General features: G+C 36.5%; 1 protein-coding gene across 1 annotated transcript; it reads right to left on the reverse strand.

The window, feature by feature from the left end:
* Positions 1-1,599: 1,599 nt before the first annotated feature.
* Positions 1,600-24,988, reverse strand: LOC121418196 (exostosin-1-like). The gene is made up of 7 exons (XM_041611927.1): positions 24,790-24,988; positions 21,892-22,011; positions 6,814-7,065; positions 6,236-6,331; positions 5,499-5,588; positions 4,365-4,525; positions 1,600-3,347 (listed from the first exon to the last, which is right to left on the reverse strand). The coding sequence occupies exons 1-7, from the start codon at positions 24,880-24,882 to the stop codon at positions 2,966-2,968; spliced, it is 1,194 nt and encodes a 397-aa protein (XP_041467861.1). The 5' UTR covers positions 24,883-24,988; the 3' UTR covers positions 1,600-2,965.
* Between the last annotated feature and the right edge of the window lie 47,101 nt (positions 24,989-72,089).

The following is a 72,089-nucleotide window of genomic DNA, read 5'->3' on the forward strand; positions in this document are numbered from 1 at the left end:
TAAAATATATTTTATTCAAATTTAATAATGAAATGTAATTTTGCACTGAACTTGCACGCATACCAACTATCAATGTTAATGTATAAGCTGATGCTTTTGCGGTGGTTTAATTTTATGCTAACTTCTATGTATGGCCACTGTCACCTTAAAAAAAATTGTGAAAACACCCACTTGGGAATATGTGTACAACTTGCGAAATGAAAAAAAAATACAATCCGAAACTATTTTAGCTCATACAGTTACAGTACTCGCTATTCAAACGTCATATCTTTTAACTATTACCCGATTACTTAATACTATTAGAAATGTAATCCCCCAAGATAGGTTCATCAAAAAAAACTAGCACATCAATTATGTGGAGCTCATCCCGCATCTCGCAAAGAAATTTAACACAATTTTTAATTTCAGCCCATTTGACACTGTAGTGAATTATATTGGCGACATAAATTGAGGAAATAGAATTGAAATTGATGAAGAAATGACAGATGGGAAGAATTTTTTGTGATTTATGAATAAATTTTGTATAAATAAGCATAAATAATTTTCTAGTCAAAGTTTCCAAATTCTGAGTAGAACCTTGGTGAACCTCATGTAGCTCTCAGATGGAACAAAAAAAAAATCAAAATTGGTCAACAAATCAATAAGAAGTATTTTTGTGAGTTTTGAAAAATATGCAGAAATAAGCCTATTTTTGGAGTTTCAAAATTCTGGGTATAAATTTTGTATCCCCACCTAGAGCATCATATAAAGCAAACAAACTTTAAATTGATCAACAAATGAAGGAGAAAAGATATTTTTTGTGATTTATGAATAAATTTTGCATAAATTAGCCCAATTTTCTAGTCAAAATTTCAAACTTCTGTGTGGAAGTTTGGTGGCCCACATGTAGCTCTACCAGATGGATGAAAAAAAATCAAAATCGGTCAACTAATAAAGAAGGAGCATTTATTGGTGATTATGAATAAATTTCGCGTAAATTAGCATAAGTAATTTTCTAGTCAAAATTTCAAAACTCTATAAAAGTTTGGTGAACCTCATGAAGCTCTACCTGATGGAAGAAAAAAAATCGAAATCGGTCAACAAATAAAGAAGAAGAAGCATTTTTTCGTGAATTTTGAAAAATAGGCGTATATTAGCATAACAATTTTTCTAGTCAAAATTTCAAAATTCTGTGTAAGAGTTTGGTGAACTTCTACGAGATGGAAGCAAAAAATTCAAAATAAAAAAGATTTTTTTGTGAATTTTGAAAAAATGTGCATAAATTAGCATATTTAACGAGTGTCAAAATTCCGTGTAAAAGTTTTTAATCCGCCACCTAGTGCTATAATATAAAGCAAACAGAATTGATATCGGACTTGAAAGCAATTTGATATTGTGGACGGACGACAGACAACGGATGCCATGCCGCGGCATAAGCTCATCGGAACCTTTGTGACGGATGAGCTAAAAACAGACAGATTGTACAAAATTAACAACAACAGAAAGCAACTGATATCAAAGGACAAGAAATTAACAAAATTGGAACAAAATTCTGTAAACACGAGTTGCTCTGAAATTATTCCTGAAACAAAAATTAATGAATAACTCAAGAGGTATTAATATTCTGTGACAGGCATGAACATAAATCATTAAAATCAATGTTTGTTTTTACTCACAAGAATGGTCAATCTATTAGATATATAACTAGATTTTTATACTCTTCACAAATATCAATATAAATAATTGGTTACAGACTGCATCATTTTAGACTCATTGTATAAAATATGAGAATAAATTTGAGTAGTGCCAGTGGCAGTTAAGTGTAAATATCGCTGTTTTAATAATACCTTTGCCATGCAAATGTACCTTAAATGCACGCACTCTGAGCATTATGTTATTGTATACTACAGAAAAAGAAAACCTTAAAATACTGAAGACCATATAAATCATGGACAAGCACTTAACTCTCTCTCTCTTGCTCCAACACACTCTTAATGTACACATGTTTCCAGTATGCCCCAACTAAAATCTAAATCTCTAATCTATTTCTTCTCTTATCTCAAGAAAAATATAGAAAATCTAGTCTCACTTTCATTCATATGTTCTGTCTTTTGTACAAAAAAAGCAAGACCTTCTTTTAAAATCTAACACACACAATATTTTCAATATTTTCATAATAATACCTCATGAATAATAGATTACATCTGGTTTTCAAAAAAATATCTCTGCTCGAAGGAGTTTATATCTGAACACTTTTCATAAAAACGATCTCATATTCGCAAATTGTCCAATGCTGATCAATACATAAACATATTTTGGCATGAAATATTACTGAAGTATAACTCTCATTCATGAAGGATTCTTAAATAAGAACGTATCCACAGAGTGAATTCCTAGTTACTGGTGCTTTTAAGATCCTGCGGACAGCCACAAGGCTCGGTAGTTGGAGGGAAGCAAACGAAACGCATGATCTTCTTGCGGGCTTCTTGGCTTCTTTGCTTTTGGGGCCTTCTGACTGGTCTTACAAAGCTTTGCGCTGCTGATGGACACTTCTGCTGAACATCTTGTACCAACATCCTAAAGATATCAGGATATTCTCTGCTGATGACCCCTTGGCCAAGGACAGGATCCTGTTTACCATGACATCAGCCAGCTTCCATCAGATGACTTGAACTGCACCAACATCTTGAACAAGACATTCCGCATTTCAATGCCAGGTTTCCTTGTAGGTTCTAACTGGTTTAATGACTTGCGTCACGAGAAGTAGAGGACATGGAAGAAATGAGGGCAGTGTGACCTTCCTTGGTCCCATTAGTAGACTTTAATGTAGTACTCTTTGATCACGCCATGATTTGGTGCAGAAACCACATGTCTGAAATCCAATGATGGGGGCACCGTACATCATCATTCTAGTACTCTCATCTACAAACATCTTGCTACACGTCGGTGGGGCAATTTCAAACAATTTTTCATCATTCATTCATTCTCACGTCCTTGGTTTGGGGTCCACGACCTCGATTTTGCGGTAACGTTTTCTCATGTTTGAGACGGGGTCTTTATAGAGGACCGGGTCGAGGCGCATCTGGGACCTGACCAACGGCATGGTCCCCATTGTGGTGGAGAAGAGATTGAGGCACTCCTGACGCTGCTGGAAGTGTTCCGCCGAGAGCCAGCGCGCCGCCAACGCCGAGGTGGACGACGTCAGCATGGTCTCGCGGTATTGTTTACGCTGTGTGACCTTGATGGGGGGTAGCTTGGTCACACTGGCTACCAAGAAGTTCATGAGAATATCGTCGCAGTTGTTGGTGCGATCCACGTGGACACGCAGCGGTGAAGGCAGTATATGGGTGAACAGATAATGATAGTACCTGCGGTGACAAAACACATGATATTGTTGTGTTAGTGTATTGTAAGCAAGATAACTTAACTCATACATAAGCAGCTGCATTATAGTAATGGATTAAAAGCAAGATAACAAACCTGAAAAGAAAATTGAAGAAAATGAACATTACAATAAGTACATGTACAATGACGTTCCATAAGTCAAATACTCTCCCTAGTGATATTTCTCAGACCAGACTATTCAAAACATGCGTTATTCACCTCTTGTATAAAGTCAAATAGATTTCTGTGTTCCACACAAGACTTGACCTTGAGCAGATATGTTTGGGGTAAATTAAAGGGGCATTAAGATAGCAGCCCCTGATAGTGAAATGCTGTTCCAATGGGTGTCATGGAAAAAGAAAGGGGGCTCAGAGAGAGGGCTACCTGTGGGGGGGGGGTTAATGAAAGGACACCTACCAATATAAAAAATACTGTTCCAGTTGGTGCCATGGAGGAGAGAGGGGTAAAGAAAGAGGGCATAACTTGATGGGGGGGATTGAAAAAGCACCTACCAATGATATAAAATGCTCCAGTGAGTGTCATGGAAAAAAGAAGGGGGGTGCGGAGAGAGGGCTACAAGGGGGGATGAAAGAGCACCCACCAATGAAAAAAATATTGCTCCAGTGGGTGTCATGGAGAAAGAGAGAGGGGGGGGGGGTATAAAGAAAGGGCCTAACTTGAGGAGGGTAATGAAAGAGCGCCTACAGGTGTACCAAAAATAAAATACTGCTCTAATGGGTGCCATGGAAAAAGAAGGGGGATACGGAGAGAGGCCTTAACTGTTGGGGGGATGAAAGAGCACCTCCAGTGGGTGTCAGGGAGAAAGAGAGAGGGAGAGGGGGGGGGGGTACAAAGAGAGGGTCTAACTTGAGGAGGGTAATGAAAGAGCACCTACCAAAAATAAAATACTGCTCTAGCGGGTGCCATGGAGAGAAAAGAAGGGGCAGGGGGTGAAAATGAGAGGGGGCCTATCGGATGGAGGGGGTATTGAGAAGGTGTACCTGTGATAAAATGCTGCTCCAGTGAGCACCATGGAGTACTCATTGGTCCACTTTGATGAGTAACCCCAACGACTTTTAGCTTGGTCCCAGTAATGGTTTCTGGCCGGGTAACCTACTATTCTGCTCGGGAACGTCTGCCACACTGAGAAGGCAAAATCAACCTGGAAGACACAGAAAATAATAGAGTTTCAAGATAAATGCCAGTTGTGGTAACAATTCTAAAATGATTTAGATCCGAATCCTATAAAAAATGACCCAAGTGCATGCATGTATGAATAAGAAAATGTGACAAAACATTCTAGAAGAAATTGTGTAATTGCTGATGAATTATCAAATAAGCATGTTATTAAACCAACATGCTGGGTCTTATATATTTTTTATTTACTGATTTCAAAACTTTAAAATGTTTTGCATAGATTTGTTATAAATGTGTTTGATTATTCACTTTTGTGGTCAAATTTGAGTGATCATTAATGACTCATATAGTTTTACTGTTCAAATCAATTTTTATTCCACCATCAGGGGAGCGTTTCATGAAAGGACTTGTCGGACATTTTATCCGACAGTTACCATAGTAACAGTCCCTTTCAGCCAATCAGAATCAAGGAAAGTGACAACTAGTTGGAAAAAAATGTTGATGAAACACTTCCCTGAAGACAATATTTGATAGAGTTCATACATACTAAATCATATACTCATTATCCAATCATCAAAATATTCTAATCAAGATGTAAAAGTATCATAGGTCAGGGACCATCACTGCATCAAAAGAAGACTGGCATCAACATACCATGGTCCTGTTTCATAAAGACCTAAACAAAAAATGCATGATTTCTATAACAAGTTTACTATCAGCCAACCAAATCAATTAAATTCAGCAGCTTTAACCCTAATAAGACTCGGGAAGGGGGGGGGAGCTGAATCAGCCACTACCCCGTCTTTTTTAGGGTTAAACTGTTTTTGCAAATTTGTTATTCTAACAAGTTTTATGAAATTACCTCACACTTTAATAGTTGATTTGGCTGATTCATGCATAAACCAATGGTATAAACTTGACTTGAAATGCACAGGTCATGAATTAAAAAAAACTCCCAGTGTCACTACTGTCTTAATATCTTTCCATGAATAACTAACCTCATCTGTAGTTAATTGAGCATCTTCATCCAAGCTTAGAATAGAATCCATCTCAATCACAGAGTTAGGAGAGAATCGACTGCTCAGAGACTGTAAGGAAATACAAAGGAAATTAAGGAAATGTAAGGAAATTAGATAAGTACCCTCATCAAATGCACTTTTCTGTTTTGATACTGTAATTTTATGCATGCTATGAAAGGTGACACTGTATTCATTATCAAATGGTACGAAGTTATCCCTGACCCAACTACTGATTAACATGGCACAATTAGGAATCTTATTTGTTTCTAATCAATCACTTTGACCAATACTGCCATTCCCAGCAGAACACAACTTAGAAAAGTTAACTCATCAGCAGAAATAGCAGCAGCATCATCATCATCATAAACAATATCACCAACAACATAATCATCATCATCATTACCACCATCCTCATCATCATCATTACCACCATCCCCATCATCATCATCATCATCATCATCATCATCATCATCATCATCTTCATCATCATCATCATCAGCAGCAGCAGCAGCACCATCGTCATCATCGTCATCATCATCATCACCACCATCATCATCATCTTCACCACCATCATCATCACCATCATCATCATCATCACCATCATCATCATTGTCATCATCATCATCATCATTATCATCGTCGTCATCATCATCATTACCACCACCACTATCAACATCATCATCAAGTTCTGAGCCTTAGCTCTATTTAAATCTTACCTTGAGATCTGTCTCAATGACTGTAAGAGGGACTTGTAGCTTTGGCCATCTTGACTTCGGTGGGAGGGGTCTATCTACCTGCCATAACACCACAATCTACATAAAAAAGAGAGAGAATTTTCAATAACCTGGGCATATACTTATATAACCTTAATCTCTGGTTATCAACTAATAATAACAAACTTATTATATGAAAGCAAGTCATACCTATTTTCCAGAATGTTTCGGGATTTCCTAGCTTTCTATTCAACCCCAAGCGGTCAGAATTGCATAATTATTTGCATATGAGCACAAATAACAAATAATGAATGACAAAATGTCAATACAACAAATTCCAGCCACAGCAGTTATTTTCACCATTGTGCTGCACTCAACCCAGGAAAGGTAAACAGGTACCTGGCACAAATTTATTCTTTGAAACGCTTGTGCTCCTGTACAAGGCTTGCCGGGCCAAAGCCAGAACAATAAATAATATCCAAGTCCTTTGGAAGTGCCTGTACATGTTGAACATACTATGCAAGAACGAAGTATAATTATTATTACTAGTACTATAAAAGAAAAGTTGGGGGTGTGCGTACCTGATGGGCATATGCAGACATGCCTACATTGACGAGTAGCTTCATGAGCGGAGCCGATATCGAGATAGGTGGGGTCTGTACCAAGACTAGAGCAGAAAACTTGTCGGATGGGGTTGCTCCAAGAGCCAGGGTGTAGAATGGGAATGCTTGTAAACTGGACGAATACTCGCTGAAGACGGACAATGCTCCAGGGTTGGTGTTCCAGATATAGTCCTGCCTAGCAAGGTGTTTCTGTACCCTCTCCTTGATAATCTATAGGTATAATTAGTGAAAGAAGAGTAAAGGTAGATTTAATTCATCTGCATTAAAATTGAATACCAAAATGTAACCTTTTGCTGACAATATGCAACAGCATTTATCACCAATTGTGACTGCTGTGCAAAAGTACCCCTGATACATAACAAAAACCCTTAAAAGGTTAAGTAATAGACCACCCCTACCACCCCCCCCCCACAAAAAATTCTTCCCAGTTCCCAGTTAAACACACAATACATTCGCTTATTTACGGTATAGAATTGAGTCAATTTCTTATAATACCTAGTGATTGCTCACATCTTACAATATGTACATGTACATTGTTTACTCATTCTTTTGGAGATTCTGCTGCATTGTAATAACATATTCAAATTACTTTGTATTTTGTCATAACTGCTAGTCAGTCAAGAATTTTGCTTACGATAGCTGGCCCCTGTATTCTGATTATTTGTACTTCATATATCAGGCCTATATATCATCTACATGTATCTTATTATCCCATTTGTAATATGATCAATCATTATTGTGTATATGTCTTTTGATTTAACACAAACTACAGAAACTCCTGTTCCTCATTTTTTTCCCACGCAATTAATCTCATGATCAAAAGAAATATAAGATGGGAAATTAAGAATTGAGCAATAAATAGAAAGTATTGATATTGAATATGCTCATCTTCAGGAAGCACTTCAAGAGGCTTGAAGTGCAGTTCCTTATCAGACAATATTTAAGTGAATTTTATTTACTATAAATAGTTGCATCACTGTTGATATCAAACTGCCACTTGAAATGGCAAACAAAACCACTTTCTTGAGATATTTCACAGAGTGATCTAATTACTGCCATATCCTAAAAACAAATTGAATACTAGTTTTTTTGTGGGAACAAATGAGGATTACATTTACAATGTACTAACAAGTCAGGAGGGGATTTTTAATAAATGTTCCCAAGTTGCACTCGGCTTTGCACATGACTACAGACATGTTGAATAATTGTAGATACCCCAAAATTTTCCTGCCTCAATGCAAGAAGTGAACTGATGTATACTCTCCATCTTACCAAGAAACTAAATCCTTGAAAAATTGTAGACTGCACTCAGAATTTTAGGTGATTATTATTTTTTGTTCATTTTTGGGGGCTACTTAATTCACAACCTCCTGCTGAAATCGTTAACAATGGATGAGCTTTAACGTTTTAGGGAACGGGGATTTTTCAAGGGCTCTTTTTTAAATAATTTTTCCATGGCTCTTTTTTCATTTTCCAGTGCTCTTTTTAATTATCAGGTGCAAAATCGGCCCCAGAGCCCTGTGAATTTTTCCCCTGATGTCGATGCTTGTTGAAGACAGGCCTTTTTATCTACAAAATCAAGTTTCAGCTGTAGCTGATGAAAGTCAGAAGGATCGCAAGAATCTGATTTAGCACACAAGAATAGAACATCAGCGATGCATAGAGACAAACATATCTAGCAAAAAAAAAGCTCTAAACCAAACCCCGAGAACATAGCACTACAGCAGTAGTAGCAATAATAGCAAAGTCAAGGTTTTAAATAACCAATCATTTTAATCTCTCTTTGACATACTGGATTATGCCTCCGCGAGCGAATGTGCCCCTTTTTAGCACTTTCGATACTTTGAGCATTAATCACTATTTACAGGCTTCCTCTATGGGCTTGATAAAGACGGAGGTGGGGAAAGGATCACTCATTAAATGAGTACAGTTACTTTGGTAACTGGGCAACATTCTGCTCAAAGGTCACAGTGGTGGGATTTGGTCCTACAAGGAGATGTCTTTGAGGTTACACCAGTCTACCACAAACTGAACAGGAACAGAAGACTAGAAAACCTGGCTACACACACATGACCCAGTATACTTGTTGTTGTATCACATGTTCCTTACATGACTAAACCACTACTTCAATGAGAATGTACTAAGATGCCTTCCAATAAAGAATCCCTTCATTTCAACCCCTGGGGGCCAGTCAAATATATTGCTGTACACACCCCGGTCCCGTGACAAAAAAACGCGTTGAGAGGGGTGTTTTTTTTTTCAGTTTTGGACGTAGACCGCCCGTGCACTTAAAGGGTATCAAAAACACAAATTTTCAAAAAAAGGGTAGTTTTGAAAGACTGGTCAATGGTCAATCGCAGGGTCAATCGTATTTAGGGATTTTTTTTCCAAATCTTTTTTTTAAAGACTAGCCAAACAAGTTTAAAGTATTTTTTTATTCCCCAAGCTTTTTCCCCGAGAGGTCATATTCTGGCGGCAACTTGTTTAGGGGCCAAAATGTGTCAATAAAGCCCACAAAAAATTGTTTATGGGGTTATTTTGCACACAAAGAAAAACTTGCTTAGGGGGTGTTTGGAAATAATTTAACGTGTAGTGAGAACGGTCGAAGCGGTCTTGGAAGCGATCTTCCAAACCAGTTTGGAAAGCCACCTCCAAATGTAGTTTTCAAGATCGCTTTGCCTCGTTAAACTGGTTTTAGCGTAAGTAAGTGAAGACACAACAGTTCTTCGGGAAGCGATCTTCGCACATTTTGAGCGTGCTACTCCACACGACAGGTGTAAAATGACCATGCTGCGGTTTCGAATTTCGCGCGAAACGTGTCACCCCACTGAGAGCGTTTCCATTGCAACAAGAGCGCTTTCTGTGAAGTGATTTTGAAAACCGCTTTCGTGTGATCAAGTGGGAACGCTAGCAAAGCGATCTTCCAAACTGGTTTCCTGAATCGGCTTCCAGTACACTAGTTTTAGAAAGCTTAATGAGAACGGCCTCATAAACACACACACACACAGACAAATAAACTAAAGATGACCTCGTGATGGAAACAGCTGTTTCCAATTAATTTCATTGATGTTCATCTTTTCTTCTTGGTTTTGAATATGAGACTTAAATGAGACTTGCTTTAGGGTGCGTTTATTCAACACTTTTTTACCCTATAATCATGATTAGAATCATGATTCAAATCACGATTCTGCAGAATCACGATTGCGTTTAGTCGAAATTGAATATAATCATGATTAGAATCACAAACATGAAACACGAAAAAAGGGGCGTTTGGAAAGACGTTTCTGTAGAATCACGAACGAAAAAGGTCGTATGAACAATATCGTGATTTGAATCATGATTCTATGACGTCATTGTGTCGTGCTTCTTCCGGGTTCGACTCAAAGGCGCGCGCTGTGTTTCGTGCAGGTTAATTTTCGTGTAGCAGTATTGCCAGCATTTAGGAATTATCATTCTGTGTATTGTACCCCCGGGGTCATAGGCGGCGGAAGCGGGGGGGGGGGGGGGACGGGGGGACGTGTCCCCCCTAAATTTGTTGTTGATGACCTTTTTTTTTTTTTTTTTTTTGCTTGTCAATTTATTTTCGTACGTCCCCTCCTAAAATTTTTGGCTTCCGCCGCCAATGCCCGGGGTTGTACTGTAGCGTCATTTGTATATTTCATTGTTTTCATCAATCATTTCTTCAAGTTCCAAAGGCACAAATTGGACTGACGATGAACTCAGGGCTCTGCTTGTGCTTTGGGCTCAGCCTGAAGCACAAGCATCCCTTACCGGGATTCACAGAAATAAGACGATCCCTTTCAGCGGCGCTTGCGAGGGAGGGATTTCAACGAAGATGTGGCACCGCCTGTCGGGACAAAATTAACAGAATTCGTGCCCAGTACAGGACCATCATAGACAAGAAAAATCGATCGGGAGGTGGGAGGGAGGATGATGACCCCTTCTGGTTCCCGATCAAAAACAATACGAGGTACAATACACGGAATTCTGGAAGTAAAAGATTTATTTTTCGGAAGCCGAGTAAGCGTTGCACTTGCACAAACGATCGCGCGTTAGCTCCGGCGGCAGCAAAAATCTAGCAGCCGACGTGAAGTTAGAAACACGTGCGAAAATGTTGACCTATACTTCCTGGGTCAAACTGCGCACTGTGATGCGCACTGGATCGGCCCGAATTCAGGGAGAAACAGCGTTAGAAAGATGGTCGTATAAACGCTGATTCTGTCGGATCGTGATTCATGCAGCTATTTTGAATCATGATTCAAATTGTGATTCAAATCATGATTCTGGGTCGAGGTCGCATAAACGCAGCCTAAGAGCAACTACATCATGACCTATGGAAGTGTTACATCCATATATCAAACCCCTTAAAAAATAGGGCCTATACATATTAAAACAACAATATCGGATGGATGGGTGGATGGATGAATGAATAACTACATAAATAAGTTAAATATAAAAATGAATAGGTATTATGCCGTTTTCAGTAACTCATGATTTTTTGGTCCGCACCAGGCCCGCGCTAAAATAGTCCGCACCAAGCGATAAAAAATGCTTTCAGTAACTATAGCAGAGCCGCGCCACTTTTACGATCACCCATTCAAAAACTCGGGCACGTAAGGGCAAACTGTCATGGTAACTGAACACGCCATATACAGAGCGGAAGTGCTCCGTATTCGCTGAATATTCGCGCGGTAAATTTGATGTACACGCGATGCGGAGGCACGGCCAGAATTGTGTGACCTTTGACCGTGCGAGGAATTTTGGCCGGGGCCTGGTGCTGCTATCCGTTCATAAACTCTTTGGTCGGCGCCTGGTGCGGGCCTGGCGCTGATAAAAGCAGCACCAAAATAGCGTGGGCTATTTTGGCTTACGCCATTCATAAACTCAAAATTTTACAACTTAGCCCGGGCCTGGCCCGGGTCCAGCGAGTTACTGAAAGGGGTATTAGGTAGCTAAATCAAGATAAACCTAATGAAAACGAGTGGAATGCCTCTGGCCGTCTCACCTGCATCACGCGGTTCAATATAGCAGCAGTGCTGACTTTGAATACTACTCTAACTCACACAAGATGTTCAGTGATACATGGTTACTCTTATGTCCACTTTTTATGAACGAGACCAATAAACTTACAGAGATATGATGGTTATTCAACAAAAAAACCCAACATAGCCAAAGTTCATTGACCTTACATGACCTTTGACCTTGATCATGTGACCTGAAACTCGCACAGGATGTTCAGTGATACTTGATTACTCTTATGTACAAGTTTCATGAATCAGATCCATAAACTTTCAAAGTTATGATGGTAATTCAACAGATACACCCAATTCGGCCAAAGTTCATTGACCTTTGACCTTGGTCATGTGACCTGAAACGCGCACAGGATGTTCAGTGATATTTGATTACTCATATGTCCAAGTTTAATGAACTAGACTAATAAACTTTCAAAGTTATGATGGTAATTCAACAGATACCCCCGATTCGGCCAAAGTTCATTGACCCTAAATGACCTTTGACCTTAATCATGAGACCTGAAACTTGCACAAAATATTCAGTGATGCTTGATTACTATTATGTCCAAGTTTCATGAATCAGATCCATAAACTTTTAAAGTTATGATGGGAATTCAACAGATATCCCCAATTCGGCCAAAGTTCATTGACCCTAAATGACCTTTGACCTTGGTCATGTGACGTGAAACTCATGCAGGATGTTCAGTGATACTTGATTAACCTTATGTCCAAGTTTCATGAACTAGGTCTATATATTTTCTAAGTTATGATGACATTTCAAAAACTTAACCTCAGGTTAAGATTTCGATGTTGATTCCTCCAACATGGTCTAAGTTCATTGACCCTAAATGACCTTTGACCTTGGTCATGTGACATGAAACTCTAATAGGATGTTCAGTAATACTTGATTAACCTTATGGCCAAGTTTCATGAACTAGGTCCATATACTTTCTAAGTTATGATGTCATTTCAAAAACTTAACCTCAGGTTAAGATTTGATGTTGACGCCGCCGCCGTCGGAAAAGCGGCGCCTATAGTCTCACTCTGCTTCGCAGGTGAGACAAAAATCGAATTGAAGACATACGGAGATAATGTGAAACGTATTTTCAATGTAAAATTAATGTCATTACAATGATTTATGTAGGCCTACATGTGTATCTGAACATGATTCCAAATTAACTGGTACATTACATAAATACAATCTCTCACAGTCACACTGCTACCTCTTCCTTGATCAAGCAGATTAATACTATAGCTTCAGAATATACAGTTTAATCTTTTTTAGGCCAAAGTTTGAGGATTACCATATCAATGATCTGCAGCTTTATCGGCTTACATAAAAGCCAGTTATCCTCCTGTAAGTAGCTTTGTACAACACATTCAGACTAGCCCAGGTTGATCATTAAGACAATATTGTACTCTGTACCAATAGTTATATTGTGAATGATATATTTTAAAGGCCAATTTGAACAAGTAGAGGCAAATCAGTAAATGTAGAATTTTAGAAACCTGGGGGGTGTTTCACAAAGATATAAGTATGACTTAAGTCGCACTTAAATGCCGAAGCGTACATGATATGCAACGCGCGAATTTGATAGATACGTAGTAGTGTGCGTCCTGACACAATCTGACTAAATGCGGTCAAGCCTTTCATACCGTACACAACTCAGTATTTAAGTGCGACTCTAATACCCCTTTCATAAACCCCATTATGCAGATAATAGCCGCATAATTTGGTCGTAAAATCGGAGGAGGACCAGAGTTATCCGCATTATTTCGATGCTGCTATTATCCGCATAATAGCAGCATCGGGACCAGATTTTTACTTTATGAATGCATTTCCAAAGTAATGCGGATAATTGCCATGGTGCGGTCACAAGGTCACCCTTTTCAAACGCAACCCCATCGGAGGGGGCGTGTGCAGTTGCCATGACAATTATCCCCCTTTTTCAGGTCGGGCGCTAAAAAAAAAGTGCCGATTATTTTCGGAGTTTGTGAACGCAATTTTCATTGAATTATCTGCATTACTCTTAGGCGGATAATTGAAGGATGGGTTTATGAAAGGGGTATAAGTCATACTTAAATCTTTGTGAAACACCCCCCAGAACACATAGAGGAAAATCAGAAAGGCATATATTTTAGTTCTCAAAGTTTGCCGGTAATTGGAAGTGAAATGATGAAAAAAAGAAAATATTTTAATGTAAGTTTGCTTATTTTTACAAAGCAATTTCAGAGGGTTTACTTTACACTCTACACATTGTGATCAGTATGCATTTGATGGGGAGATGAAATTGGTTTTTCTTTCGTTTATGGTGTGAAACAAAGTTTGATTTCTTTTACTGAACATTTAGAACTGCTATTGTTGCAATTTCTGATTCAATGAATAACTTATCATATCTGCAAAATTTAAGATTTATATATATATCATATAAAACAAAATTTGATTATTGAGTTTATGATCCACCATTGACTCTCTCATTTCCAAATCAGCTGTGTTGTGCATATAGATGTAACTGTGTTGTGAAAATTTTAATGCCGCCATAATTTTTTCTTATTCATCATCCAATTTGGATGACAATTCAGCATTACGATTGTTTGATTTTTCTCAATTCATAAACTTTTTTTGTTGGGGTAGACTTGAAATATAGATTAGATGACCATGCAAAATAATATAGTTTCATTAGGTTCACACATTAGCAATAGGCCTACATGTATGTTCCTAATTATATGTGCTTATTTCCAAAAGTGTGAGTAAAACACCATTCTCATTATACTCTCTAAAACTAGTTTACTGGAAATCGGTTCAGAAAACCAGTTTGGAAGATCGCTTTGCTAGCGTTTCCACTTGATCAGCCGAAAGTGGTTTTCGAAACCACTTCACATGGCCTTGTGAGGGGATGACATGTTTCGCGTAAAATTGGAAACCACAGCATAGGCATTCACATACAATGTGGTTGTGTCCTAATTTACGCTAAAACCAGTTTAACGAGGCAAATCGATCTTCAAAACTAAATCGCGGCGAAGTGGTTTTCTGAACCGGTTTGGAAGATGGCTTCCAAGACCGTCTCGACTGTTCTCATTACAAATCACCAGTTTCCACTAAACAAGTGTTAGGAGAGTAGTGAGAACGGTGTCTATCTCCACTGCTAGGCCAAAGCGAGAGTGACAAAATTTCAATATTGGTTAGAGGTAGAGGTAGGTTATGAGATCATTCATCATGTTTTATCCATTAGAATGACTAGTCACTGTTCACTATTCAAAATGAGTTTTCTTCTCCACTTTTAAAACAGTCTTTTCCTCAACACAAATTAGGCAGCCAATCTCGCCTCGCTCGATGAGTCATTGCCCTCTTCTCTGTCTTCACATCCCCCAAAATGTGTTTTTTCCTCTTTTCTTGAACATATATAAATGGGAAAGCATACGGTGTAGGTGTACCATACAAGTGAAAAAAAAAACACAATTGCTCCTGCGAGGCTCCGACAATTGCTCTGGGCTTAATTTCGTCTAAAATATAGGGTTAGGGTTGCAATATGGCTTATGCTAGGTCAAGGGTTAGGTTTCTGGTAGGGTATAGAGTCAACCAAGAAGTTTCTATGACTGGAGTTCCAACAGGCAACAAATTTATTCAAGCAGCTGTTCATTTTCTAAAGGAGCACAAAAGAAAGAACGGCAGTTAACATGGTTAAGACCTTTTTGATGTCCGCCTACGAAGCCGCAGGTTTCAGTGAAGAAATCCGAGGAGTGAAATTTTACGAATATCCATTTGGATCAATTTTCAATCTTTTATATATTAATAAACAAACAGAAATTTGTATGCATGACAAGACACCAATAACCAAGCACTATTACGCTGAGATATTTGCCCATATTATATCAATTTACCTTTAATTATTATTAGTGGGAAAAAAGTAAGAATTTGACCTTTACTGAAACCAGATTTTAACACTTTTCAAATGAAAAATTTCAAATGTGGGCAATGGAATATTGCTTTTCATTATTGTATATGCCAGATGAGTGCCCGCACATACATGTATTTCAGGACATATTGCATAATTTATTTTTGCATGCCTCCGAATTATAACCAGACCAGATGCGGCGAAGAAGTAATTATCATCACAATAGCATATTTCCCTTTATATATGACCTATAGCTGCAGAGTCATGCGGAATCATTTGTCTACACAATTGCAAGAGATGTTGAGCAAAGTGCATGCCTGACATACCTTTCTGCTGGCGGTTTTTTAATCTTGTTCAAAGGGATTTTATTTGCTGTTTCTCCATCTCATTTGAAACCTCCTTGGTCAAACCCAGAGTTGAGGTTGGCCATTCCATTAGTGCGTGGAATTTAGACCAGAGCAATAGACCAGTTCGTAGTTACCCATTGACAATTTTGATCGAATTACCTTTCATTTCTTTCATTATGATAGGCGGATTTCAAAGCAAGATATTACGTAAGCTTGCCTTACATAGCAGGATGAAGAAATTGAAAAGACCAGGTGACTAGAATAGCACACCAATGAACACTTTATGAAGGTATTTGGTGCATTGCTATTTGAATGCATATCATAGCATGTTGCACAATGTGCTTGGCAAACTGTGAAATACCAGTGTTCGTGGACACATTGTTGTGTTTTGTGGATGTAAATGAAAACCACTATTCAAAAGAATATATAAATAATCAAGACATCAAAGTTGGTGCTTATCTCATTAGATTTTAAAGCACCATGTCACTTTAGTACAAATGACCTTCTTCTGATCATGCGTAGAATCTTTTGATCACGCGCAGAAAGGAACTACAAACTGGCTTGTTCTCTGGGTTTCCTTAAATACGCCCCTGAAGTTAGAATCACAACAAAATGACAACTCTTATTCGAATGAGACCCCCAAAAGTTTGAACATATTGTCAAAATATTGTGTTTAATTGCATTTTGGGGAATGAACATACAGTGAGAATGGAAGGAAAATAATACTGCAATGTTATTGGAAAGTGTATCATGGATAAAAAAAGTACTCCTTACACTATCACCTTAGTATGGATTGGGAGAACTGGGGAGCATATCATCAAAAAAAAATTCCAAGTCCTACAAGTTGTCAGATCTGACATCTCTCCTTGATTATGATTGGCTGAGAAGCACTGTTACTATGGTAACTGTCAGATTAAACAGCACTTGTCGGATAAAACATCCAACATTTCTTTCATGAAAAACTCCCCAGCTGTTTATGAAAAAAACATAACAAATGTAGAAACATATGGATTTAATATATTATTTGATATTGATCTGTACTCCAAGTAACATAATATGAATCATTACAAATTGTATTAATATTTTCACTTCACATCCTTCAAATTAATGCAAGTTCACATAAGAATTGATCAGAGCAGAGATCCTAAAATCACCTAAGATATTCCCTTTTGTATATAAAAAAGGGTCTTCTCATCGACCTGAAATTACATGTAAATCAGTAGGGCCTGAATTCAAAATTTAGCCAGATAAGAGGCACCCCTTTGTATCAATGTCTGCATGCCCATAGTTTCCTATCAAAAGGAGTTTGGTGCCATATTCTACTATTCATGAGAATACGCGCTGAAGTATATCATGCACAATTTGCTATTCATGAATCTCAATTGGCTTCATTTGATCAAGGAGTTTTCCACACCATACCTAGGCTTACGTACACCTAATCGCTCAACCCTGATAGTATTAACTCGCTTCTATGACAAAGCATATATTTAGAGTGAATTGTATTGTACAGAATGCTTCTTTTTTTATATTTCTTGGAAAAGTTCAATGTAAAGCTTAAAATGCAAGTCTAGCCATTTTTCTGCCATTTTTTTGTCCCATTCTCTGTCTGAAGCAACTAAAATTTGAATATTTAAATGAGCTACACCCATTTCTAGCTACTAGACACCAAGTTCCCTTAATAACCATAAGATTAAAGTACAAGCAGTACATAGAACTTTGGTGCACAGAGTAACTTGAGTCTTCCACATGGCTCAACTTGGTGTAAATAGCCAAAACGACGGTAAACTTGAAAGTCCTATGAATGATAAACTAGTTCACACTCTCCATTATGTCTGCCTCAGTTCGGGAATTCTCACAGGCCACACGCCCTTAAGGCAAACCATAGAGACATTCCCTTTTGGCATATGAGATGACATCATTGGAAAAAGCCAATACTTTATCCACATGGAATAGATTCAGGGAGAGAAATATATGGGGGGAGGGGCTTTGGGTGATTTCAACCCCAGAATTATGAAAATAACCCTGCAAAATGAAAAAAAAAGAGCCCTAGAAGATCCTCATTCATTGCAAAGTTAAAGCTTATCCAATGTTGCAGATTTATGGAGTGATTGCTTAAAGTAGTCCCAAATAATAATTAAATATTAATTTTAATATAGTTCAATATAATATGTAGCAGCTTTCCGCAGTGATTGCTTAAAGCAGCAACAAATAATGAAATATTAATTTTCAATATATTTTAGTATATGTTGCAGATTTATGGTGTAATTGCTTAAAGTAGCCCCAAATAATAATGACATATTAATTTTTAATATATTTAAATATAATATGTTGCAAATTTACGGAGTGATTGCTTAAAGTAGCCCCAAATAATAATGAAATATTAACTTTTAATATAATATGTTGCAGATTTATGGAGTGATTGCTTGAAGGAGCCCTAAATAATAATAAAATATTGATTTTTTGCCTTTCAAATGGATGGATTCTCTGAAACATAGGAAAGTAGAAGACTTCATTCAATCAACATTTTATTATCCAAGAATCACCTTTTTTTCAACACCAATTAGTTTTAACCAAAAATCTTTTCTTTTGTTGGTTGCAAAAGTAGTCCACAATCATGTACAATGTATATATTTCATTTAAAAGCAACATAAAACACTGAAAAAACATGCATTTTGAAAGGCAATTTGGCTGAACCAACCAGGGATCTCGATCATGACTTTAAAATGGGACTTGTTCCATTTTGAGGATGCGTTGCACACACTCTGTAACTTCCAAGAATCCTAGGTCAAAACGGCAAATCTGTAGTATGTGGTTGGTGGTCTTAAAAATAGGGGAAAAGTACGATGAAAGGCTGTACGAAAATGAAAATCTAATTTTCATTCCGTTTTGCATTTTGATTTGTGATTCTTGTGTTTGTGTAAACGGCCTACGAAATTTGATTAAAAGCACCTAAAGCTGAGTATCGCCAGGCCAATGCCAGTCCTTCCCAGGGAGCGGTCATCCTTGCTTACAATTCAAGCGTAACTGAGCAATGACTGACCAATAGCTTGACCACTGCATCCTACAATCCAGGGGTCTATTATAAAAGCCTAGTCAAACGTATCGTTGAAAAGAAACCAATTGAAGTAGCTTTGGGACAATAGTATTGGCATTAAAAATCCAGCATTTTATGAAGTTAATTTCTTCATGATTTTTTTCATCCTCTGATTCCACACCACCATACAAACAAAGGTACTTAAAATAAATCAAAGGTCAAAAACAGGTGAGAGGTCTAGACTTCTGTTATTGTATACACAGCTTAAAAATTTTACTGATAATCTTTTGATGGCCATGATACTCCATTGTGGTCCTTCGTTCGCGCTCCACCGTGGTGAAAGGGGAAGTTCATCCTTGATTTAGGTGATTAAAGTTCATACAGAAACCAAAGAAAGTAAATTATTGAAGATTCAGCGAAAATCCATCAAAGATTTAAGCCTATGTTAATGACAGAGTTGCATGTACAGAATTTTCAAGTTTTGGTTTTGCGACCTCATGTCCGAGCTGCTCCCCCATTGGTCATGTGATACATTATAGATTCCAAGAGAATTTTTTTTTTAACTAAGAACGATTTTTACTGAGGCATTAATGATATCATCAGACACGTTACTTCATGTCTGCTTCTATGAGGAAATCCATTTTTTTTAATAGGGACCTGAGAATGAACAAAAAAAAATAAACTGAGAGGCATGAATCTACAGAGGCATGAATGCTCATGCCTCTGTAGATTGGTCAAAATCATGGTACACTCAAAGAGGCCTACTTACATTTAAATATAGGGGGCACTTTTCTTGACTTCGGCCCATCTCCATTAGTTTAACATTTTTCATTGTAATTAATAGGGTAAATTTCAAGATAAAAAATACCTGGAACTGACGAACTTCGATGCGGTCTGAAACCACCTATTGTCTCCAATTTCAAACTATAAATTTCACCCCTACCCGTCAACATACAAACCTTTCACCAGCACCGGCATGGTTGTGGTAGGTGCATGGTCTGGTTACTCTGGTATAGACATGGGATACTAGCTTGATTCCCCGATTGATTTTCCCCCCTGTAAAATACACCCTAAACTCTGAACCCACACCCCTCCCTAGACAAAGAATGGGAGCTAGGTCAAAGGTCAACCCAGATCACTTACACCCAACTATGCAACTCCTCCTACAAGGTCAAAGTTTGTCTAGAGCCCATGCAGAGCATTGTTGGCTTAAGATATCACTTTTGTTGTGGGAGTATGTCCTATGCATGGCATTCATAAACAAATACGCACTGTTTTGACTAGGGCTACTGGGGATTGGAAAGGAAATGTACTCCTGTAACAACATGTAAATAGTGATAAATTCAGATCTAAGGATATCCTTTTGATTAGTTTCAGAACTTGGCATGTCAAATTTCTTTTTATATCTTTATCCACCTGTATTGCTGCTTTATTTGGGATGAAATGAGTCTCCATGGTGGCATGCAAGGTCTTATGTTATGCCTACGCCTATATTGTAATCTGAAAACTAATACCCCTTTCATAAACCCAATTATGCGGCTAATATCAGCATAATTTGGTCCCAAAATCGGAGGAGGACCAGAGTTATCCGCATTATTTTGATGCTGCAATTATCCGCATAATAGCGGAATCGGGACCAGATTTTGACTTTATGAACGCATTTCCAAAGTAATGCGGATAATTGCCATGGTGCGGTCACAAGGTCACCCTTTTCCAACACAACCGCATCGGAGGGGGCGTGTCCAGTTGTCATGACGATTATCCGCCTTTTTCAGGACGGGCGCTCGTAAAAATAATGCGGCTTATTTTCGGAGTTTGTGAACGCAATTTTTATTTAATGATCCGCATTACTCTTAGGCAGCTAATTGGAGGATGGGTTTATGAAAAGGGTATTAGACCCATGCTAAAACCAACACTCCTTTTATATAGGCTGGTCCAATCCTGATCACTTGAAATCACTTGGAACAAATTGGCTGGAAGAGATGGTACATAACTGGGCTATTCAGGGATGGGTCAGCCTAACTTGAAGGACATGGGATTCCTGACTTTCGGTGTAAAATGCGCAGTCTAGATATCAGTTGTGACAGACAAACATTTGGTGGCAATAGGCGGTGCTGCACCAGCCCGAGTTTGCTCAAAAAACCAACCAAGATTTTAGCCCAATTGGCCCTCTTATACCCTTTTCATAAACCCATCCTCCAATTAGCCGCCTAAGGGTAATGCGGATAATTCAATAAAAATTGTGTTGACAAACTCCGAAAATAATCCGCACTATTTTTACGAGCGCCTTTCCTGAAAAAGGTGGATAATTGTCATGGCAACCACACACACCCCCTCCGATGCGGTTCTGTTGGAAAAGGGTGACCTTGTGACCGCACCATGGCAATTATCCGCATTATTTGGAAATGCGTTCATAAACTCAAAATCTTGTCCCGATGCTGCTATTATGCGGATAATAGCAGCATCAAAATATTGCGGATAACTCTGGTCCTCCTCCAATTTTACGACCAAATTATGCTGCTATTAGCCGCATAATTGGGTTTATGAAAGGGGTATAAGTTAAAGTAAGGAAGATGTTGGCCTAACACTATAGTCACACGTACACACCCACAAAACAGTCTGACAAACTAACCACAACTATTGCATTATTTCCAATGACATTCCATTGGTCCGTTTAGAGTCAGGTTTTGTCCGTTTAGAGTCGGGTTTTGTCTGTGTGACTGTGTCATCAGATAGGACAGACTCACCTCTAATGTAGTATGGACTATCTTCTCCGTTGATGAGAAATAGCGGGTCCAAAGGAACTGAGTCTGTTGCCTCAGCAACAGGATCTGCTCGGCAGTGATGGACCTTACAATGGACGGAACCTGGACAAAATATAGTTTTGTAAACAATTCAAGCAAGATGAGTATAAATGCTATATTGCTCAAAGCTCATATTGCTCATTGCACACAGCATGGACCCTAACTACGAATCAACCACCTGTATGGAAAACCATAGGTTAATTTTTCTCTTTATAAGTTTCTTGATCAAAACCTGTATGGGTACCATGGGTTCCATATAGACCACCTGATCATACAGTAAGGACCATTTTTCTGGTCTTTCTTTGACAACAGAAATTACTGCTGGCTTTGAATTTGACATGTAGTGCCAGGGCCGTTGCATATTGGTTGTACAGAAATAAATAGCAATACGTACGCTAATTTGTAACTGCAGTATATGGCCATGCGTTTTATGTTGGGCCCGCAAATAGGTGGTATCGTTACATTTGCACGACAAGCACAGAAATAATTAATGGTGTAAAACTTGAAATACATGTGCTACATGGGTATATTTGGTATCATATTAAAGGGAATCTTTATACCAATTACTTGAAAGAAAAAGAAATACTTGAGATGACTTCATTTACCAGTAATTAGCAATTATGTAACATCAATTGGCCATTTTTGCACGGTGGTAGACGAGGGGAGCATGACGAGGGGAGCATAAATTTTCATTTCATTAAGAAACTAAATGTGTAACATCACAGTACCTAAATTTGTAATAGTTTTGGGGCTCACTGGCTTATTCTTCAATCATAAGTGGGTCAAATTTAAACTTTTAAGGTTAAAGGATACCTAATTAAGCTAATTACTATAATTGATTGATGTAAATCATGAAAGCAACATGATTGAAATTGTGACTGTCTGATGTATAGGAAAAGAGGAGAGATAAAATACAGTTGTGGGCTACACCTTCAATAAAATTTAGATGCTGCAAAAATTTTAAAAAGAAAACCACAAACTAATAAAAGGCTTCAGAGATAAATCAATCTATTGTTTTAATAATTATGACCTCATGGTTTCAATATTGACAGCGTAGACTGATAGTGATAACTTTGATGTGTCTGAATCTTCAGATTATTCTGGTAACAACAGATAGCAAATACACCTTTTATGCAATTTTAATTAATGAAAACTTGTTTGTTGCAATAAAGCCCTCATCTGATGCTATTTACTTGTTTTTCTTAACGTTACATCACACTGCGTCTATAAATCAGTAGATGACACATATTTGGTGGGCACAAAAGTGTTCAGAGAATATTTTTCAAAATTATAAAAAAAACTAAACAAAAACTACTTAAGAATGAGACTGGTACAAAGATTAAATTAAACAGAGGCAAATGTACCCATAGAATATGTTCTGTGCATTGACATTCAAATGACCCAGTACTAAGAGACCATGTCCTGCAGAATATTGAGCAAGAGGGTATATTTAAAATATAACACTCTATAATAACAAACTAAACAAAGTATTTTTGCCAGGTGTCTGGATTTATTTATAACATGTTAGTTGTTTTTGTTCACACTAAGTTTAAATAAGCTAAAGCAGTAATGAGAACTTTTCATTGTGCATTCACATTTTTTCTATATTTATATGTTAAACCTGGCTCTCAGTTGTCAACCTGTGGTCCACCGGTCTTTGAGCCGAGAGGTGACAAATCCCACGATTTGAGTCAAATGAAATCATTTTTTTTTATTTATAATAACCACAGTAAATATATAATATGCTGGTTAGTGTTTGCAAGTGTATTTATGCAACTAAAGGCAAGACTAATTAATATTTTAGGGGTAAATCAAGCATTGATACATATTTACCCGAAAAATTGTGATGTGAAATTTGGTCTTAAAAGATGATTGCGCCCAGTTATTTTGGTAGAGTTATCCCCAACAAGTTATATATCACTGGAAAGGTCTCACTCTAAAGAGTTGAAATATGCATGTTATTTCCCTATAGGGTGTAAAGTTTATCTGATTCTCAGATTTATATGGAAGTATGTTTTTTCACAGTTTTCCACATATTTTGACCTGTAACTTTTTATGACATTACCCTATGCCTTTTCTGATTGCATTTTTGAATTCCTCAGACAATTTCCTTTCAGAATATATATACTTTTATGGGTATAGGATGTCAAACATATGAAAAAAATACAATTGTATAAAATGGTGCGATTTTGGAGGAAAGTTTGAGTTGTAACGGAAATGGGCCCAACTCAAAACACATAGCCATATGAAGAAAAAAAATGAAAATCCATATTTTATTGTCCGAAATAGGTATACATACATGTAGATGGAGTATGGAACCAAAATTAACAAGTGACACAACACTTGCTCATGCAAAAATTGCTACAGGCTTTATTTCATCTTAAGATGGTGGCCTGTATTCTGAAGTCAGGTTTAACTTAAACCATGGTCTAACTCTATGCTAAAATTATGGGAAGCCAAAAGTGTCAAAATTTTTATTAAGTTGTATGTCTTTTATGTTCACTGTGCTCTTTCCTGATTCATTGGTGAAGACAAACATCTATTTATACTTCCTAGACAATTATGATTTGAGAGCCAAATGAGCTGAAATATGATATCTCTATAGTTAGTGATTTATTCAACAATTGGCTATCCATACTTAAACCACAATTTTAAACCTGAGTTTAAATTAAACCCTGACTTCAGAATACAGGCCATAGAGTTTTATATTAGGTTTAGGGATAGTATCAAATCTAGGGTTAGAGTTAGTCAGATTTGTGGGTGGAATGTACAGCACTGAGCCAAGCAATTATCGCTGGAGAAAATGTCGTGGAATCACATAACAACAAATGTCGTTATTACCTGAAGTAGAAGTCTCTCATCGCCAAAGACAACAGCTTTACTCCAGTCTATGACCTCTGAGAATGGTAGCTCCCAACCATTGCTAAGTAGCATAGGAATACAGGCAGCTTGCAGGGATTCCAAGAAACGGAACGACCCAAGACGGCGCCCTCGTGGGACCAGGCAGAAGGTGGAGTTATGCAGTAGGACTTGATAATCATACCTGGAGTGAAAATAAAAGCGGTATACTGGTTAAGAGATGAAGTCGTAATGATAATACTTCTTTTCCATCTATTTTGGGGGATCATATCACAAAATGACAGTACACAATACATGTACATTTTTATTCCAATTCCAATGTTTCTTTTTTTTTAAATCCAAGAAATGTAGGCCTATTCCTTTAAATACGGGCCTACACTACAGAAATACTTCAGTTTAAAAAAAAATAAGAATTGGAGAAGCTGCAAGAGAGCTATTCAAATGCTTTATTTTTTTGGTTTTAGCATGCTACATAATTATATACATGTATGTAGCTTACAGTTTTTGTCTATCTACATGTAGTAGGACTAATCCTGCCAGCAGCTTATCAAAAAGCTAAATTGGAATATCTATATACATGTACAACTGACCGCACTTTCAATTTGTGCGTTATGAACAGTCGCATCACTCATCTTAAACTCAATGCAGGGTAGATTCATCAGTTTGTTGACCGCAAATTTGTATATCAATTATTATACTCTACACAGTTGTTGGATGGCTTACTACATGTACAGTACATATTTTCAAGCAATTTTAATAATAATAAACATATATTTGTTTAGCACAGCTTTATATGAATACATTCAAGTGCACTTGTTCAGAGCTCTTTTTATTCAATTTTGGCACAAGTTAGCACAATATTTGAGTCCTTGCATTGAAATCATTCCATACCTCAGAAACAAAATCACAAAACACAGTTTTTCCATACGGCTATATTGTAGGGCTTTCAATGTGATTTTCTGCAAAAGTCTCAAAATTGATATTTTGACTCCTACAGATTGATACAGCATTGACATATTCCTCATCATGGTCTGTCATAAACATTTATGAAAGTTGGGAATGTATATTGATTTTTTTATTTGATTTGAATTTATTTCTGTTAAAAACGAATAATACATGTAAAATGATACATGTGAATTGATAAATGGAAAAAAAACGGATGGCCCCATTCAGCAGCATTGATATTGTTATTTGGATATTTTGGACTATTAATGTTTCAACAATCGATCAAAGAATGGTTACGATCCCTGACTTTTCCCTTTAAAAAATTCATGCAAACCATCACAGGGCAATTTCCATTTTACCGAGAATTCCATCCATTCTCTGTCTTATAGTACTATAGAAAGGCCAGGCATCACTCCTGTGTAAATTCATTGCAAGAATTCTTCTGGAGTGGAATTCTCAAATACTTTTCAGTTTTCACCCAACCCTCTCTCTGATCCGCCCATCTTCTTGACTTTCACATATCAACATATCATGTAGAAGAAAACATCCTGCCTGTTGAGAGCTTCAAAACACTGCCAAGGTTTATTGTGGATGATATATTGCAGGCAATGACATTCCAAGTTGATTCCAGTCAGATCCACAAGAAGAAGGAAAGGAAAGGATTTAGTCAGGTGGATGACATGTCACGGATACCATGTCATGTATAAACATACCCATCATCCACGCACACTACCGTTTCCACTTTCGATCACCAGAAAAAAAAAATAATTATATCAATAATTCAGCAAAGCCCTTTTTCTCCTTTTTGTTTGACAAAAATGACAATGCCTGCAGAAGATAGTGTTTCATCATTTTCATTTGAATTTATATTTATTTATTTATATTGGAGCAGGACTGCAGGAGGAAACTCATTGCAAAACTATATGAAAATTTATTATAAATATGACAGAATGTGTACAAAAAAACAACAACATTGCTTCAGGCCCAGCTGCCCTTGAATATTTAACTTGTTTATGACAGTTATTTTCTACTTTCAAAATGTATATACCCATGTTGTAAATTTATACAAATGCATTTGTCAAATAGTAGGCCTTAAATTAATAGATATATTATTTTCAAGTTAGGGACTGGTGAACATTCAATGAAAAAAGCAATATATAACTCAGACTTATTGATCCAAGTGAATATATAATGGGAAATGTTGATGTTTTCTCAAGCTTTACCTCATTTTTGGAACAAATAAAAATGATTTTACCCATCATTCAAGGAGGAGCTCATCCAGATATCCATACTGTACTAACATGCGGTGGTACATTGTCTGATTTTGCAACGACGTGTGCACATTCCATATCTATTTTGCTTGAACTCATACTAAATTCATGAATAATGGTCTAATGAATTCTGAATGGCAATTGGGGGGTATGGATGCTTGGCAATACTGAGACATCGCCAAATATCATAAATCAAATTTATTGGTGGCCTCTGCTTGCTCAGAATAGGTCCATGCTCAGAATGACTAGTTTTGAATATCAATGAAGCAACAAAGTCACCAGCCTGGAAAATAGGATGAAAGCATGATATCAAAATGATTTAAATCAGATATGTCATGCATCGGACAGTAGTTATATTATCCAGTAGCCACAGGTGCAGAAGCTTAAAACCCAATAGGAAATAAACCCCAAATTTCACTGATTGATGAAATAAAATCAACGATAAAATGAAATGATGACGTAACAACTCTTTCCTTGCTGTTATTAATTGAAAGAAATTGCTGAAATGTCATTTGTTCATTTACATTTTAGTTTTTTTTATTTTAAGCAGAAAAGTGTGATCAATTATTTACCGTAGTTTAAAATTGATAACTTTCATTTTCAAAAGAAGTTCATATTGTAAAACACAAAGATAAATGTGGTGAAATGACACCATTGGAATGCTTAAAGGTATTGTTTAACTTTGTGAGCAGCCGATTTAAAAAATTCTCAAACCAAGATGAAACATGTGTACAAGTGCATGTATTTGAACTAATAAACCCTGAAAACAACCATTATTGAGAATGAAAAGCTAAAACTACAAGGCAAACCCCGATTTTGTAAATAGGCGTCTTATAGACACCTAAATAGTACACATAAGTGTATTGGATGAAATTAAGATGGTGTTTCCGGTCACTTTATATTTCAATTTTTGAAGCACTAAATAATCATTTTCGAACGCAATTTTTTCTGGGCTTCATTTTTGGAACATATCACAGACACAGGTGACAAGAGTGACCTTCTAGCTCAGATTTTTTAAAAGTCAAACCAATGTTAACCAATCACTTTAATGCATATCATGATGACATACACTGTCTTGGCAGAATAAAGGAAATGGCCGGAAATACCTTCATATTTTATCAATTTATATTGAATCCATCAACGTTTCTCTTCCTTTTTTTTTCAAAATTAAAATCATCATTTCAGCCTGAAGTACCAATTTATGAAAGAAAAATAGAATTTACTACTCAATATGCAGCTCAAAATTCATATCCTACATATATGTCTTATATGTTCAATGTACAAGCATTTTGGTAAAAAAAAATCTATCGAGGAACTGTTATACATCATGATTGATTTCTATCTCGATTGATAATTAAATGAGCTTTCACAATGTATAGAATGGCTCTAAATAGAAAATACCAAATTGCATGTATTCAACTCTCATTTGCTATAATTGTGTGATAAATACCAAATAAAGTTACATGTATAAGCTCAAGCAGGTACTAAATTCAAAAGATTTGTGAACTTAAAGACTTTTTTTTATTTCCCGCACCAAAAATAGTTATAGCTGGATCATAAATCAGATTCAATTTAACTTGAGAAATTAAATTGGCTCAGACTGAAAAAAAGGGAAATATTGCTGGCACATGGCCTAAACGTGGAATATGAGTCTATGTACCATCCAGTACCAGCACTAATGAAATTATAGACACATCCATCATGCGTTGTGGGTTAGATCCAGTTCACTTGTTCAGGCATCAAAGTGCCTGATATAGTATTTATTGCATTCAAATCCATCTGAAGCAGATGAAGCACACAATTCAAAATCGCTACATGTACATGCAGCTCCGCAAAAAAACCTGAGCACTTTTAATCATGTTCTCTTTTAATAGTCCTAAAACTAGTTCAATGTGTCACGGGAATGTTAAAAGCGGTCTTGGAAACAATCTTCCAAACCAATTTGGAAAAACATCTCCATTTTCATTAAGACCACTTTGCCTAGTTATTAGTTTAAGCATAGGTGTGGACACAACTGTTCTAGAGCTGCAAAACGTTCTTTTGCACATTTGGCGTGCTACTCCACACACAGTGTGTAGATTGTCTATAAGTATGTTGCGATTTCAAGTTTCCTGCGAAACAAGTCGCGTCGCTGGAAGGATAAGTTTTTGTAATTTACATCTGAAGAGAAATCTATTCCAATGGACAAACTTTTTAATGATATCCCTCGAGCTATGTGGAAAGAATTTGATAAAATCTCTATATAGCTGACAATAACTCATTCCATCTTCCAAAACATTGAAATGAATATATCTTTACTATTCTTTACCATGAAATGGATATACCTTGAAAGCCATAAATGTGGCAAAAATGCTGCATGCATATATTTTTAGGCATGACTTTTGCACAATGGATTTTACAGTACAATGTTCTACCACATCCAGAACAATTTCCTCTTATTTGCTCATTATGCAGCAATTATTTCCAGCAAAACACTTTGGCACATGTCATTTAGCTCTGATCAAGGTCACTCTAAAGTAAAACTTTGTCTGATTCGGTGAGAAAATTCATAAACGGAACTAAACACATAATTGGTCGATTCTTCATGCATCTCACTTTAAACTCCGAGCCAGAAGCCCTAAAGGGACCGACAGTCCATTCCTGTATACCACAGTTCTTACATAATAAGATTTGGATCCTATGCTGTTGTCTCATGCGCATGAATTAAACGAGGTTAGCCAAGCCTGTGCTCAACTTGGAAATGAGATTGTCATCCAGGTTTGAGAATGAATTTATGACTGTCTGCAAGAGTTAAGAGCATGTTTTTAGCTGCATGCATGGAGCTTCCAGTCAGACTAGCAACTCCATGATTAATTAAAGGTCAAGTCCACCTTTAAAAATGTTGATTTGAATCAATAGAGAAAAATCAGAGAAGTAAAATGCTGAAAATTTCATCAAAATCGGATGTAAAATAAAAAAGTTATGACATTTCAAAGTTTCGCTTATTTTCAACAAAATAGTTATATGAACAAGCCAGTTACATCCAAATGAGAGAGTCGATGATGTCACTCACTTACTATTTCTTTTGTTTTTTATTGTTTGAATTGTACAATATTTCAATTTTTAAGAATTTGATGATTAGGACCTCCTTGCCAGAAGAACAAAATGTTGAAATAATGGAATTCCACATGTTCAGGAAAGAATGAAACTTCATTTCACATAACAATGACAAGAAAATCAAAATATTTCATATTTCATATAATAAAATACACAAGAAATAGTGAGTGACGTCATCAGTTCCCTCATTTTCATACCGACCAAGATGTGCATATAACTAATTTGTGAAAAGAAGCGAAACTTTAAAATGTCATAACTTTCTTATTTTACGTCCGATTTTGATGAAATTTTCAGTGTTATGCTTGTTGAGTTTTTCTCTTTTTATTCAAATCAAGTTTTTGTTGGGGTGGACTTGTCCTTTAAGGATAGCTCAGTCAGTAGAGCAGGGGAAATGGATTCCGGTGACCAGGGTTCGATTCTCTTTTGGTGCACTAGTGTCCTTTGGCAAGGCATAAATAAAACACAAACATCCATCAATATGTACCACATGGTATTTCTCCCACATGATTGAATCAATTCAAAAGTATATACATGTACAATTTTGTATACATATATATACCAAGGAACTTTCTTATGCATGAAGCAGAAAAATGAACAAAAATAAAACATCCTTGAAAGAAGATTCATTTTGTACAATCATAGTCCTTGGCAAGTCTCTGAATTCAATTTACATTCTTGATTGAATATTTTCATTCATGTAGATTTCTTTCACAGATAAAGTCACCTTGTCGAGATTCTTCAATCTTTAAACATCAAACTGATTTCTTGATTGAATATCTTTACACAGGATGATTTCTATCTCAGATAACAAATTCACCTTGGCATATTCTGCAGATGCCAGAAATAAGATTAAAACTGCAAATCCCGATCATGCCATCATCCTTTTTACTTTCCTTGAATTCTCATTGCTATGAAGTTAAGAAGAAGAACAAGGTGGAAAGGAAAACCCAAACTTCATCAACCAAAATATTTGTCTTTAAAAAAAGATATCTTTTTATAGTCGGATAACAAGTTGTCATGCCAACCTACACATCATAATCTTGAATAAATCTTGATAGGTGAAGGAACAAGTTGGGTCATTTCTCACGCAAGTCACGAACAACATTCCTCCACAAACTAATCCCTGCTTCTCGAAGTAAAATCTGCAACATCTTCCAACTCCATGCATAATATGTGATTTGTTGCACTTTCGTCTGCAAATTTAGCAGAAAATTCGGACAGTGAGGGATAACTGGGGCAGATGGGTATGAATCCAGGGTGCTTCTACACGTACATGTACATTCAGTTGTCATCATCAATCAGATCAAACATGCTTGTTTGTAGGGAGAGGTGACAGTGACTTTTGAAATGGGAATACTTATTGCACTAAAGAACCCAGTGGAAGGAGAAAAAAGGGAAAAAAAGCTACCCATTCCCTGCCCCACCCCCTTCTCCACTTTTTCCAACAAATATTTTAATCTAAAAAAACCTTTAAAAAAAGACCACATGATTGTGATTTTTTGCATCATCAGCCCCCCCCCCCTTGTAGAGCAGTAGAAAGATTTCCATAGAAGCAAACATTGGCACAAGTCATCACACTCACATAATTACTCTTATTTTCGTTAAGCACATACATGTACATGTACATACAAGAAATAGAATGTGAAATAGTGCTGGTAACTCCTTGGAAATACAGGCTGAGAGCCAATTCTTGTATGAACTGGGAAGACAAACAGCAAACATATGTGCCAACAAAAGAAAAGCGTAATGAAGCAGAGGAAATGGCTCTCGGTTTCTTGAGAAGCTTCTCAGCATGAATGAAATTATATCCATGTGGTCAATGGCAAATAAGCTACTAATGCCCATTTATACATGATAAAATTCTAAGCAACTGTGTATGGAGTAAAAAGGTCAGTTGAATAAATTACATTTGCCTTATGACTGCATTTTAGGGGATGAAGGAGCTTTGTCTTAGATCAAATTGGATAATTTTGCTTCCGAAGATGGATGAGAGGTAGATATGCATAGTACATGTATCCCTTGTCAATAATAAATCTTTACATTAAAGCATGGAAAGTCATTAGCCGTAAGTTGGTAACTATCTAAAAAGGCAACAAATATAAATTGAGGTGTGTCATACATAGCGTCTCAGAACACCTTTGCCATGACCGATTAAAAATTATTTATTGATGAAAGAGAGGCATCATTTACTTTTTTCAGTGCGAAATTGTAGGAAATGAGATCTTTCGGAAGGAAATAAAAAGGACAAGTCTGATGAATTGACAGGATGTTTTTATTCGGTGGAAATAGATAGGGCCTATATGGAGAATATCTTACTAAAATATCATTCCTACAGTATGTAATAGAAGTGAAAATTTCTGAACTAAATAATGTTTCAGACTTGAAAAAAAAGGTATCACAAGTAATTCAAGGTGATGCAGAGGGCACTCAAGCAAAAGTTCATTGACTTGCCTAATGACTCTCTACTGATTGATGCTGCATGTTAAAGGTCAAGTTCACCTCAGAAAAAAAAAGTTAATTTGAATCAATAGAGAAAATCAGACAAGCATAATGCTGAAAATTTCATCAAAATCGGATGTAAAATAAGAAAGTTATGTCATTTTAAAGTTTCAATTATTTTTCACAAAATAGTTACATGTATATGCACAATAGTCTTAAAGGACAAGTCCACCCCAACACAAAGTTGATTTTAAAAAAAGACAAAAATCCAATGAGCATAACACTGAAAATTTCATCAAAATCGGATGTAGGCCTATGATAAGACATTTTAAAGTTCAGTTAAATTAAAACAATTATATGCACATCCAGGTCAGTATGGAAATGAGACTGATGACATCATCCACTCACTATTTCTTTTGTACTTTATCAAATGAAATATGATATTTTCCAATTTTCTCCTCATTTTCAAGTGAAACAATGATTAATTCCTCCCTGAACATGTGGATTTGGATATGTTTAATACTATATAGTTCAGTCACGTTGGCCCTTATTGTCAAATCTGTAGAAAATTAAATAATGTATAATTCAAACAATAAAAAACAAAATAGAGAGTGAGGGACATCATAGACTGTCTCATTTGCATGCCACTGAGTTGTGCACATTAACGTTTTATGAAAAATAAGCGAAACTTTAAAATATCATAACTTTCTTACTTTACATCCGATTTTGATGAAATTTTCAGCGTTATGCTAGTTTTATTTTTCTCTATTTATTCAAATCAACATTTTTCTGGGGTGGACTTGACCTTTAAGTCTATCCCTATGCCCTCTGAGATATTAAGACCAAAGCAAATGTGGTGTCACCGTAGAAATGCATCCTCTTGTTAGGGCCCACAACATAAAACTCAGTGCAGGTGAATTCTGAATAAAGGACAACATTTACATAACCTTGAAATATGATGATACAGATCATACAAACAAACTGCAATGTTTAAAGGACAAGTCCACCCCAACAAATACTTGATTTGAATAAAAAGAGAAAAATTCAACAAGCATAACACTGAAAATTTCATCAAAATCGGATGTAAAATAAGAAAGTGACATCATTGACTCTCTCATTTGGATGTAACTGGCTCGTTCATAACTATTTTGTTGAAAATAAGCGAAACTTTGACCAATGCCATAAACGTTTCTTATTTTACATCCGATTTTGATGAAATTTTCAGCATTGTGCTTGTCTGATTTTTCTCTACTGATTCAAATCAACATTTTTCTGAGGTGGACTTGACCTTTAAACACAGCACTGCACATACACGATGTAGAATTAATTACTACATGTATGCGATTTCCTCATTGACAAGATACATGAAAGGGAAGGGTCATTATGTTGTAACACCTCTGCACCACAAACAATAGCACTGCTTGTTGACACAAACTGCTACTGAGTCAATAACTATTCTAACTCTTTTAAACTCTACAACACATTTCCAATGAAAATTCAGATGAAAAATGAAACAAGACAAACAAAAAACATACTAGGTTTGCAAATTATGAGCTAAAGGGAAGTCATAATGTCTATATTTTGCCAGGTTTCGGCTCACTTCAAACCTTTATTCTTCTAGGTTTTATTTTTACACTTATGCCTTGATTGGTAGAAACAAGGAGTATTTAAAATAAGACTAGTACATGTGTACCTATATATGGGTGTTGACAAAGCTTTTAAAACATACCCAACAATGACACAACAAAGACAAAGTGTGCAACTTGTTTGATAAGTACTGTTTCCAATTTATATGTTACATGTAGTATGCAAAGGTATATTAATTACATGTAAAACACCTATACACAGTAAAAAAAAAGCACATTGTTTACTAAAAGCCTGTCACTCTAACAAGTTGTTTAAACCTTTTTTGTGATTGTTTAAACATTTTAAACAACTTGTTTTAAAATTTTAAACAGTTGTTTTAAAATTTTAAACAGTTGTTTCAAAATTTTAAACAGTTAGAGTGATGGACTTAAACAATGTGCTTAAAATTTCAAAAAGTGCTTTTAGTATATCCACACACAAAAAAATCATAAATCATAGTGAATTGGAAGACATTTTTGTATCATACCTGAAAATTGTTATTTTTTAAATTAAAAAATCTGAAATCTGAATGTGACATAAATTGGGGAGGTACAATAATTTGTCATGATGACAAATTTTAGTTTCTAGTTATCGGAGTGGTTGTTTTGATTTTTGGGGGTAAATTTCAAAAGTAATGTCAGGATAAGGTGGCTTTTAAATGCTTCTATTTGTATGTCTCAATACTGTAGCTCACTGAAATGTTAAACATTTTCACACCAAGTTGAGAGCAGTAAAAAAGATGAACAACTTCAACTGCAGACCTGAACAATCATTATAATAATTAATGGGGAATATAAAATACTTCAGACATTGTACGGAAAACAGATAAAACAATCAAGGCAATATTGACCAAAAAGTTTAGATGCCCAAACAAAAGTTGTATGAAAGCCTACATGTACATGTTAGCTACATGAAGTGCTGAAAATCCCATGCATAATTTTGCAAAACTTGTATATACGTATGCGTCTTTTATACTTTCTAAATCATTTCAGTTTAACTACTTGAAGGCGACAGTCATTAAACATCTACAGTCCATGGTGTTTGGAGAGCAAAGGAATTACTCATGAGCACCCTTCTATAAGGAAATGTCAGTTATGATAGAGTTTTGTTTTGATAACTTTTTAGAGAGGGAAGATTTATTCCTTATGCCTGAGGATTCTCCTACACCGTAGAGCCAGGGTTCGAGAACATAGCCATAAGAAAAAAAGAGGGTCGAAGGGTCTCCTAAGTTGAAAAGCCGACAACAATGCAAGCCAGAGGGGACTGTTTTCAATAAGGACCAAAAAAGTGGGAATGCCTTTATGAAAGATTAAAGTTTTGAAAGCCTGCCCCAGATAGTGTATTTTATGACAGGTGATCAAAAATATAGAAATTTTGCATGCAATCAAGATTCAAGTGTGATTTTTTTTTGTACTTGAGTTAAATAAAAACTTTTTTCTGAGCTCCTTGCACCTTCTTTCCTGCCAGGCACTTTCCCATTTCCATCTCGTCCAACTTCACTTTCTTTGTGAAACAAATTGTTTAGATAATGGATTTGACAAGGGCTTGTTTCATTTGCTGACAAGAAATCGAATAAGTTGGCCCAAATAAATTCTAACTGAGAAGTTTGCTGCTCCAGTCTTGCCAAGAAAGTCTTTTGGCATTAGTCCTTCATTGTGGGATTGCTTTTGAACATCATTGTATACATGTAGAAGGTGAGTAGAGGCCCTATGCCACTCAGCAAGGCAGATCAGATGAGGCCTGATTCTTTAACAAAAAAAAACAAAATATAGTTTAAGAGAGCCTAGTTGATTTAACCTACCAATTACATGTAGACATACATGTACATCTGGCCTTAAAATTCAGTCATTTAAAGAGAAATACCAGTAGTTGCAGTAAACACTTATTTCATGAGAAAGTCTGTAAAACCAGGCTTAATTGTCAGTTTATCATCGAGGATCTAGCTCTGGTACAGTTACATAAACTGAACTTTGTGAAATCTTGAAATCAATGCTGAAAATGTTCACACTGAAGATCCCCAACACAGATAGGCACACGTGGGACAATGTATTATTATTGCTGGAATAAAGACCTGATGGAAGTGACCGAATCCGCTCTTATTTTGCTTATTTCTCAGCAATTACACAATTTCTTCCAGAATCCTGTGGCACATATTTTTTATTCATAACAACAGACACTTGGGTGGTCATTATATTAGATTCTGTAAAAAGTCATTTTGAGATTGTTACCAAAACTGGAATTTATCTTTAAGCCCCAAAGATGGTTATTAACTTTATAACTAATCATTTATGAATAGACTGCTTTAATTACAAACACAACGTAAACCTCCATAATCAAATCCTATGGGATTTGCGCATTTCATTAACAATTTGCATGGTATTGCTGTGATTGCAAAAATCTCCAAATCAATTTTTTGACAAAAATTGACTGATACAACAGTTCAGATGAACACAGACGATAAGTCTAATTCTGTGCTTCTTAAATGTATTTGTAGCTTTGTATGATTGGTGGGGGAATGAAGACGAAAATGAAAATGTCTGATTTTCACAACTTGGTGAGAGTGACCAGGTTTTACTTGCTCTGGTACATGAACAAACTCCATTTCCATGTGGACCTACAGACAGCCATCCACCTGTTTCCCCTAAGTGAACCGCCGACATATTTACTACTAATGAACTCACTCAGTACTATTCCAGAGACAGTAATTGTTTAGAGTTCAACTCAAATTGGTTGACAGATCTATGAACTTGAATGGCTCTAATGAGTGAAAGTTCAACTCTCCCAAATCATCGGAATCCTCTCTCAAGCTTTCAATCCACTCACAGAAATATGTACACCACTCTAATATCTGGCCAAGGAGCTTCTTGGTCTCCAGGAGAGATCATGCACCCACAGGGTGGTTCTTACTAGTTATACGTACCTCAGTGGCTCAGTGGCTCAGTCACATTTGCTCTACGATGGCCGTATGGCAAGTCAAAAACAGCCATTTTATTCATTTTTTTCCAACCACCTATGTGAAGCTGGTACAAAAAGATGTTAAAACGGCTGTTTTTGACTCGCCATATGGCAAGGCAACCATTGAGCAAATGTGACTGAGGTATCAAGATTTGATATACACATGCTACATGTTATAGGGATGCTCCAAGCTTGAGATATTTATATCTTAATAAATTGAACAAAAAATAAACGGAGCAAAATGCTGAAAATTTGATCAAAATCAGATAAAAGAAGTTCTATTGAATTTTAAGATTTGCATTTTTCCAGTGTAACCGTTCTAGGCATGTCTTCATGAACATTCATTAGGTGGGCTGATGATGTCATATCCCACTTGTTCTTTTGTATTTTACAACATGAGATTATTCAACATCTTTCTATCAAGAATTAAAACAATTGGATTGACAACTGATTAAAGTGCATTGGTTATTTATTGCCGCAACTTATTTCGTCATAATGGAGACACATCATTTACACATGTATGAAAAAATGAAACAATTATGATTTCAAGTAATAACATAAGAAAAAGGAAAGTGGGGATATGACATCATCAGCCTACATGTACCTAATGAATATTCATGACAATGTGCTTATAACTGTTTTCACAAAATATTAGAATTCAATATGTTATTTGTTATCCGATTTTGATGAAATTTCCAGCATTTTGCTCTGTTAATTTTACTCTTTTTATTTAAATGAAAATATTTTCAGCCCAGACCGTCCTTTTAAGGGGGTGTAAGCCCTAAAATTTTTGAAGAAAAGCAGCAAAAATAAAAAAGTTGAGTTCATAAAAATCCCTCCCAAAATAGAAATAATTGCCCATTTTTCATTATGGTATGAAACCTTTTCTAAAGCATGGCATGGGCTGAAAATATAAGGATATATTTGAAGCCTTCTAAAAAGCAATTACTAAATTTATCAGAAAAACACTCAAAATGGCCTTTCTTATAAAAAAAGGAAGACATTTCATATCAAGAGAGAGCAATAAACATCCTCAAATTGAAATAATAAAATTATAAACATCACAAAGAATCAATGAAAAAAAATCAACATAGCTAGATACACCTTTGAAAGATTGGAATGTCTGATGACACTAAAAAAATGATTCAATTGTACTGAACCTTTACAAAAGCTTTATGGACAGGAATTAAATACTCTCAATGGAATCCGTTTAGAGCCTCAAAAGTTCATGCACAATACTACATGAAAAGAAAAAGTTTGATGTCTAAAGTTCACATCATGACCCAAATACATTAAGACTTTGTGAACTCGAACGTGAACATTAACATTCCAGGCAATGCCATACCATTGTAGTTTACAGAAAATTTGGTATGTGATAAATTACAATGTACTAGTAATTAAAAAAAAACATATTTTATCCGAACATGCACATTTACAAAAGAACATTGCACTTTACATAAAAATCATCTCTTATCAATAATCAAAAATGATTATTTTTTTTTTGCAAAGTGAAAATCCAACATTGACAGACATTTATTTAAATCTACGTGTACTGTATACTGTAAGGTACATGGATTTCTTTTTTCGTAAAGCGATATGTGGAAAAGATAGCGGACATGTTATTATTGTCATCACACAAATGTAGTTTCAGAACTAGTGTCAATTCCAGTAAAATATATCTCAAATATTCATTCATATAGTTTCACTGATGGTGCTCAAGTCTTTGGTTGAGACAAAACACCTTCAAAGTTCAAAACCTCAAACAGGAATCACTCCTTGTTTTCAAAGCTTCCGTCAATTTCTCTGAATGTATGATAACATACGTGTGTACATGTAAGCCGCATTTAAGCCGCAAGCCGCAATAAGTCGCATTATTTTTACGAGCGCCCGTCCTGAAAAAAGCGGATAATCGCCATGACAACTGGACACGCCCCCTCCGATGCGGTTGTGTTGGAAAAGGGTGACCTTGTGACCTCATCATGGCAATTATCCGCATTATTTGGAAATGCGTTCATAAACTCAAAATCTTTATCCCGATGCCGCTATTATGCGGATAATAGCAGCATCAGAGTAATGCGGATAACTCTTGTCCTCCTCCAATTTTACGACCAAATTATGCTGCTATTAGCCGCCTAATTAATTTTAATTGGGTTTATGAAAGGGGTATTACACTCCTTGGGAGAAAGGTTTGATCTTAAATCAAGAAATACACCAGAATTTTCTACTTTCATCCAGCTTAAATTGTATGAGTACCTGTAATGCTGATTATTAAAAATAGAACTGGTCAGTGTTGTGAGGGGAGTTCATTAAAAGGTGTCGATAATACACCATGTTAACACCAAAGTGTTGATAGCAACAGAATGTGTTATAATAACACAATGGTTATTGAATTAACACAATGAATTTCAGGGTAGGAAATACTTTTTAGGGGCTACATGTAGCTTTTTTTCCACATGGGGCGAATTGAATAATTTTGGGGGCTATTTCCTTTGAATTTAAGGGCTACATGTACTTTGTAAGGGAAACAAGAAATTATGCAGTAAAAGCAAATATCATTATTCTGTCATAGTTAGAATATTGATTTTCTAAATAATCTTGAATATTTTTTTGTGACACATCTTGGGGCGACTCTAGAAAGAATGGTTGCCCCAAAGCATGCATTTTGGGGGAAGTTTAGGGGCTATTTGGACTGTCATGAAGGCGAAATTGCCTGTCGCCCTCATGTTTGCCTACGCTGATGCATTTACATGTAACACTGGTGTAAATGTTGGCGCAGTCCTTTAACAAAGCCTACTGGTGTACATTTACTTTTAACATCAACCCCTCTGTTCTTGCAGTGTGTCAAAATGCAATGCAGCGCAAGGCAATGGCAGAACCAAATAACACTCAATCTTACACTGCAAGTGCAAGCAGGTACATGTAGAACATTCCCTTTAACATTTGATGCAATGAAAATTATTTTACGTCAGAATACCAAGGATTCTGCAGCGCTGTATGGAAATCTAATTTGTGTCCGGGATTGATTTCGTAAATGACATAGCAGGCGCCATGGGAGCATTTCGCAATGAAAATTAAATTCCAATCAAAATATACAGATATAAATATTGTGTCTGCAGCGTTAGGTACATAAGGGGGGAATCTTCGGTGCAAGCATTTAGGATTGAACAGGAGAAATAATCCATCAACATATTTATGACCGAAGAAGATTTTATGCCTCAATAAGTTGATATGAAATGAAAGGTCACCAAAGTTGAAATCGGAGACAGTTATAAATATTACATTGTACCAAATGTACTATGGCAAGGTATGTGGCAATTACAGGACGGTAATTTGTTTGCAAATGGCATACTGACTGTTTCAATGTGTATTGAATTAAAAAGAAAACCTGGCAAAATACACCTGTAGATGTTTGTAAAATAGGGTTGATTATTAAAAACCTTAAAGAGAAATTAAAGTAGTTACTGTAAATGCTACGAGAAAGTCTGTAAAATCAAGGTTAATTTTCACTTTATCATCCTACATGTAGATATTGGACTGAACTTTGTGACATAATGAAATCTAGGCTGAAATACACACTGACAATCGCTACCCTCCATAAATAAGCACACATGTAGCAGTTGTACTATTATTGCTCCATAAAAAAAAGACCCAACAGTTTGCTGGAATATTGTGCTTATTTTGCTAATTTCTCAGCAATTAGGACCTGCACAATTTCTTTTAGATACCTCTGACACATACATGTACATGTATAGACACTAAGATGGTCATTTTATCAGATTCTGTACATACTAATTTTTGAAATTGTAACAACATCTGGTCATTTTCAAACGTGAGTGACACGACAATCGGAGAGGTTTAAGGGCTCATATCTTCAAACTTAAAGGTTATGAATCAATCATGACTACTATATTATATACAATGTAGGACTGGCATGGGCCACTGCGAGTTTGATTTGAATTCAACAATTCGTTTAGTAGATATGATTAAAAAACGGTGCGTGAGTGACACGACAAATTTTGGACATGGGTTTCTGACCACTAACACATATGGTTGGATTCGTGCCCAAGTAATTGTCATGGAGTACTGTGAGTACCAGTAAATGGACATAAATAGTGTACCTATCTAACACATATAGTCAAAATCAATCAAACCTCTATGGAAAATGGTACCCTCCTATATACCGTGAGTGACACGACATCCAAAACGTGAGTGACACGACAAGTGCAAAAATACAACATTTATCTCAACATTGAAAGTATTTTTTGCATGATCTAGAAAAGTAAAATACCATTAATCAAAAAACAAGCTTAATTACATAATAACTGCTTTCTTTAAAGTTCATAATATGTCATCCTGATGTTTTATTCTTAGTTTATGGTCATATTTGCCCATCAACTCACATTCCCTATACCATACCACATTGTCACACTAGGGGTTCTACTAGTGCTGCAGCCGAACCGCCGAACCGAACGGAAGTTCGCCGAACTTGGCACTTCCGAACCGGACCGAACCGAACCGAACACAAAGGCCTGGTTCGGAAGTTCGGTAAAAAAAATGTTAACATGCAATGCGTAAGTGTGATGACTACATACTAGATTTAAGTATAAAATTGAACAAAAAAATATTGGTTAGTGATTGTGCACAAAGAGAATTCCACTCAATATATTTTTAAAATCCACTATGATAGCTCCCATCACGTCTTTGATTGAACTGTTATCAACTTAAGAATATTTTATTAACATAAATATATTTTTTCTTGATAAAATGAGGGGACATTTTGAAGCTTAACTCGGTATAAAAGTGTGGTGTAATTACGTAATGCCATAATCGATCGTGATCGTAATCGGACCTAATCATTTTGTATTTAATAAAGAAAAAGAACCAGACAAATTCATTCCTCGTAAATGACAAAGTATGACAGTTTCGGTCTCGTGTTTGATTAAATTTTTATCATTTTCAATTTTTTTTTATAAACATGAATATATTTTTTCCTTATAAAATGTGGGGACATTTTAAGCTTAACTCAGTTAAAAAGTGTAGTTGAATTACGTATTGCTGTAATCGGACGTACATTTAATTGTTTTGTATTTAAAAAAAAGAAAAAGACAAGACAAATTAATTCCTTGTGACTGACAAAGTAATGGTAAAGTATATATATTCCATCTTCTGAAATTTCCATATTAATATAAAAGATAAATAAATAAGAGATGAAGAAATGAGGGTGAAAAACAGAAAATATAAAAATTCAAACCAAATCAACGCATGTTCCCTGATCGATGTTCCGGAAATGGTTGGTAAGGAAAGTTGAAACAGGAAGTCCAAACAACCTGCTCTCGGTTGCTATTATACAGGTAAAATTCGTATTCCGAACTTGAAATGTTTTTCCATTGTCAATATTTTCTTAAAAGTGGTTTAATCTGGTCAATTACTGAAAATGAAATGATAAATTATCAGTTCCGTCTTAGTTCTGACGATCAACGCCGGGTGATTTCACAACACTAAAATACAGTGTAGTCCCATGTACTCATTTTCGTGTTGGAAATATGTTTGAAGTCACGTAGCGTCGATCTTTCTGGACAAAGAATGGACTGATATTTTATCTTTTTAAAGTAATTCATTGACCAGATTTCACCACTTTTGAAAATAGGGACTTTCTAAAACACTCATATTCTTTGGAATGTGAATTTTACCGGTATAATAACAGTTGAGTGGAGGTTGTAAGTCTACTGTTTCGACATTCCCGATCAACACTTTCCAATTTGAGAAGCTGCGTTGGCAATGACATCGTAATTAGGCCTGGGACGATTGTCATTTTCACCATTCGATTATTTCCTGAAAAAATAATCGAATGATTCGATTGTTCGTTGGGGAATCACGTCTTTTAAGTCACAATAGGTGACCTAATTTATGGTGACCCCCCCCCCCCCATGAAGAAATCTCCATCAAAGACATGTTTAGCATAAATGAAAGTAGGCCCTTTTCCCTCGTTTCCATGATTTTTATATCAAAAGAAACTACATGAAATGAGATTAATCTTTCAGTATATTGTTCCAATGATAATCTTTCCTAAATCAATGCTGTTACTCTGGCATCATGCATACATCCCCAAGTGCCACACCCCTTCATATGAATGAATCAGCCCAGATCAGCCCAAAGACGTAAACAACTCATTCATGAAGTATTCTTTGAGATTGACCCCAGGTGGAGCATTTCACTTGAAAAATTTCATCCCTTGCCCACACCATTTCTCCGCCCCCACTTGTGGCACTGTCCACGATGCTACACATGTATTTAAAAAAAAATATTTCATTTGAAATACCTTTAAAATTACGATTTTTTCATCATTTGAACCTACATGTATAACTGGGTCTATTTTTGGAGACTAGTCGAGAAAGTACTGGTGAAGACGGGCGCATGTTGGAATGTCGTTTTCATTGTGTGAGGGGGATATAAAAAGGTTGCATTGTTTTGAAACATGAAAGGAATTGTCCGGCTCCCACCCTATCTTTCTCTCTCTCTCTCTCTGTCCCTCTCTCTCACACACACACACACAGATGGGGGAGGGGTCAATTCATTTCTGAAGTCATGACCTTTCCTGATAAGGGAACCACTACCTTCTTCTTTGTTTCCCAAAGTTTCATTGGCTATCCGAAGGTCCAATCAGCTCAAGTGAGCTGGTTGTGTGTTTACTTATTGTTTTGTGCACGCAGACAATGACTTATTTTGTGTATCGACGGCAAGGTCGGGTGGGATTAAAATTTTCGGAGCGCTTTCATGTTGGTGTGTAACTGTGAATGTGATACAATCATTGATCATTTTTGAAAAATTACCTCGGTAACATTATAATTTTTAAACCTGTATGAAGTATTCAAAAACCGTTGTCATCGTTGTTTTCTTGTTTTTGTTATTATTACTTGGGTATTCGAGTTATCCCAATGTCATAATCAGGATCTACCGAACATTCGATTAGTGTAAATTTTTCTAATTTTTTTTTTCGATTGGTGATTGGCAGCATGCCAATCGAACCATTCGATCAATCGATGTTTACTCCCAGGCCTAATCGTAATCGATCATGATCATAGCTACTTGAAATAATCATGAAAAAAATATTCTGATCTTTGTAATTCTGTTTCTGTCCTGATTCTCTCATTATCAATATTTTTTCTTTTTTTAATTTTCATTTTAAAAAAGAAAGTAGAAATGACTTATTTTTTGTTTAAAGATTAAAACAAAAGAAAGTTCAACAATTTTCATAACTATTCTTTTTAGAAACAAAATTTATTATAAATATATGATAGATCATGCTTGAGATCACTTCGTTTGTGGGTCGGCGATCTTTATTTTTTTATATGTTAAATATAATTTGGCATTTATTGCCGAACCCCGAACCGAACCAAAGTTCGGAAAAAAATTGCCGAACCCTGCCGAACCGAACCGAACCCGAACACGCCGCCTGACTTGCAGCACTAGCTTCTACCACTCTCCTCTTTAGAGGAGGGGGCACTTGAAGGAGGTGTTATATATATTCTTGGCATTGACATCAACTCAAACATTCTTTTTGTGGCCTGATATCATTCAAAACTTTAACTCTTTCTCCCTATCTGTATATGAAAGTTTACAGGTTCCTACAATTCAGCATCCACAACGGATGGAATAATTTTTCCTTGTAAGAAAGGTATTCTCAATAGTCGCTAACATCATCTGGCATGGTCCCTTTATACCTCAATAGCTTTTCCCCCTCGAGGTCCAGCTCTGTTCTTATCAGGGTACCCCCCCCAAAAAAAAATTGATCTACTGGTACATGGCAACCCATCCAAAGTTGCTCAAATCAAAATGTTGGGACCTACATGAACATGCATCATTTTGTTGTAATGAATATGTGTAACTGCAAATCTGCTCTGAACACACATCGGCCCACTTATGGTAGTTTGCTGTTCAGACCCTACATGTAGTTAATCACTAGCGGTATGAATGGTGGCCGAACAAATAATGATTTTGAACTTGGCATGTAGCTGCTTCAAGCAATATCCAAAATGTTCTATCAAATCTCAGTACATTCTCACCTGAAATGTTTGTTTTCTTGCAAATTTGTTTATTTCATGTCCTGGAATACAAGCTTTATGGCAAATGAAAAGGTTGATTTAATCAATCAGAAGGAAAAGAAAAATATTTTCTTTTCTGAATTTGAAAAAATGTTTGGTGTTCATGGTGATCTCTTATATCTCATGTACACTACTTTACCACTAAATTTCTGCAAATTTCAAAAAAGGATCCCTGACTTTTCTAAAGCTCTATGAGTATAACAAAGAAATAACATTGCTCAAAAGAAAGGTGAACTTTCTGCTCATTTCTGTAAATGGAGACAGTGAATGTTCGAGTAATACCTAGGTATGACTTGAAACATCACCATCACCAACCCTTTATGCATTGTAAATATGTCCATTGCTAAAGTATAGTGGTTTTTCTCTTGATACATTCATAATTTTGTGTTGATTATGTTGTTATATTCTTAATCACAGTACATTCACCAAAATATGAATTAGGATCCGAGTCTTCAAACCAATGGAAAATTGTCAGGATTTTTTAAACCAAGGCAACCACGGAGAGGAGAGAAAATAGATGAACTCAGTGTCAAATTCAATATTTCCATAAAAAGGAGTAAAATTAGGAAGATGGAGGAAATTATTAGCCTAAAATAGGCCTAAATGATGTCAGGAACAACATTTTGACTGTATCCCTGGTAAAACGCTTAAAAAATTACTGGATGTCCTTTTTTATACACAATATAATACCGTGAGTGACACGACATTTCGTGAGTGACACGACATTGTGAGTGACACGACACAACTTTAACAGTTAATTTTAGCTTTACCTTAACACATTGGACCAAGTTACTTTATATACAATAAGGTACAGATAAACTGTATTTGCTCCAGTACTGGGATAAATTAGTTTTCAGAATACACAGCTCTAGAAAACTTTTTGCATTTAAAACGTGAGTGACACGACAACCAGTTTTGAAAACTTCGAAACCCAATTTTTTTCAGAAAAACACTTCACAGAATTTTTTTTTGCTATTTAGGAGTTAGATACAATACACAGCTTGTATCTTGCCAACAAATGTGCTTCTAATACAAATTTTATATTGTGATAGGCAATATGTGAAATTTAATGCAAAAATCAACATTTTGTAACATTTAATTTCCCTTGCATAAAATTCACTGTATCTCAAGACATAATTAATACTTTTATGTAAATGAAATGGAAAAATATACTTTAAGATGTCTAGTTTAAAAAAACATTGATGCCTAATGATTTCTAGCAAGTTTTAATTTTCACCCCCATGTCCACTTTTGTTTGAAAATGACCATCTGTCATTAATTTCAAAGCTGTAGAGGTACATGTATGCACTGGTATAGGACTAAAGCTTATACACTTATTCTAAAATGGACTTGGAGAAGATACCGTACATGCCCGCCCTTACATACTTGTACAGTATACTTAAATCTTGATAAAAATTTTGATATAGGCCTATTAAAATAGCCATCAATGTCAATGCATACATGTACGCCTACGCGTGGTTAATCACCATCTTAAATTCAATGCAGGTTCAAAATAAAGTATCAAGACGAGACAATGAATGATCTGTCATGGATCAAGTCATTTCCTATCGAGCTGGGTTTTTGAGGAAATCACCTCTCCACCAATGTAATAAGATAACAGGAAAGGAAGCCGCAATATCAAGATTTCTTCACCACATTGGGTATCATATGATATGACTGACTGCATGTATGCTACCCATCATGCACCTATTAGGCGGTGCTGCACCATCCCGAGTTTGCCCAATCTCAAGATTTTAGCCCGATCGGCCCTCTTCGCGAATAATCTCGAGATTAAAGAAACCCCGTCTCCACCATCGCAAGAAGAGCTATCCTGCTCGAGCGAGGCATCGATGCACTGCCGTGTATAAATAATCCCGAGTGCGTCTGCACCTACGAATTAGTGCGATAATTTGTGAAATAGTGCGCTATTTTGCAAATAATCCCAAGTTGACTTGGGACTGCATGCAATCTCGAGATTAATCCTACGAAATAGCGTGATAATTGCGTCTGCATTGAAAATAATCTCGAGATTGTTCAGATCGGGATAATTTGCCAGATCAGAAATAGAGCGCTAATTTGAAAACTCGGGATGGTACAGACGGCCCTATGGTGTCTAGCAACTGCATTGTTTTGAAATCTTCCTGATGTCTGAAGATTTTGATCTTCCTATTCATTGAAACACTGATGAAATATGTGTTGCGTGTAAAGTACAGTAATAACGTAAGATTCAGGAGTTTAATGTATATGCAAGGCATACATGTAGATCCATTGTACAATGTAAAGGGGCTGCATGCAAGACTGGGCAGCAGGCTGGGCTTCAGCCCCCCCCCCCTACCCCCTCCCTCCCACCCCAACTTCTTCAATAAATTTATAGAAAAATATAAAAATTACAATTTTTATTTTCCACAGGGATAGCATCCCCCCCCCATATATGCATCCATCCTCACATTTTTTTATGCGAACAAGTAGCGCGAGCTGAAAACACGTGATATTCTAACCTAACAACTGAAAATGTCCTTTTCATTTCCTCATTATGAATGTTTTCAACTACATGTATAGGACCCGCAGACTAACGGACTTGAAGACTATCGGACCCGCGGACTATCAAACCCACGGACTATCGGAACAGCAGACTATCGGACCCACAGACTAACGGACCTGCAGACTATTGGGCTGTAACCAACTACACATAGCTGCATACATCAGATTTTAATTCATAATTCCATGAATCGATCCAGGGTAATTTCATTCCATTTATTCCACCTTCATGTGTAAAAATAATAAGAATGTATATTTACAATGTGTACAATCAAATCAAGCATTGATACATAAGGTGTGGGCCCCTTCAAAAATTGGTGTCAAGAAACCATATCCAGTTGATTTATAGCGAACATCTGTAGATACCTTCAATTAATCAGAGATACATGTACATCCCTCAATTATGCTGTTGCGTTCCAATCTGTAGTAGATGTACATGTAGCTTGGTAGATAGCCTTTAGGTGGTTTCAGACTGCCTCGAAGTTCGTCAGTTCCAGGCATTCTCTGATCGGGAAATTTACCCCGATCAGAAAATACCAGGTATTTTGGTAATGTGAAAGCAAACTACGCGTAATTTCCCCGAAAGAAAATACCCGCTAAATAGTAGGTACTTGGCGAAATTACGAGAACTTTCGCGGGGATTTTTCCAAGGTCGCAGGTATTTTGGCGTTGTGAAAGCAAATTACGGGAACTTTTAGCCCAGCGTGTTGTTGGGTGCGGTGCCGTGGGTGGCTGCTGGGCTAGTGATTTTGAATCTCGCGCCTTGCCTGCTTATCAGACCATACTGCGCATGCTCGTAACTTCAGGAACTTATCCCGAAGGGTATGTTTCAGGGCGGTGTGAATGCAGGAATAATTAATGGGTATTTTTCAGCCTAAAAAAGTTCTCGTAATTTAACGGGGATTCTTGTGATCGAGGCGGTTTGAAACCAACTTATGTGTCTCATGTTTGCTACTCACTTTAATTTACTGCAGGCTGGGATGAATTGGAGACAATATCCGGCAGAGTCACGATTGCTGTCAAACTATTACTCTGGATCAATTATTAAGCTCAATTTGTTTAATTGTATAAATAATATAACAAGATTTGGACCAAATCAAAACTATTACTCTGGATCAGTTATATGCTCAATTTGTTAATAATAAGATTCCGACCAAATCAAAGCCTCTGAGGGCCAATTTGAACCAGGAATACAACATTTTGAGAGCAAGTTTGATTTCTCTCTCTCACTCCCTCATCTCAAAAAGCTGATAACCCGAAGTTTCCAACCTTTAGGGCAGTCTGCACCAGCCCGAGTTTTCAAATTAACATGCTATTTCTGATCCAGCAAATTATCTCGATCTGAACAATCTCGAGACTATTTGTAAAGGAGACACAATTATCGCGTTAGTTTGCTGGATTAATCCTGAGATTGCAATCCAAAGTCAACTTGGGATTATTTGCAAAAGAGCGTGCTATTTTATGTATTATCCTGCTACTGTAATTCGCAGGTGCAAATGCACTCGGGATTATTCATTCAAAGAGTTAGACCCCCGGTCAGACCATTATACATCAATGCCTCGCTCGAGCAGGAATCGCTCTACTTGCGATGGTGGAGACGTGGTTTCTTGAATTTAGAGGACCGATCAGGCTAAAATCAGGCTTGAGATTGAGCAAACTCGAGCTGGTGCAGCACCCCCTTTTGTCAGCTTATAGTGGAAAGCCCTAAAACCAAAAGATCTGGGGTTCGAATCCCACTGAAACCCCCTCGACAAGACGTTGATCTACATTTACCACTCTCCACCCGGGTGTGAAATTATAGTTACATGAAATATGTGAACATTGACTTTATTTCTCAATACTCCCTTTATGCCCTCACATGCATGTTACAATATGTAAAACCAAGAAATGGCGAGACAACATAAATGGACAGCATACTTTCCAATACATGTGCACATGTATATATATGCAACCACTTTATATCAAAATAAGGAAGAATGTACATGTACTTTCAAAACTTTCTGTTGACCCATTTCATTTTGGGTTTCAATTTGAGTGCAAAGGCTATTCATCAGACACCGGACAGACACCTATCAGGAAATGATGAGTTTTCTTTCAAACAAAGAGTGTTGGTTTTTTGCATTCTTATTATACCGTGTGTGGATTTTACTCAAAGTTCTATATGTTCCTGGAAACTGATTCGATCACTTCCAATGAAAGAGACAAGATGTCAAAGCAAACATAGACTTGGACTTTGAAGCTAATAAATAAGCTATAATTAGAACATAGAAGGTCATATATTTGCACTTCCCCTTGTACATGTACTGTATCCCAATCTTGAGATGCATGATAATCACCCACTTTTTTGTTTAATTATAAAGGAAAGACCAAAATTTTGTTTCAATAAGCTGCATTCCGTTGGTGAGACATGTTCCTGCGTGCCTTATTCTACCACCAAGGAGATGATATGTCTCCTTGGTTCGACCCAGATCTGGTGCCTTGGGACTGTCACCCATCCACATTTGGCCCTATGTGAAATTACCAGATAAAATGAGGTATCGGGTATACAATAGGACATTAAGATCTCATAGAACTCTTGGTTTATTTTTTTTTTCAAAATTAGTTCAATAAATCAGAAAATAACTGTTTATTGCTCTTTTGAATTTAATAATATGCATGCAGAGGTAAATTTGCTGGTAAATGTCTGGATAAATGAACTGAAGGTGCGATGCAGAAAGTCAGATCGTAAACTGAGACTTTTGAAAATCTTATTAAGCCTACAATGTCAGCTACAACATGAGATGCAAATTCATCAATACTTATTACTTTACGCATACTACATGTACATGTAGGCCTACTGTACGAGTATGTACATGTACATGCAGGCTTCCATACTTTACATACCACTTGTTCCACTTTTCAAGACTTCTATCAGGAAAATAAGCTGAAAAGTTACACTTACATGCAGTATCATGTACATTAATACATAGGCCTACATACATGTTCATGTATACAAGTACATGTACATGTTCATGTGTACATGCACAAATGTACATGTAGGCTCCTTGAGTATGCCCTGTAGATATTCATGTGGAAGCAAGTTCCACTTCCATGAAGACCAGACCAGTATCTGAACTCAATATGACCCGCTACACAATGGAATGCAGTCGCTATGGTGAATAATTGATTACCAGGTTGCTAGGTAACTTGCCATCCTCACATCAATCTGAGAAACAAGTTGGATGGATCTCATAAAGTTTTAAAGAGATATTTAAGAAATTTACCTGTGCATGTAAAGGCAATACAAACCCGCAGAACTACCATAAATACAGTCAACATGTAGGACCTACGTCACGTCTACATGTACATGGTCATCATATTCAAGACATTTGAAAACTTGTTCTGTTACATTTTCAGACACAAAGCATCACTGGAAATTATGTGGTTGTTTGCTTTTTAATATAGGCCTATTTAAAAAAAATAAAAACACAAAATTTGGGGGCTTTTTTTCAATTTTCGGAGGCTACTCTTCACAATCTTCATGTACAGTACATACTGCTTAAATCTCCTATAGAAACAATAATGTAAAATTAATTAGTACCACCATAACCAGTCATTTGAGTGGATGTTGTTTTGATACGCAACAAAATATAAGAGAGTCTGGCTGCCTACCGTGCTTTCGACTTTTGGGGGGGGATCCAAATTCCCTGATTTTTCCCTCAATCGAGGCATTTTTTCCCAGATTTGAGGTATTTGTTATCAAATTCCCTGCTTTTTCTTTGACTGGAAAAAAGTAGAATAGTTTTCCCTGATGGGCTGGGAACCCTGCATGTACATGTAGGCCTACATTGGATAAGCTTTACCATTGCAGTGAATGGAGATCTTCCGGGCTATTACTTCAATTTCCAGCCTAGCTCTTTTGAGCATTTCAGGGGCGAAATCACCCTGAGCCCCTGTGTTACATCTTTTCCCCAACAGTAAACATGATAACTTAGTAAACATAGACAAAATTATGGAAACAAATTAATTCTCAAAGCATGGATGTTCAATAATACCTTCGTTTTTGCCTACGTTTAACTGTACATGTAGGCCTGAAGGAAAGTCAGTTTTCAATGTCACATGTAATGAACAGTGATTATTGTATACCTGTATTATGTACATGATTTTGGGGAGTTTGTCATTTTTTCAACAAACAAGAATTTCAAAGGCACTACAAAGTCGAGAAAAAATGAAGCCTTAATGATGTTCAGGTACATTCCATTCAAGGCAACCTGGCTACATGTAATTTATCATCGGAGCAGGTTGAACTGATGTTGTTTCTTTTTTTATTCCTTTTTTGTTTTGTGGCTATTCAATTTATGAGCTGACATTGCTTTCATAATGGGCACCTTTAATGAAAACAGCCATTGGTGGCTTGGGGGAGTGGTTTGCAGGATTGCAGCATGCTTTCAAGCTGGATTACACTACCAACCAGCAGACCGTATGGTAATGGTATGGTGAGTCCCATCGCTACAAACACAGCTAGCTTCTGGCTGGTTCAGACTAAGGGTGTGTTTATGCTTCCATTGCGAGGACAGAATCAGCGATTTCAAACGTTGATTCAAAACGCCAATCGTAAACGTGGTTCTGGGAGTGCTGTTTATGCTTAACTTTTCAGAGCAAATCATGATCTCCAGCTGGCTTCGCATCGTAAAGCGAGGTCAAATTGGGCGCGCCTTATTTCGAAAGTTTTTTTTTCCGACTCGGAGAGTTAACATGGAGAAATACGACTGTATTTGCCCGCGGATTTTCATCTCACCGGAAGCATGACCAAATGACGTCATTTAAACACGTTTACGATCGTGGTTCTGTTTATACTTCCCCAGAAAGCCTGATTCTGGTCAAACGACATTTACAAACGCACCTTTTTGTGAGTTTACGATCGGCGTTTTGAAACAGCGTTTAAATGAAAGTAAGCATGGACGCAACCGTGTTTTGGACTTATCACATTTGGAAACGCTGATTCTGGCCTGAAAAGTGGAAGCATAAACACAGCCTAAGGAAGGAGTAACATTTGGAAAGGTCATCAATCTTCTTAGATTCATCGGTTCCACGCCGCCGCCGAGAACACAACACTGTACCGACCGGTCAGAAACATTTATAGACCAAGTAGTGTAGCAGTCCACGAGGCAATAAAGAAATTATATCTGCCCTTTTTAACGACCTCCTCATAGGAAGCTACACGTACAAGCAAATACTGGGCTAAAAAACATTTACATGATGGGCCTCATTTATTATGTCGACTCAAATATGTGCAATTCATCAGGCTCTGAAGACTCAATTAAAATGGTGGTTTCATGTAGGCCTACATTAAGAGCACTAGTGTAGGCCCTACACCAAGGGATTTTTTAGGGGCCTTGTTTTTCACTTTCACATTAAAGTGATTGGTAAACATTGGTTTGACTTTTAAAAAATCTGAGCTAGAAGGTCACACTTGTCACCTGTGTCTGTGATATGTTACAAAAATGAAGCCCAGAAAGAATTGCGTTCGAAAATAAGTATTTAGTGCTTCAAAAATTGAAATATAAAGTGACCGGAAACACCATCTTAATTTCATCCCATACACTTATGTGTACTATTTAGGCGTCTATAAGACGCCTATTTACAAAATCGGGGTTTGCCTTGTAGTTTTAGCTTTTCATTCTCAATAATGGTTGTTTTCAGGGTTTATTACATGTAGTTCTAATACATGCACTTGTACACATGTTTCATCTTGGTTTGAGAATTTTTTAAATTGGCTGCTAACAAAGTTAAACAATACCTTTAATTGCTGAATTTGGGAGGCTACATGTATTTGTTTTATTTTGAGGGCTCCTTTTCTTGTAAATCATTATTCAGACTGTTCAGTACATGCACATACATGTAGAATAGTGATTTTCTAATTATTCTTGAATATTATGTGAAGCATATCTTAGGGTGACTCTTAATAGAAATAATTGCCCCGAGCCTAAATAATTCAACTAGCAAAATTTAAAGAGTAATTTGGGCTATCATGAAGGCAGTATTGTCCATCGCCCTCATCTAACACATGTACATGTACATGTAGGCCCTATCTCCTATGCTGCCAAATACATTCCATTTTCTGTATCATCGTAAAGAGACTTAAAACAGACAATCATAGACAAACTTATGAAAATTCACTCATATTTGAACTCTACATGTAGTTGCATTGTTATTAAATTTTCCATCACTTTGAACTCCAGCTGAATTGAGAAGTTGCTACTGGTATCACCAGAAGCCATTGACTGCATTACCCATGGCCTTGGGGTGAACCCTGTTAACGACAATGGCATGTGAATGAGTGAGGAAGATGAACAGTCTATTCTTGTTTCAAGTGCTTTGTCATCTTCATCAGCTGCCGAGGACAACACATCCCATCATTGCAAGATGGTGGGGGGGGGGGCAGGGGAAGGGCAGGGGTGGGGAAAATCACGGAGCCACAGTTTCATGCCTTGATTTAAATGGAGTGTACAGACGCTTGAAGCAGTGAGCAATACAACCACTTAAAGACAGTGCCACATTTACATAGTGCTGGCTCTTCATGAAGACGTCTTTACGTAGAGGCCTTGCTGTTGCATCATGAATAAATACAAGAACTTAGAAGGCCTAAATGTGCATGAACACATCACTGCACAGGTAAAAATATACACGCCAACAAAATTATGTATTTTTTATACATGTATCCTACCAGTAAACCCTGGCAAGATGAAAATATGGATACCAACTTTTGGTCTCCTACATGTACATGTATGTACATTTGTAACAACTGTACATTGTATTACACGTACAAATAGGTGCAGGTGTGCATAATTCATATGATTACTATTGATCTATTAAGGCATTTGTAAACCTGGCTGTAGTCATTTATAAGTCTCCCTAATGTATTGTACAAGGTGCATGACAAAATAAGAATTAGTGTGAAGCAATCAATGAATTGTCCCGCAACTTGGCACACTAATCAAGCACTTCCTGTTCTTTATTTGGTTTAAGCTAATCTCATTCCATCATCATTAATCTGTTTCAAGGAGACTGGATGGAGAGCAGACCTGCTTGGTCAAGGTTGTTTAAGTAATTATGCAACACAGAGGACAAACTATAAAAATGATATTCTTGGCTTTCAACAGATATCAATTAGAAAGTGCTAGAGGAAAGGGTACTAAATTCAAAGTAGGAAATTCAATTTTGAATACATGTAATGTACCCTGATGAAGAAGAGGCTAAGAAGTAGGAAGGGTCTACAGTTTTGTATTCCTGAGTAACTAACTCTGCTCTTTTCAGTGATTGTTGGTCATGGGGATGGACATTCAACAAGAGTGATATAAAACCTTGTACAGGTATTAAGTTCATTCATCCAACAAACTCCAACTACATGTAGTGGTGCTAAAAATTTAGTGAACCCCATCCAGAAAAAGAACATACATGAACATGTAGATGTGCATGAAGTTCTGCCATATTACAAAAGCTCAAGAATGATACATGCAGCTATCAAATACTGACACAGTTTTAAGCAAGCAAGGGTAGCACTGGAATTGAGATCTGTTCTAAAGCAACACATGACGAGGGACTTGGGGACACTGTGGGAGTACATGTACATGTATGTCATATGGTGAGCCATAGGGGATCGAGATGAGAAGAAAAATCAATTCCATATACCACCAGAAGCCGTTGTCTCTTCCCTAATGAAATTACTGACAGTAATAATCAGAATGTCTTGCAGGTAGGTATTCCATTGACAATTGCCAATATTGAACTGGTGATCATTAATATCAATATTGTATGTATGAAGGCCTACACTCAGAAATGGCGTGAAACTCCAGGTGCTACCTTGTCATCACAAGTTGCAAGACAAATACCTTGTAAATGTAAATTCTTCAAAATTTACACACAAAAATGTATATTTATATACTTTTTATGCACTAGTACTACTCAATAATATGTGAAAAGTCAGGACTGCACACTAACATTGTTTTTCTACTTTCCAACCTGTTCATGTCGGACCAGTAGATACCCAGTTTTTCCATTTTTTACTTGTCGGAATTTAAAATTGACTGGTCCCAAAAAACAGAAACAATTTTTTTTTTTTAGTTTCTTTTGCTTTTACACCTGTATTTCTTTTATTGTCCCTCCCCCCAAAAAAAATAAAACATACAAACAAACAGTACACACAAAATTGAATAGCTTGCGAGAGCATAAAAAGAACCATTCAACAGCCGTTTTACTTTTAACAGCCTGATTGTACACTGAACTATTTAGATTGCTATTTAGCAACATTCTTTATCATATCAAATCTTTACGATTCCTCAACAAAGCCTATCAAATGGCTTTTGCTTCACCAAAGTGCTGTGAAGCATACAGTAGGAGAGATAGACAGCCAAGGCTTCTGATCCATGGGAAAAATCAATAACAAATTTCCACTTGAGTTGTAGCAGACGATTGTCCCTCCCAAAAAAGGAGCTTGAAGTTAATCCAAAGTTTCAACTAAAGCAGCTCTCTTGTTGAAAGTAATCTGGAAGGACACTGTACATGTACATACATGGTAAATGCATGGATGGGCAGACTTCCATGGTAGTGTTGTACCGTATGTGCAAGTACTGACATACATGTACATGTAAACGTAGGCTCTGCAACTGTAAAGACCTCGACAGGATTGGTTCATATCAATTCATAATTCCAAGTAGCTATCAAGTGTACATGTAGGCCTTACATTAATTTGGTGTCACCTGGTGGGTGTTTCATAAAGTTGTTCGTAAGATACGAATGACTTTACGAATGACTGGTGATCCTTTCTTGTGCTATGTGATATCCCTATGTAATTGAGTTATGACCTAAGAACATGTTCCAGTCGTGCGTAAAGTCGTTCGTAACTTTACGAACAGCTTTATGAAACACCCACCAGGAGCCCGTTGCATAAAACTTTTTACCTGAAAAAACTCAGGTTGTTTTTACCGGAGTTTTTGCCCTGTGTTAAAGTCAATGGCAGAAATCAGACTAACCTTAGTTTTCAGTTTTTACCAGAGTTTTCTCAGGTAAAAAGTTTTCTGCAACAGGCCCCTGGTGGGTGTTTCATAAAGCTGTTCGTAAGATACAAATGACTTTACGCACGACTGGTGACCCTTTCTTGTACTATGTGGTTTCCCTATGTAATTGAGTTATGACCCAAGAACAGGTTCCAGTCGTGCATAAAGTCGTTCGTAACTTAACGAACAGCTTTATGAAACACCTACCAGGTATGTACTAAAGTACATGTATGTACACCAGGGCCCCATTGCATACATGTACATGTAAAAGTACATGTGATTCACCATCCAATGGTAACTAGCTACCATGGTATAACAATGATCAACAGCCAATCAGAATCAAAGATCCCATGATCCCAGGCAAAGTTACCATACTGTAATGGTAACTTTACATGTATATGCAATGGGGCCCTGAACTTGAAGCCATATCATTTCCCCATGATGCAAAAGTTTTGTAATGCACATTTGATTTGATTTATTACTGAAATCAAAATATACGTGCATTGCATGTGAATTATTCCTTTAAATCTGTCTGTATACAGTAATTATATTTTTGGACAGTCTACACCCCCCCCCCCCCCCCCCCCATCCCCTACAGGCCAGATTCCCTCCCATAAACATAAACCTGGTACAGTACAGTATGTACATTGTTATTTTTGGAAACTATGATGGCTTGATCACTTATGTGTGTGAAAAATCTTGTCATCCAGTGGCGAAACTATGGGGGGGAGGGGAGCACATGCCCCCCCCCCCATCGGCTGGCAAAAAACAGGGGAAAAAGGAAGAAAAAGATAAACCTTTGGTGGAAGAAGAAATTACTACTAAGTATATTATATCACGTTATATTATATTATATACTAGAGTATTACATAAAAATTTTTTTTTTATAAATTAAAAAAAAATAGGGCCAACATGTACATGTATGCGTTCATCATTCCTGATGCTCACATTGTCTGTTTAATTAGATACATACATGTATTCATGTTGTACAACATCCTGTCTTCAAGTCCATATACACCAAATATATTTCCTCACACTTCAAATTACATCATTATTGTTATGGCGACATCTGCTTCTTCTTCAAATAAAGTGATTGCCCCCTTTAAGGTCTGGATATGCTCACGTTTGCATTAGTGGATTAGTGTAGTAGATCCATGGTGAGATACGTCTGCTCTTCATGAATTCCTAAAATCAGTCCAAGGTTAAAATGTCCCCTTTTCTGGTCTGAATATAAAAAATTCGCACTCGCATCAATGGGTTGGTGAAATACGTATGGCCTTTAATAGTGAATTCCTACGAACAAGCCTTTAGGGCAAGGCCCCTCTTGCGGACTGAATTTCACAAATTTTCAGCTCGCGCTTCGTGCTTGCAAAATTTGATTAGTGAGATAAATAACATGCTCATGATTACAATGACTACATACATGTAGGTGCTTCATGTTTTGGGGTTTAATTCTAACAAAGTTAGCAAGCACTTGGCGCTCGCAGTAGAAGACTTTGAATGAATGATCTACAGGTATGAATTCATAAAAATAGTCCTTAAAATGTCCGTTTGGGTTCAGCTTGCGTTTTGCACTCGCATTGTTTGTTTAGTGGGACAGATACATGTACAAAGCCTATAATGTCCTTTTTTAGGTCTGAATATCAAAAATTTGCGAGCTTGCATTTACATGTATCTAATCAGTGAGATACATATCCCTTTAAATACAGGTACATGTACATGTATGTCAATCGGGTCAGTATACCTGGCAATCGAGTGCTCTTCGCACGCCCACTACATGTAGGTGACTCAGAAATTTTGCTGGTGCCCCCCCCCCCATGCCGTGACCCACGGTTCGCCACTTTTGTCATTAAGATTTACAGTGTAGGACTTGTATATGTATCTCTGAAATAAGTGGTTTACAAGCCACTTGAACATGATACGGCTGTAACCATTTTTCCCACCTCTTGGTGTAAAACACAGGGTAATTTTCAACAGGTTTTATACTTGTATGGGCTATCCTATTTACATGTAAAAGTGAGCAAATACTTAATGTAGTAAACAGATAACCCCCAATATACACTGTACATAATAAATAAAAAAAAAATATAAATAAACCGAAAATGCATATTTAAATTAATCAAGTAAATTAACAGATAAAAATTTTAAATACCAGACAAAGATACACATGTACAAGAAAATAAAAATGAAATAACAAAAAAGTAAAACTATACATGTATGGGCGGTTAAGGCAAATAAATGTAGCCAGAATGCCCACATGCACACGTACGTACTGTATGTACAACATGTACAATATATATGCTTATAAAAGGGAGACTGGCTCAGCAAAAAACTAATTAACAGTCACTTGATAACTTACATATGTACCATAGTGTAAAACGAAGGTCATTTTGATTGGTGATGGTGTTGGTTTTGGAAACAATTTTGATTGCCTTTCCCAGCTAATTTGTTAATCTGAATTGACATTTAAATCATTGGCTTCCAACAAGAAAGGACTTATTTTCAAGATTATTTTTTTGTGTGTTATGCCCTTTTAATTTCTTTTTAATCACCTAAGATATCAGATTTTATAATCTTTCAATATTAAAAAGAATTTTTCTTTTAAATAAAACCACCATGTTTAATGTCAAATTCAACCTCACTCCAACATCAAAAGATCAATGCCAAACCACCCAATACATGTATCGTAGGCCTTCATGAATGTCTGCCACATTGGTCATTGAATATCAATAAAGATTTCTGTTTCAAGTAGCAGCATCCTATGAACTACATGTACAGAACATCCTCTGAACTTCAGAGAGCTGAATCTGTCTCTGAAAAAAATGATTCACTCATCCCAAAACTTTGATACAGTATCTTCCACTCTTTGACATGTACATGTACATGCATTCAAGCCTATCCTGCATGCACCCTCTAGTAAAGCTAGCCTCCTCGTGATGCATGGTCCACCTGCGACACTGACCCCACACTTCAAATGTCCCAGTACCACTCTACCTATTTAGGAAATCAAGATGGAATATGGAGTCGCATCATTTGCATGAACTCCTTCGAGATGGTATTCTGAGTCACCAAGTGCCAATCTTCTATAACCTTCCTTTTACTCTTCATTTCCTTCTCTTTTTTTCTTCCCATCCATCAGTATCGATTACTCTCTTATTAATTTCCCACGCATCATGCGAGATAATCATGTTCGGTGTGAACAGGATGAGCTTAAAAAATAGACTACTCTACGTACATGTACACATGTATGTTGCGTATGTACATGTATGTGTTGTGTTACAAAGAAATCCTGTCCTTATTTACATACTGTATGTGTACATACATACATGTAGAGGCCAAAGTACAGCCCGCCATTTTTTTTCCTCAAAATTCTTATACTGCAATTTTACAGCAACTTGCTGATATATACATGTAAATAGGCCTATAGTTTGCTTTATACACATGATACATGTTCAGTATGTCACAGCATACTGTACATGCACATGTAGATACAAGTGTACATGTACATTAGGTACTCCAAGGGCCCCCAATAAACCCTGTTTCATTTTTTTTCCCTTCAATACAAAAAATATAACTTTTTCCTTCACACAATATCCATTTTGTTTCACTCATTCTAATAATGTACCCATAGGCCCCCTACATGGAAATAATAAAAACTTTTGAATACTTCAGTTCAGTGAATGTACAATACTTGCCCTACACATGCTCATGTACATCATGCAGTGTACATGTACATGAAGGCCTACTGGTAAACTGTAGTTCAAAGGCATTATTCCCCTCTTCCTACATGTAGATTCTTTGTTCAACAAACATCATTAAAAAAAACAATGTTTGTTTCCAACCCAAGTCCAAATATCTGTATGTGATGAGCATGGGAATTGTACACTTGCAAAGCCTCATTGATGTACAGTGTACAATGTACATATACTCAAACACACTAGACTGTCTTATAATATGTAACAGTGGGGATTCTCCCATCACACATTTGTCTAGACTTGGTTTTCCTCTCTCGCATGTGACTATCGAAAGAACCGCTCGTTAGAAAAAACAACAGTACATTAATTTTCAACAAATTTCCAGAGGGAATATATCCAGGAATATCCCCTGAATTAATAACTTTAAGAGATACATGAACAGGTGTAGAAAGAGATTAACATATTGAAACCAAAACAAACGTTTATGAGTCATGGCATGATAAAGTACTTATATGTTCACAGTTTAGTCCAAGAATGAAGAATCACATCCATCTCACAAAGAACCAAGTATTCTTTCACTTTAATTCATACAGTTCATAATTATTTGTTTATTCAAACATAAAAGCGGAGAAAAAGTACGATGGACAAAATACAATTCAAATCAATGAATGCATGTTAAGTACATAATGTAAAAAGCTACAAATGACAAAAGAAAAGTGTTCTAAAAGAAACAATAGAACAAAGTCATGAACAACAGCAAAATTTGGGTACACCATGTAGATTGACATGTTGCACACACCTGCGGCTACATGTACATGTTCCATACATTGTGTTTCAACATTCAATCGTGCCAATATTGAAAACACAAAAGCAAATAAATCATTTGCTACAAGTATACATGTATACACACAAAGGCAATGATGCAGAAAGTTTGTATCAAGAACTCTTTATGCATTTTATATGAACCAGTACATGTAAACATACAGTACACAAACATGTACCAATGTATTACAAAAAATCATGAATTTTCTTATGTCAGCAGCAGAGTTACATATGCAGTGAAAATCTAAAATGAACACTAATTTCAAGCAAGACATGACCGCGACTCGAATGTGAAAATATCTATTAAAATATGTTTCTACATCTTCTGCTACTCCCTGGGGACAAGACCATCTTTCCTGGAGTTCTTTGGATTAATTTACAATGTACGTTAACTTTCAATAAAAAACTTTTTTCACTAAAACCTTGATAGTGACTGGCTGCTGAGCATTGTACCTGTAATGGCAAAGTTACATGTACATGGTCCCCTGAAGGAAAGACCCTTTTTCTAAAGGAGATATCAGGAGAAACGTTGGTTTGTAAGGTAAAAGGATGAATCAGGCCCAGCTGACTAGGTTGCTGGAATTTGCTCAAAAAATTTCTAATTCTCTTTATATTGATTTTTAGTAGAAAATTTGATGTCCATTGTACCAATTTAACAGTTTGCATAATTCATAATTGCAAAGTTCTCTAAACTGTAGCAGTTACCCTTGTATAAATACCATCAACCACCAATATCAAATTATGACACTCTCAATCTCATTATTAAAAGTACATGTAGGCTTCATCAACAATGTTGGACAGGTCACATGTATATCCCCAAGTTTTAGGAGGGAAATGAGGTAAAAATTATCATTAAAAGAAATTGAAAGATAGAAACATACACATCTTCTTTTTTTTTGTTTCACCCAAGTCGACACAAAAAGAGCTGGAAAAAAATGAATCCACCCCCCCCCCAAAAAAAAGTCTTTATCTCTCACGCACCTGACTCTGAGCTGAATACGATCGAAGTGTATAGAGATAAATGCTTGAACAATTCGATAGTATAACGTTAGACAGACTATGTTAGGCTAAGTAAAGTCCATTTAAAATCTTTTACAGGAAATGTAGATATGAACGAGAGTATTAATTCAAACATGCAGAAAAAATGATTACCGTAAGTAACGGTGTATTAACCGCACCCGTGTATTAACCGCACCCCCAACTTTGGACAAAAAAAAAAAAAAAAAAGATCTTACATATACATGCATATTTGAGGTACGAAGAAACAAAATCAAGTTTTTAAGATTTCAAAGTATCCAAAGAGATTACTGGTATGTGGAAATCTGCTGTTCTTGATCAATTCATCTACAAATGTTAGAAAGAAAGAACGATCCCGACAATATTGGCAACTTACACACTCACTCACCTCACAGTCACAGTGTACACGCACACACACAGCACTGCCATTACATTGCAAACTACGATACAGTACCAGTCATGCCAGTACATCAAATTATGATGTATCTTTCCCAGCGTAGGAGGAAGATACATCAAATTATGATGTATCTTTCCCAGCGTAGGAGGAAGAAACATTCACATTTCTTGGATCACAACCTCACAATTACTTACAGTCCAGAAATTTGATGTCTTACATGAATTTTGGATACGGGATTACAGGAAGGTTCAAAAACAAAGAAATTGACATTTTTTCCAGTTGTTTTTTATGGCTTCGTGCCGTCTCTCTCGTGCATGGTTTACATGGTATCTTATGAAAAGCAAACAGGAAGGAAAAAAAAAAGCTGGCGCGAAACGGGACTTTGAATAGCGCCAGCCTAAGTTGCACTATAACCACATTACAACGCAATCTCTAAGCTCACTCAACTCTCGCTCGATCATCGGTGACAAAATATTACCGAGTATGCTTGGCGTATCTTTTAAATTAGCCAGGGAACTTCACTACTTTGAATCGAGAATAAAGTCAAAATAAGTGTCATGAAGGTGGGTGTGTTTGTTATGGACAACATTAAATAAAGATCATAATAATCGCTTCCCATTACCTGCGGCTCATACCCCTCTAAACGACATTGCCTGGGAGGCTACGCCCGGCCACTCGATGTGTTGTGAACTGGCAGACATCGTACATGTACGGGAGGGGTTACGGCGGGTTGGCTCAGACCCGTCACCGTGTATAAACCGCACCCCCGACTTTTGCTTCTATCCCGCTGAGAAAAAGGTGCGGTTAATACACCGTTACTTACGGTAATTTTAATAGCATGTTTTTACCCATTTGAAAGCTAAAAATGCATAAAATGAAGTTTTATACTTACTTGTCAAACTCTGTATTATCATGGTCACAGCGTACATCTTTATGCTTCTGCCAGTTTTTTCCATGTTTGCATGTGGTGAGAAGTATTATATCCACTCCATTATGCAAGTGATAAAGGGCATTCCTAGTGTCTGACCCGATCCCAAATAAATAACGCTTTCCTTTAAATGCTAATAAATACTTTCTTTGTACTGGGAAATTATTTCCTTGCAAGTCCCCTGAACTGCCTCCTTTTTGGGGATGTGTTTTGGCAAACAGCGGCAGTGAGATGTCAAAGCGAGGCCTGAAATACTGTTCGGAGAAACTTGCTTTTGCCAAAATCGCTTCTCCCATGTTGAACCCCAAATCTTCTGAGTAGTCAGGCCATGTCCCTGAATAGAGGTTAAAAATAAGGTGGTTTTTTCCATTATTCCAATGGCTCAACTTTGATATACTGCTCTCTATGTTTTTAACATATGTAGATGACAGTTTATCTCTGTCTAAGGTATCTATTGAAGTCACAAACAGACATGCTTCATCTGCATTGGTTGTAAAGTATCTTGACTCACGAATGGAAGTTAAAATGTCCATGTACAACTGGCTGGGTTTTTGATAAGATAATGGATAAATAAACACTTTAAAACCTTCTTTACATTTTGAAAAATCAAAACATGTCTCCATCCGACACTTCTTGTCTTTTCCCTGTGCCGAAATGTCTTGTAAGCTCGATGTTTTACCATCTCGCTCGTAGTTCGTTTCCGACCGGTCCTCGATGGATCGTAGCCGGGCAGCCAAGGTAGCTTGCTCCCTCTGCGGGCCGTGTAGCATGTGTAATCCTCCATAGTACAGCAGCAGGAGTAACAACCCTGTGAAAAGTACTAAAATATATCGTTTGCGGGCTTGCATGACTCTGACCGGCCCTCAGTCATTAGCCGGTAACTCAAACGGCACCTCTATGCTATTCCTTGCAAAGATTATCATTGAAAAAGATGTATTACGGTGGACATTCCAGAATCCATCATGTAGGTCGCCATGTTGTTTTGAGTCTCCATCCATTGAGTGCAACGTACACAGTGCATATAGTGCAGTGCATTTAGCGAGCTAGCTAGCTAGACACAGCATCGGCTCGACGCTCCTAATAAATTGACCCCAAGTCGAGATTCATCGATCCACGGTGGGGTAATAGACCCACGGTACCGGTTCCTCATGCATGCATGCGGACGTTGTCTAACAAGTTGAATGCCCGCGGTTCAATACCCATTGAACTGGTGACACCGGTGGTGACACAGAATCATATTTCCCCTTAGGTTCTTGGCTTGTTTTTGTTGTTTTTTCATCTGAAAAATGAAAGAAAATTGAGCGGGATACCCGTCAGAAAATAACACCCGATATTATTTCACATCACTATTTATTTAGAAAGGATTTTCATTTGGTAAGGCTACAGTGGTTACCCCCTGCTGAAAAAAATAAAACAAAAATAAAGATAACTTATACTCTATTTTTATTTCAAAGTGTACTTGATAATGTATATTTCAACTATAGAAAACACAATATCACGTACAGTCTGAATAAATAAATAAATATTTGAAATGGCTGAAACGGGGCCCGTTTGCAGTAACTCATGAAGAGGATACATACACACCAATGAAATAATGTAAACTGCGTAGGGCGAGCTGATTTTTCCTTATATTTTGACCTGAAATGACAGTTAGTTTTTTGTCACTTTTTCAATGAATTAAATAAACAACCACAAAGCGCTAGCAGACTTCTTTTTGCGATTTAGACCTCCAAAACGAGACATGAAGCACCGCGTATTCATGAACTCGATGCGTACCTAACCAAAAAATTATTGCAAATGCAAAGTGAAATAGGCATTCTCACATGAAATTGAACATTTTAACAGGCGCGTAGCCAGGGGGGGCGGTGGGGGCGGTCGCCCCCCCCCCCCAAAACGTCCCCAAAAAGAAAAAAAAAGAAGGGAAAAAAGAGAGGAGAAAAGGAAAAGGGAAGGGAGGAAAGGGAAGAAAGGTAGCTTTGTGTTTTTTCTTTTTATTCTTTATTTTTTTCTCAAAAGAGAAACTCCTTCACTCTTCTTGCTCTAAATTATTATATGAATTTTGCTTCCGCGCTGCGCGCGGTTAAATGACAATATTGAAGTTCTCCATTGTTCCCCCACCTTAACCCTGTTTTTCCACCTCAGCTATCTGCTTCTTGCCAGTGAAAGTTAAAATTGTATACATTAGGGCAGGAATTTGAGTAAAGTTAGGCCGAAGTAAATATATGAAGTTATTTTTTTTTTCAATTGATCGCGCAACTTCTGGTCTGGTCGGCTCCGAGCGGGTAAAATCTTTATATCAGTTTCTGCCGTCACCTCCATAAAGTCAGCTTCTCCCGCTTTTCAGCTCATTACTATAAACAACCAAAATTTGGGGGCAAACAGGTTCCTAATTTAAAAAGAGGAAGGTATTCGTGTCGTATTAAATAAAAAAGTACAATATTTTTTTTATCAAATTGTATTAAACTTCATGTCATTTCCCTGTATACATTCATCTCCTGTCCTGTTTTGCGCCCTCAGTTTGAAATTTTGAATGACACTTAAGTTTCTTTATATTCAAAATGAAGCGCTTCAGGATAAGTAAAAAAAAATAATCATCCTTTATTATATAGATAGATAATTTCAATAAATCACAGAAGTTTCAACTTTATGCGCACTATTTTCCTTGTAATGAAGTTCAATAATCTTAGAAAATCAATTGAATAAGAGACGATTGGGTATTAGAGATATTTACATTTGATGAAACGTCCGCCCTTTGAAATTTCAGAGTTTCATTGCTCTGCGCGGGGAGGAATATCTTCCTCTACCAATCTTCTCCTCAGTTTTGCGAGTTAAAAGTATGCACTGATGCTAAATTGTTTGTAATCAAATCTGATCTTTCCAAAGAAAGTTTCAATATATCTTTGAGAATACCCTTTTCTCGGGACCCTTTTTATGGCAAGAAAAATTGATAAAACACTTTAGCTTCCGCGCTTCGCGCGGGGTTATTATCATCTTAAGTTCCTCCATTAATACCTCTTTTGTTTGTTCACAATCACTTTTGAAAACAAGGTTCAAAATCGCAATAGAGTCAACCGAATTGGAGGTACTAGAGACAAGAGAAACGGCTCCTTTTCATTTTAATTTATGAAACACTAAAAGCTTCGCGCTTCGCGCGGGAGGGGGAACTCCCCCTCCCTGCACCCACCCCCTAGGGAGCGCGCTTCGCGCGCTCTGTAAGTGTTGGCACGCTTCGCGTGCATTTACCGCCCCCTCCAAAATGAAATCCTGGCTACGCGGTTGCATTTTAAGGACTGATTGTGGGGATTCATGAAGAGGATATACGTATCTCGATAATCAAATAATAAAAACTTGAATCGCGTAAGTTTTTCCCCCCTTTTTGATAGTTTAGTTTAGTTACATTCAGTTTCTTCCTCTTCTCAAATTTCCCCTCTTTTTCTTCTCTCTTTCTTCTTACAAAATGATTGTTGTGGTGGTGGCAGCTCTCAGTAGCAAAGTTGCAGCATCAAATCCCTATTGACTGTTATCATATTTTTTTATGATGCCAATGGTCAGATTTGTTAAAAACTAGGCCTTGACTGACTCACCATTATCTTTTATCATAGGCATAAATAAAACGAATAATTTTTGTTCATCTAAACTATATATTCGGACATTTTTCAATAAACTTAATTGATTATTATTTTTGTAGCCAGTATTAAGTTTTTATAATATATCAAATCCCCTACAAATATATCTGTGAGGGCACTTTTATAAAAATGCCCTCACCCACTCCATTCTTGGATGCCATCTTTACAGAATAGTAATTAGTGTTCATCATAAGCATTATCTTCTTGATTAATATGTATTGTTGTAATGGTTAGAATCTTCAACCTTATGTTAACCAGTTTATTAGTTTCTTCCACTCTTCCGTTATATTTTTGCTACTATTATTGTTGATGTCGTGTGTAACTTGTAAACCCTTATTTGTTTCAACAAGCGATGCATGGCACTGTTTTCATGTATTCTATGTTAATTCATTAAAAACTGCTAGTAAAAAAATTTTTATCGACCTTTCTGTGAATTCTTCTTTTTAAAAATATATAGGTCATTGATCCCCATTCTCGTACAAATCGAATATTTTCTTATATTTGAGAAAATGAATACATATAAATTGAACTCAAGTGAATATCGAGAGAATACTTCCCAAACACACTTATATTTCGTACAGCACAAATATAACAGTGCATCTGAAATTATTGTCTTAAAAAATACATGAAAATGGCAAATCATTTTAACATCACCCCATCTCTACGTCTGGCGATCATTAAGCGCGAGGGCATGCTTAAGAGCATCGGGCAAACTATATTTGCATCGACACAATTTTTTACAAAAGCGTGGCAATGAAACGTATTCATTAATTGTAGATATTTTCTCTTCATTGACTTATAAATTACAAAAATAAGTAAAAACAAAAAATGAAATTCATTCTATGGGCTGCCATGAAATCAAGAAATTCGAAAAATGAATAACAATCCAGAGGGAGCAAAGTGAAAGAGAATAATTATATAAAAAGAATAAGAAAAGAAGAAGCATAAACCCTTAAATTGTTCGTTTTTATGTTTATGCCCTGTGAACGGGGTACCAAAGTGGCAAAAATGTAAGGTAATATGTTCATTTTCTTGAGCTCTCGGTGTTAAGGGCACTTTCTTTCTGACCCCTCCCAAGCAGTGAAAAATATCCGGCCGTCATCATGAAGGTGGCGCTGTTCCGTTTTATTTACTTTGGTTTGTATTTCCATAATCACGTCGATCGATGATGCAGAGCCCAATAAGTCTAATTTCTGCTCGTTCGGTTTGTTATTAATTGGTTTATTCGCTTATTTTTTTTGTCGAATGTATCAAAGAGTGTTTTATTTATTTGCCTTTTACTTTAAATGTCACCAAAATGACAATTATTGGAATTATCCCTCGGGGCCAGGGGGGAAAGGGCAGTGCACGTATTGAATGCTTTTGAGTTTTTGAAGGGGGAAGGGGTGGGGGGGGGGGGTGTAGGTTCATTCAAATTCAGTTGCATATATTAAGAAAGAGGTGGAATATTCTTGCAAATATTTATCAGCCAAAAAATAGCAAAGTACAGACAATGCACATAATACAACTTTTTTTAATCATTACTTTCATATCTATTGACAAAGATAAAGTAAGCGCCATTACAGATAATAGGTTAAAATGAAGAAAAAAGGGGATTTTAATTTTTTTAATGTTGCAATCATATGTGATTGTCTTATTACTTGTCTGATTCATTTCAGATTCCCATTGCGTTTTTGTCCATCCATGGATAATGTGATGGGATAAAAAAGTATTTTTATGCTTTTTTTTCATGTTCGCTTTAAGTTTATCCGGGGCTTTATTTACGATCAAAGTCCAGATATGGGCCCATATAGTTTGGTGATTACAGCAATTAGATGAAATGTTCATGTGCAGCAATCACTGATCTGCAGATCAGTGACTGCAGTCCCCTAATTTGCAGATGTCTTACTTTACTCGTCGATAAAAGAGATGGTGATATGTAGAGTGCATCCAGGTTTTGCCAAGAGGGGCTGAAAAATTTTTATCCACATTTTCCTCATTGCTCGCTGTAAGGCGCCTAGGGCCAACAGCAGTGTGTGTGTTGGGGGGGGGATCCTGAAGAGAGATATGCAAGTTCATCAATATCATCAAAATGACCTTAATCATCATCATCTTAATCATCATCATCACCATCATCAACATCATCATCATTATCATCATCATTATCATCTTAATCATGCATCATCATCATCATCATCGTCATCATCACCATTATCATCATTACTAACATCATCACAATCATCAACATCATCATCGTCTTTATCATCAAGTCATGTCGAGCTTGATGTTAGATCCATCATCCAGACATCAATCAAGTGTTCAATTCTTTGCTGAATGGTGGAGCTTGGGAGACAAGTTGTTTCTGACTGCTTTATATCAGCACTTGGTCTAGATTTCTTCAAAATTTATGTGTATTGAAGTCTCCCATGACAATATGTTTAGTAACATGAGTGATATGGTGGTACAATAATTTCCAGTTCAGTAAAGTATAATCAATTTTGATCAACCTCAGTCATCATTACAAAAATGAGAGTAGCAGTCAACTTGGCATTTCCATTTCTTTAAGATTTCTTGCTTATAGATTGAAAAGAAAGCAAGCTCACTTTTATTTTTGCTTCCTAAAGTGAGTTGTACTTTGCCCTAAGCCGTAAAGTAACTTTTGATCAATGAATCATTTTAGTGGTTTATTTCCTTACTCCTCTGACCCCACCCTCTACTTCAAATATTTTAGCCCAGGGGCCTGTAACACAAAGCTTAGCAATGATCGTAGAACATTTTTCTACGATTGATTCCATCGACTACAATGTACAATCCATCGTGAAAATCAAGTGTACGATTAATTGCTAACTTTTGTTCTAACCCTGGTTCTAAATGAAGTTGAATATAACAAGGAATCAGTTTTCAATTTACATTACAGAAATTTGGGTTTGGAACCTTCATCATTTATGAACCCGAGTGAAAAAAGGGAGAAATTCATCTGTAAGAAGAAATAGAAATGTAAGAGGGGCAGAGCTTCAGAAATGTTTGGCAAATGGTAAACGGTGACCTGCACATACATGCCTTTACAAATTTGGTGTGAGAAATATTGATATCTGATGGTCAAAAGTAAGAATCTACATGAATAAATATGAATTTATATTCAATTCAATTTGGCACGACACATTTACAAGAGAAGAACATCACAGGTTGATATCCAAACATTTTTTTTTATTGGGGGGCGGGAGTGGTGAGTGAAAAATTATAAAACCTCACTGCCAAAAAACAGAATATCAATTTTTTTTTTTAAGTTTGCAAAATGAATGTAAATCTACTTCAGTTTGATTTAATAAGATGAGATTATTCCTGCCTTTAGGTATACTCCTAACTTCTTATTCAACTATTCATATATGATAATCTCCATCTGCATCATTCTTTTCAAATATCACTGATGTGTTTTTAACGATGCTCTTGCTCTCTCTTGTACAGACAAAACAAACACACTCCCAAATCATAATATACTATTTCTATTTTCTTTGACTCTTGTATTATTTATTTTTACATATCAACATATCTACATTACACTTTCAAATTGGACCTATCATCTTAATACACTAAAAAATAATAATAATATGAATGAAATATATATATCTCAGGGTTTTTTTAATTGCATCATTTGTAAACCTGAAGGTTTCCTCTGTATGTATTAACAGAAGAGAATATGAAGAATTGTGAAATAGGTTACAAAGTTCACAGAAATTGATATAATACAATTCACTTTGTGATCTCTTAACATCCATTAAAGAACAAGTCCACCCCAACAGAAACTTGATTTGAATAAAAAGAGAAAAATTCAACAAGCATAACACTGAAAATTTCATCAAAATCAGATGTAAAATAAGAAAGTTATGACATTTTAAAGTTTCGCTTCATTACACAAAACAGTTATATGCACATCTCGGTCGGTATGCAAATGAGGAACTGATGACATCACTCACTCAGTATTTCTTTTGTATTTTATTATATGAAATATGAAATATTTTGATTTTCTCGTCATTGTCATGTGAAATGAAGTTTCATTCCTCCCTGAACAGATGGAATTCCATTATTTTAACATTTTGTGCTTCAGGCAAGGAGGTCCTAATCGTCAAATTCGTAAAAATTGAAATATTGTATAATTCAAACAATAAAAAACAAAAGAAATAGTGAGTAAGTGGCATCATCGACTCTCTCATTTGAATGTAACTGGCTCGTTCATATAACTATTTTGTTAAAAATAAGCGAAACTTTGAAATGTCATAACTTTCTTATTGTACATCCGATTTTGATGAAATTTTCAGCATTGTGCTTGTCTGATTTTTCTCTATTGATTCAAATCAACATTTTTCTGAGGTAGACTTGACCTTTAACATCCATTAAAATACCAAGCAACATTTAGAGATAATGCTGCACAAAATTGCCAACCTTGCAATGGTCTAATTTTTATAGCAAGCCATTTATGACTGATTTATGACCGATATATTTCTTTCTTAAAAAAAAAAGAGGTATTCAAAGCTCAGAATATAATTGCATTTGAAATGTCGTATTCAGGGTCTGTTTTTAAAAATAGTAAATAAGATGTATGGCTCTAGAAAGTACTAGAACTAGAAAATAAAGGTTACATGACAATTTCTATCAATTACCACACATACGTACTTATGATAATGCTCTCTCCCCATGCTTTGATGGTGCTGGAAAACTACTTTATTTCATTAATTCCTCTTGTGTCAAATGAGCTGGTAGATTGAATGTGCATTGTTACAGATTGTGTCACAATTGGCTTTCCATACTTTTTC

The sequence above is a fragment of the Lytechinus variegatus genome, chromosome 1 (assembly GCF_018143015.1).
Source record: "Lytechinus variegatus isolate NC3 chromosome 1, Lvar_3.0, whole genome shotgun sequence".
Lineage (NCBI taxonomy): Eukaryota > Metazoa > Echinodermata > Echinoidea > Temnopleuroida > Toxopneustidae > Lytechinus > Lytechinus variegatus.

Excerpts from the sequence above, each read along its gene's own strand:
- LOC121418196 (XM_041611927.1), bottom strand. The coding sequence starts at position 24,882 with ATGCTACTTAGCAATGGTTGGGAGCTACCATTCTCAGAGGTCATAGAC. Across the intron at positions 22,012-24,789 it reads ATGAGAGACTTCTACTTCAG|GTTCCGTCCATTGTAAGGTC; the intron begins GTAATAACGACA and ends TATTTTGTCCAG. Across the intron at positions 6,332-6,813 it reads TGTCTGCATATGCCCATCAG|ATTGTGGTGTTATGGCAGGT; the intron begins GTACGCACACCC and ends TTTTTTATGTAG.